Genomic DNA, 72,089 nt, shown 5'->3' with positions numbered 1-72,089 from the left:
AATCTAGAGATCATCCACCTTATGTTGTGAAGATACCTCGAGTTATCAGCAAATCAAAAAAATGATGGGCGGGGGAATCGATCCTGGAGATGTATATAACAGACTCACTGGCCAGTCAGTGGACAGTAAAGATACAACTCAGCTGTGTGGTCAAAAGGTAAGTAATTATTACAAACGGGTCGGTAGGAAGAGAAAGCTTTTATCTAATTTATAACTCATGCCACGAAATTAATAAATATGAATAATTTTGTTTAAAATCAAATTTTTTTAAAGTATTATAATGTAACTAGAATTTATGAAGTACTTTATGCACACGGATATCTATTAAAATGGAGATTTTATTTCAATAAATTGGAATACAGAAACAGTTTACATTTTACGTTTATAATTCATTTAATTTAAAGTACACGTGGAAGCTAAATATTTTAAAACCAACATACATGTTGATAGATACTAGGGTCGATAGATAAATTCATACACTGCTGATACAAAAGGATAAATTTAATAGGACTAGAATTAATTCCATCATACAGTGATTAAGTTTCATTTCCAATATCATTGGTTACGTTACCTGTTAAATTATTGATAATATTGAAAGGTATCACTAAGGTGTATTGACGTTTCTAATTCCACAAAGGAAAGTAGCTAATTTCTTGAAAATTAATTTAAATATGCGGCGTTCACATAATTGCAAAAGCAAAATTTCTTCTATCAACATGTATAATCAAAGTAATGAAAGAACTGAAAGCCGGGCTTTAATTGCTCGAGTATATTGTCTGATCTGAAATTAGAACATATATAATTTTTTTTCCTTTTGGTTATTGATTTTTAACAGGTAGAGTTTGTATAATTATGATTTAAAACAATATCCCCTATACCAGTAATTAAAATTAACAGTCCAGATCCCAAGATATGTTATGATTTTAAAATTAAATAAATAATATTTCCAAGAAATTCTCGCATATTTTCAATTCAATAAGCATTTTTTTCTCATAATTTAAAAATTCAGTCTTGGAGTAGTTAAAATAATGCACATGTGTATTTTATAGCGAGCGCAGTGAGCGTCGCGAAGCGACGCTCGTAACTGCGAGCTCCAACGACAACGCCTGGGCGAAGAGAAAATTCGAACTACTGCACATCCATTCCATAGAATTTTTTTCTGCAGTAATTTTGACCCACAATGCATCGCTTCGTGCACAAACACTAAAGCAACGTTCTCGCGAGAATAACGACAAAAGTTAAACGAAAAATAAACTTTCCATGGTTTTAATGAATTTATCTGTTTAATGCAGAAAATAGTCATATACTAGCTGATAGAAATCAGCCCTGTTCAGGCTTCGGTTTGGTAAAGCAACAAACGAAGTCATGTGACATCAGAGTCTTAAACGCACCAAATGTCACGTGCGGTTTGACGAGTACGATCTAAATGAAAACTGGATAAGTATCTGCGCTCGCCATAACGGTCGCACCGTCAACATATTAGACATTCTTTTAGTTTCAAACAAACAGTACTTTTATCGCCAACTACATAAAGAAATACTGATACATGTACGTTGTCAAGCGACTTCACGCATGCTAATTCTTAAAACTCCAATCCACTGTACTATTAACGTGCTAAAAATCAAAACAGAATAAAACCACTAACAAAACATCGACGAAAACGATATGAATCATGAAACTCTTCAACAATTTCAACAATTCAAAAAGCTCGCGCTATTGAAAATATGCATTCTGTAGCGTATGTGCACAAATTGTTATACATGTATCACGATTATTCCAATAAAGCGAATATCTAATTTCTTTTTCAGTTTAATTCTCAAGCAAAAATATTGATCAATAACTTTACAGACGATTGGGATGTTAAGAAATATTTGTTTAAATATCGTCTCGCAATGGGACTATTTTGTTTATCGTAGGCGTCTGCTTTCACGCTGTTTGGTTTTTTGATTCCTTATATTTCCGTTTCACTGTGAAATAAAATTGTAGATTTATATATATTTTTAAAATGTTGACATAGATTTAAACTACATGAAGACTCCCTTGCCAATTTCCATAGCCCTCTCCCACTGACGCGAAACACAAAGGCTGCCGCACGAGATTTTCATGCATATTTGGCCTCCTTAGCGTCAGACACAGAGACAGATGCGCACGAGATTTGCATGCATATTAAGCCTCCCCAGCTCCTGACCTTTCGACCTTCCTAATTTACATTCCGACAGGTTTATCAAAAAATTAACTCCGCTAAGTTTCAAAGAGTTATCACAGAGACAAAAATAAGAAATGGAAATATAGTAAGACAGTCGATCATGATGCCTATAGCCAGGACTTTGCTTTTAGCAAAGCCCGGCTAGATGCTCTATAGCATGCTCATGTATATCCGTCTATGAATCAGTATCATATGAAATAAAGCAAAATGTTTAGACGGCTTTATTCATACATTTCTGGATTCTTCCATCGTTCGCACTTTTAGGGGGGGGGGGCATCTATTCGCCCTCTCAATGGACTTTTGCATTGTACAGTGATGAAAATCAACAGTGTCAAACTTACTTCTTGAGAATATCATTCAAACACTTGCTATTACAGTGTATCGAACGTTTTATTGGGTAGAGTACTGTCATTTTCAAGTAATTCAGAAGCTGATTTTTATTGAAATAAAGTTGGTGGGATGTCATTAAATTAAACATTCTGGTTATTGCTCTTTTTAATTTTTAAATACTTAATAAAATTTGAAATCGCGTTAGATTGGGAAATGAAGGACTTTACAATGTTCTGACAGTAATATTGGAGCTTGAGAAAGGCCTGATACTTATTCTTTCCAATATACATGTAATTGGAAAGAATTGTTGAAAGAAAAATGGGAAAACATTTTGCTTTGACAACGTTATGACCATAGCTAAAAAGCATTCATTGCAAAAAAAAAATCATTTTAGAATAAACGAATTCTCATACCAATATATCGTTTCCGGGTCACTCGTCCTGAATTCAAGTTGAATGAAATTATATTTATACTTAGAAACTTTATAACAAACAAAATATGGATAAAAGTTCGGAAAACATAAAATTCGTATCATTTATATAGAGAGGGGAATGCTAATGGCCATGGGACAAGGGGCTTACAGATTATGATGTATGGTGTTCGATCCTCAATTAAAACGAATTTCTTTAAACATTGTAAATTTGTAATTTTCACTTTAATTCGAAGTGAAATCGAAAAAGGTTGCTGATAAACTCTAAAGATATTTGTAATTACACGCAGAATTGTAACCCCAGAAAACAAGTGTAATCGCTTTAAGACAAAAAGAATATTGTTTGTTAATGCCAACTTTTCAATTGTTCGATAATCAAAAACATTTAGTACACCATTTTTCTTTTCAGCATTTCAAAACATGAATTTTATCACACAAACTACTGCTTTGACATTTCAATTTAAAATGTTTTGCCTTGTGCTTCGTGCGTGCGATTTCTGTCAAAATCGTCTTTTAACCGCCCATCTTTCCGTGCGAGCATCCGCTGACTTTATATTTGATCATATAGCGAAAAAAAAAGATCAATAGTCAATACTCGTGAATACTTCCGTACAGTATTTTTACTACGACGTCAGAAAATCGGAAGATTTTCTTCCCTGAATAGACTGATTTGATTGTATATGCCACCTACTTTTAATTTATTGCAATGTTCATCGATATCGAAAAAAAGTCGCTATAATGACTATAGTGCCCCTCATCATGAATTTTTAAAAAATAAAATTTATATTTCAAAGCATACCAAGTATTTTCTGGGGTGCTATCAGATACAGAAAATTATCCTGAAATATCATCACATCAAAGCAAAATTACATTTTCAAAATATATCTTAGCGTTATATACATTTAAAGAATAGATGTATATTACTTAGGTTGAAACAAAATATAAAGGAAGAGGTCTGTGCGTTTTAAACTGAGTGTGAGAATGGTTCCGGATAGATCATAATACGTGGTTCTTAACACTGCCCCTCATCATGAATTTTTAAAAAATAAAATTTATATTTCAAAGCATACCAAGTATTTTCTGGGGTGCTATCAGATACAGAAAATTATCCTGAAATATCATCACATCAAAGCAAAATTACATTTTCAAAATATATCTTAGCGTTATATACATTTAAAGAATAGATGTATATTACTTAGGTTGAAACAAAATATAAAGGAAGAGGTCTGTGCGTTTTAAACTGAGTGTGAGAATGGTTCCGGATAGATCATAATACGTGGTTCTTAACACTGACCCAAGATCTCACATTACAAAGTCTGTATCCATCAGAGACACGCGTGGATCTAGAGGTGGGTTGGAGGGGAGTGTCTGAACCCCCCCCCCCCCCCCCAGAATATCAAATGTAAAAGTAACGGACATTTGACATTGGATTTCCTTCCTAAAGAAATACGGAACCTCTATCCCCTTAAGGTAGGTCCGTACTTTCAGAATTTTCTGTCAAACTGATAATTTTTAAATCTAAATACCTTGAATAAGTCTTAAACTAACTAAAACACCCATAAAAGACATATCTTTGCAGGTTAATTTTCATACAACATGTCTCACAGCACATAACTCTAAAAACTCAACAACCAAAATTGAAACAGAAAGAAGTGAGATATCATATTTTATTTAAATATGCACCAAATCACATCAAATTTGCATTAAAGCTTATGAAAATTTAAAAAATTCATTTGCCAAGAGAATATTTGAAATCTTTACTATAAAACCTTAACAAATTGATGTTGAATCTGTCCATGACTTTCAGAAAAAAATCTCTATAAAAATCTTTATTTTTTATAATTATCAAAATCTAAACTGTTTAGGTGCCATTTTTTCTTTAAAACTATAAAGAATTATATCTTAAGTTAACAAAATCACATACTTTATTATGGTTGACCAGAGAATTTTAACAAAACAGTCTTTTGATGACGTATACCCCCATTTTTGGAATATCATTTTTTTTCCATTATTCATTGCATAATTTTAAAAAAAGTAAAAATTAAATGGATGATATAGGCTTAAAATCAATAAAAATAGCTTTCAAGTTAGTTTGCTAAAAAGAAATTAAAAAAAAACTTTAGGTCCATAAAAGCAATTAAGAATTTTGTGTCTGTATTTGTACCAAATAACATATAGATCGTATGGACAGAGTGCAAAGTGTTAATTTCCATAAATAATGTAATATTAAATACTTTGTATGCACAATAAAACTATAATAAACAAAGATATACTTGTTTAATTATTCTCAATCACCCAAAAAGATTTTATTTCAATAGACAAGTGATAATCAGAATTTTATTTTGATGTGCAAAAGTATGGGCCTTCCTTAAATTGATATTTGAAGGAAATTTACTTCAAAAAAGAATCTTCTCCTAATCTCATCTCACCCAAACAGAAATAGGTCTTTCAGAGTTTGGGAAGTTGAATATTCCTTTTTTTTTTACTTGTAAAACATAACAAATTGCATATCAAATATTGAAGATATTCTTTCGTTATCAAAAATAGATTTCAAAAATATATGTATTTGTTTCAGTGAATATTTATTAATACTTGGATCAATGATATAACAACCTCACGTATTACCGAAAGTGCCTAATCATAATTCTTGTTTCACAGTTTATTATATGGAGTTATATATTTAACATATAGGGTGGACATTATTCGTCAAAAACTGTTTTTGTAGATGTGAAGTCCGACACCTCGTCTCGTTTCTGGCTTAGGGGCTGGTTTTGTTAGTATTATTTTGACGTCACTCAATCTTTGTTTTCAAAAGTTAAAACGAAGCACGATTTGTATCCTAGTACATTTGATCCTGTCCCATTCATGGTTCAATGTGTGGGCGGGATTTAAGTTTTGTCTACATAACTACAACGTTGTTTTCTGGCAAAATAGATTGGCTGATAAGTGAAAAAGACATAAAATGATTGTATACAATAGTATGACAGACTTTACTTCCGATATTTTAACTAAATTTTAAGCGGTTTATATTTTAGGAATAGTAACTTTCTTGAAAGAGCTGATAATTCCTCGCGGGTTAACCTGAAATTATACGTGTGTTGACCGCAGATTTATTAACGTCTATTACGAAATAAACTCATTGAATAAATTATTTGTAATCGCCATATTTCAATTCGGATAGGATGCACTTTCAGTTATATTTATATGATGAACATTGAATTTGATTAGCAATTGCAACTTGAGTGGACAATCTCAATCAAAAGAATCTACAACAGAATTAATGTGAGTTTGCAATTACTCTTCTTCTTCCATTAATGTGCCTGGCACCAATGTTGGGCATTATCACACATGTACTCGTATAAAATTATATATATGTGCCAAGATGCTTTTCTCTTTGTTCATTAAAAATACCGCATAAACGATTCATGCCAAGAGTAAAGTTATGTTTATTTAATCTAAAGAGAGTAGGAATTGTTTTAAAGATACTAAAATATTTCCATTTATTGTGATTGTCATGAATTCACCTTCCCCACCCCGGCCACTAAATATTAGGATTGAAATGTAAAACAAAATCACAGAAAAAAGTCACTTTCAAAAAACGTCACTGATTGCAGTCGTCATTCTTGGGTCTTACAGTTAATTAAACCGAACGACATCATTGATTTACGCCAAATTATATTGTGAGATCGTCATGTGTCGTTAATGAAGTCAGTTTGACTAATTATTTATCGCGTACGGTGTCGTCTTCCTACCCTCTCTCTAATGAATAAAAATTACTCCGTCCAAAAAAAAAAAAGGCGGTGGTTGGAAAAATTTCGACTGCCGCATGCAATCACGAAGATAATTTTAACTTTTAGTTTGGATTTTATGTTTTATTTTCTTGAAATATACTTTTTAAAAATAGAGATATCAGTTTTTAACTATGTACTTTTTTAAAAAATAGAGATATCAGTTTTTAACTATGTACTTTTTTTTAAAAATAGAGATATCAGTTTTTAACTATGTACTTTTTTTTTTAAATAGAGATATCAGGTTTTAACTATGTCCTTTTTTTTTAAATAGAGATATCAGTTTTTAACTATGTACAAATGTATTAAATATTGAATGAATTTGATTATTTTCAGACTGTGAAATAAAACTGTACAGCCCACGATGAATACCTGTCTCATCTACATCACCGTTGCTGTTGTTATCAGTGCCACACTGGTAAAATCCTCGCCCATTTTCCCTGTCGTAGAGCTGTCGTCGATGCCCCAACAAGACGCATGCTTATTTATCTGTAGCATTTGTTTTCACAGTCAGGTAAGAGATGTAGTATCCATTTACAATAGGTAGTTCAATTCATGTTTCTTCTCGATATATCTTAGTGAACTTGAAATAAAAGAAACTACTGAGTCTGACACATATGTTTCATATATATATTTGGATATTTTACTAGATAAATAGTTATACGTTAATGGTAACTTAACAATAATACTTTTGATTAACGTAATGACTTCTATCGTCAACTTCCCTAACAGTTGTAGCAATATACCCTTAGCACTTGTATATATGGATTATGTCTCCCAGATAATTCGATATGCAGGAGCTCTACGTACCTTCAATTTTTAAAACAAGGCAAACTATTGGCAAACAAGTTGATGAAACAAAGATATTAACAGTCTTCATTGAAGACATTTCGTCAAGTTCGATGGTCGATACAAATTGAATCTCTCATTAATTTGAATGTAAGGTAATTATTTACAGACAATTGTCCAACACTTTTAAACAGTAGATTAAACAGAACTGGGTGTCATTGGACGACAGTCTTAGCGCTTTATTCAAAACAAGGGTTCCGTAAAGCGAAGTGTCCCATCGCAAAGAGCATATAGTATATAAAAATCAAGGCAGCTATGTTTCGCATCGATACGGATGCAAATAACGCCACTTTCGTTTTGCACAGGACATACAAACTTGCACACAATCTAACTCGCTTTACTATATCTCACAACTCCGTAGCGAGGGAGAGAAGTGATTATTTACTTGATTCTCCCCCTTTTTATCTAGCTAATCTGACAGCTCAGCTCTTACTAAAACAATCTGGTTCACTGAAAATCATCAATAGCCCCCAATAATCACAGCACTAGGTACATCTTTTGATGTTCCTCGATAATCGATACATTCACGTCACTTCTTCTGGGACAAATAGTACTTATTGGCAAATTGGCTTCCACTGCCTGAGTTTCTTAGTTATTAAGATTTTAAAGTAAGAAAAACTTGGCAGTCTGTCAATATTAGTAATTAATAGACACAGGACCATCCTTTGATTTTGGATTCTGTAATGAAGGAATGTCTCGATAATTAATAGTTAAAGAGGGTTTATTTCTATCATTTCCCTTCTTTCACGCTTAATGCTCAAGGACACTTAGGAAAAGTGTTGCTAAAAATGAAATCAATATAGATTCTTCTTTACACGATACAAGAAGAGTGTCATTATTCACTCCCATTATATATCAAAAATTTCAAACCTATAAACATTTACATGTATACATTTTCCAAGCCTAACACATTTTCATATACTTTTCAGGAGGATTCAATGCTTAAGTGTGCGAACAACTTTTGTCTTAACGAGTACTCCTTCAAAGGCTTTGGATACCTCTGGATCGGGAAGGAATGTGCCCACTGGTCTGACCTAAAGAAATTCGTGGCTGTTGATGATGTATTCAAGAATTAAAAAGAAAACAAAACAGTTCACAACTGTGTGCAATATGATTGTTACATGTTAATCATGCGCAAACATTTTATTGTTGACCTTTTATTCATTTCAATCATCACCAACACCGTGCAATCTTATTTCTTTTTTGTCGGTTTTACATTGGAACTGCATGATTAAATTTTGAAATTATGAAGATTTATCGATAATATATTGTTATGATATGCTGTTTGAATCTACAGTTTTTTTAATCAAATAAATTCAGTAAATAAAACGAATGATTAATTTTCAACAAGAAGATGGTACTTTACCTATACTCAATTTACAAAAAAAATATTCTTGACAAGAATTTTAAAAAAATCAGTCTTTCGATTCAATAAAATTTCTGAGAACAGCGTCATTAGCCACGCTGTAACCAATGCGATGATTACACAGAAACCAATAAGAACTTCTGTACGAGTCTGTGCTCACATTATCTGAGCACCATGTGCGTGCACAGAAATTGCACGTTCGCTGCATGGGAGACCTGACTTTTAATTCAGTACGACAGCGACAATGTTGGTCGTGAGACGTTACAATTTCCTTCAACCTGTGCTTTATTCCCGTCATGCATTGCTTTGCTGTTATCAGATCCTCTCTTTCTGTTTCCAGAACGTAGAGGCGTTCTTCGAAAACCTTGGCCTTTAATTCCACCGGAATATCTTCTGCGTCTCGAACCAGTTTCCACAAGCTCTTAGACATTGAGCATTTTTCCACACAGTATTGAAGAACCTCCAGTAAGGAATACTGGTTTGATATTTTTAAACAATTTACGACAAATTCCTGTGGCTTGTCATTGGTTCGTAATTCTTGGAGAATTGTAGATGCACATTTGTCGCGAAGTTTATTGATCTGATACTCCTCCGCCAGAGGCAATAAACGAAAGGCAGAATCCGCTCCATTAGTAAAGGTGTCCTCAAACCCTGGATTCAGGAAATCCAACATTTCTTTGATATCTTTGGATCGCTTTCCTGGCAGATATATTTGACCATCCTGCTTTTCTTTGAAATCTAGTGTAAACATGCTCCTAAAAACTGGCGAGGCGTAGGAGAGAAGACATTTGCAAATCCGAAAACGTTCATCTTCTACGATTAATTCGATCCCAGAATTGGTATCAAAAGTGTCGTAGGCGTTACTTGTGTTTGATGTTGATTCGGTTTCCATCTAGCAATATAACCTATATAGGCTTAGGATCGAGAAAGTAGAGATGACGTAACAATATATTATTTCGTCACAGAAATTATGACAACACACTGCGGGTCATATATTCCATGACGTCATAGTTGAGAAGCTACGTGCACACTTACCGTGCACAGGCACTTGTATCAGAAATAAATTTTTAACGGTAACCCATAGTATAATAATAACACTAGGTATCTAACTCCGAATTATACTCAGTACCCCCCCCTCCCCCTCAGAAACGGACTCATTTACACTTTCAGATGAAATGCACTGGCAAACTTTTTATTACCATTGTCTTCTACGATAATTTATGGACACAACCATATACTCAGTACATGGCATGCATGTCTTTGTTTTCATTTATCTCCGTAAACAGCTTCAAAACTCTGCCTGCCGAGTGGAAAGTCGAACTCAACCTTGAAACGGTATGTGCTAATCTCTGGCAAGAGTAAAATAAAAAATGAGTGGGTTAAAAAAAATTCGATTACAGATTTAAAATATTGCATTGAATAAATGAAATTTGATTATGTCTCATTTTTCATAAAAAAAAACAACTTAGTATGATATCAATGTAATTTATACGTTTAAGCCAATCAAAATGTGTGCTTCAAGTTTCTTTGAAGTTCTCATAAAAGTCCTATAAAAAGTCCTATTTTTACCCAATGAAAGTATTTTAAAATTACATATTTAAAGAAATTGAGATTCTTTTAATCTAACCAAAGATACCAATGTCTATTTACATAATTTGAAATTAGAAGTGATTTATATTTTACAATGATAGGAAAATATTTTTACACTATGCATTGTAAAATGATTGAACTCAAGTTCTTTATATGTTTAAAAATTGTACAATTTCTCCAAAAGCCTGGATACCTCTGATTTTTATTTTTCAAATGTGTTTTTGATCAAATTTTGAATTGGAAAATGCATAGTAGGAGTTTTTATTCGTATTTCCTGAAAATTTATTTGAGATTTAGAGATTTCTCTGCATAACATGAATGAATAACTTTAAAGGTGAAGTGTGAAGAATTATCGATGGAAAAAAACCAAATTACTCTGAGAATTCAGAGACAATTTCGTAAGCATTTTTAATTACCTAATGCCTGACTTTCATAACATGAGGATCGGGGTACCTTATAGTGCTTTAATTTGAATTACTACTTTATATGTTTAAACTTAGTTATTGTATTTGCTCAGAAATGCATCGCACACTTCGAATTGCACAGTGACTATTAAAACTTATAGCAAATACATTTTAATAACAACAGAGGTCAGTGCGAAGTTTGCTATATATTTTACAACTGACATTATACAATTATTGCTGTGTTTACGTCAATACAATAATTTTGCAATCTGAGGAATACAATATTCACCGAGCCCGATGGGCGAGGTGAAGATCTTACCATGAAGGTGGTGGAATCATCGTATTGACTGAAAAAAGCAATTCATGTTTTATCATATGATTCAATGATTAGTTGTTAAAACTTGTTAAGTTAGCAGGATAAAGTTTGATTTTTCAATCTGGTGTAGATGCAATGTCTGGCACGTAGCCGCTATTTTCAATAGGGGTGTGGGTGGGTATCAAATTCAATGAAAGTCAATGTCCTTCCAGTTACCAAAGCTTTGATGCATTTTGTTGTAACCAACAACTACATAAAGTCACTATAACAAATAAATAACAACAAATAATTCATAGAAAATAAGTCATACTAAAGTCCCAATAAATATGTCACAACAAATAGGTTATAACAAATAAAACACTGTGTATAGTGGTTATCGTGTTTGTCTCTGGGAAGAATATGGAGGATACTTGGTTTATTTTATTTCATTTTATTGCTTATAGGGTTCAAATCCCAAAAAATCCTGCATGAATTTTCTTTTTACCAATAGTCTATTTTTCCACAGAAAAATTGTCATAATTTCATTCGCTATGGAATTACATGTATACTTAATTACTATACAATTTTAATTTTGTTAAAAATATATTGAATCTTATATTCGCCCGTCTTTGAGGTTCATTCTACTATAACTTTAAAACATTGTAAAGGAAGTATTATTTAAAATATAACAGTGAATATGGTGTAAACAAATAAAAAAACATATCATCCATACGACACACAAACACGAATGGCCCCATCATGTACGTTAGCTGCAGAAGTGTTGCTCTCTGTTTGAGAAAATTTCGACAGACAATCCAGAAAGCAATAATTCTGCAGCTAACTGTACATGTGTATCTCCAACTTTCATACTGTGTGCGATTTGCTTTTTTTAAAAATCAATATCTCGATCATCAAAACATTTTGCTATGATAAGCTGCCATATGCAGCAGAACGCATAGTTATGATGAAGAATGCCTTTTGCAAAATTCCTGATAGTTCCTTGACCTATAGGCCATTGTATATTAAGTAAACATTACATAGTTATGATGAGCCATTCCAAGTTTTTTCTGTGTTATATAGAGAAAATGCAGTCCACGTGCGTATATAGTTATTATGAGCCTTGGTTTTTGACATTCATTGTTTGATCTTCTTCTCTGCTGCTTGGTAGATTAACTAAAAAAAAACAAAAAGAATCAGGAGTCCACTATTGAATAATTAATTATTCAGTATATAATTATGTCAAAATTTGTGATTTATCTAAATATTTGTATATTTCATTATTGGAATATATAGTTTCAGTATTAAATACCTATATACATATGTTGCTGAAGAAAATAACTTTCTTTATGAAAAATAATTGATAAATGAAATCATTTTTTTGATCTTTTGAATGTGTGGACGTCATTCTGTGTGGTATTACTATGAAATATATGTGTTTTATTATTATTATTTTTTTGTATATTTGTGTGTTTTTTTGTGAATGCCATGACATCTAGTTTAAAACCTGAACCAAAGTCAGGTTTTTGAAATATGGGTGTTTAAATTAATTTCTCGATCAACAAAACATTTTGCTATGATAAGCTGCCATATGCAGCAGAACGCAGAAGAACGCTTCCTGATAGTTCCTAGACCTAAGGCCATTGTACATTACTGGGGATTCTTTATGTATGACTGCTCTACTCAGATAGTGCAACCTCCATCAAACCTATTAATTACAGCACAATGTCGTTCCTGTATTCGACAAAACACTATTTTTACGATATGATCGAGTCAAGATCTAGTAAATGAAAGATGCCTACAGATTTGTCAAATAAGAGAAACACGTTCTTTCTATCAATATTTCCAAATATAACTTTGTATTTTTTTTTTTTGTATTAATTAGCTGTAGAAAATGATCAATGAAAGTATTGTACATTACCTACCTAGTATCTCCGGGATATTAAGTAATGCGTATATGTATACAAAAAATCTTTGTCATTTTAGTAAAACACTTATATGGCACTTTACAGTGCATCTCAAAACTAAAGCGAAAAAGATTTCTTGGGATGAAACCCGCAAAAAGTTCTTCCTCCTTTCCATTGTTCTGGTGTGTTGTCTAATCTGTCATTTTACGATAAACGTGGTAATTATTAAGGACACTCAGAGCTCTGTTAAATAATTCTTTTAAGAAGGGAAGGAAGCTTTTGTTGAATATATTAGTAAATCTGATACTTCAAAGACTTGACTATTTAAAAACGGCGATCTAGTTGTGAAAAAAAAATTACATGAATTGAGTACTTGCAAGCATTACTACAAATTGAAATAAATTGTACATATATTTCAATTTATATGTACTTACTATTATTGAATTAAACGCCAACTATAAAATATTGACCCACCGTCCTTGCGTGGGACATTTCTCTCCCTGTCGACTTCTATTTCTGTGTCCAATAGAACGTAATTTGATCCTGGAATGGATATTTCCTGAGGGTTATAACAAGATAAAAAGAAAGTACCTATAAAGGTTATATTAAAAAGAGCATCACAGTCTACTCTGATATTCATCAATACAACCTTTATCACATCTTTAAGCACCCTTTGTACTTTAAACATTGATCAAGGAAATACTATAGTTATCTACATAAAAGGAGGAACTGGCCGAGTTACAAATGAAATAGATGCTGCTATGCATTATATCGTTTGCATGGTATTGTCGACTAGTACATACATATTTTGTAAAAGTATGAGTCTATGCTTTGTTTATTTCTATTATCCAGATGAACTATTGTGATTTTTAAATGAAATATATGGAAATAACGAACAGTTTTCATTCTCAAAGGTCCATTAAATAATACAAGTTTTGGAGTAGAGCGAACAAGGACCTCAAAAACATCAGAGGTGGGATAAGATGCCATGGATGAGTAAATATACCCAGTCGTTCGGTCACACACGCCGTGTGCTCCTTACCATGATAAGGAAATAACTAAACAAAATATCGACATAATTATCATTATGCAAATAATGACCTATCACCTCAGTCAGCATTTGACTTTATGAAAGATTGTATTCAAGGCACTTGACGTTTTTAACCTTTCATGTCATAAATAAAAAAATCCCCATACTATAATTATTATCATAGTAAGAGGATTTTTTTTAATTATGAAAAGAAAGGGTTGAAAACGTCAAGTGCCTGTGATTGTATTTGCTGACAAGGTCTGTGTATTGGCACAGAATTGCAAATCACAAAATGACAAAATAGAAAGTAGGCAACAACATAGACAAAATGTAATTTATTACACGTATTTTTAACAATGGAACAACCAGAAAGTGGTTTGTCGTATTAAACACTCAGCTTACAATTACTAGTTATACAATGCTGATAACAAAGAAAAAAAAATCGACTTGAAATAATGAAGAAGAGCCTTCCCATCAGACATGTCCTTATATATTAAGGAAAAAACCCAAGAACATATTTAGGAAGGACAGGTGAATGATAAGAGAGTATGTCTAGAGCTTTCATGCTTAAAGCATGTCGTTAATCAGTAAATTTAGCACAAGAAACTATAGCACTAAAAATGTTTGGACGAACGCATGTGATGAACGATCACACATTTGTCTGTCTACAGCTAAGTCTTGTCCTGTATTTTTTCTCAAACGCACTCTATATCATATGATGTAGCTTTTATTCAAAGCAAAAAATCCGAAATGATTTCATTGTAAGTTTTTCTAGATATTTTAAAGGCGCTGTCTATTTCAACGATACAACTGTAACTTCATCGCGGGCCGATAGTGTCCCTGGTGCCACCATCTGGAAACAAGTTGGCGCAAGCGTACTAAACTCGCCGTCTGCTTTAGGTTTGACAGGGCGTCGATGGCCTCTGGATGTTTTGCTTCCAGACATTTCGTTTCCTCTTGGAATTTCTGGATCCAATTCCTTGATTTTCAATCCATGACCATGAGGTTTTTTCTCCATGTTGGCTAGGTCGTTCGTTGTTATCGTTCTTTCGTGAAGCTGCTGCAGCAACTGACGAGCAACTTTTCCTTGTTTAGAATTCGGTGGGAATTCGTTGATATAAGCTTCTATTGCCTTTACGATGAGTTCGTCATATACCCCCGACACGATATCTATTTTTGGCAGATTAAGGGGCTGTCCAGGTTTTCGGGATCTCGGTGTACCAAATGCCGTTCTCGGAATGGGAGCATTCATATATCTTTCAAAGTCTTCGCGCCCACTCATTATTGTTGGCATGGTGTTCGGACGAGCCCCAAAATCAGAAATCAATCCCCTCGGAATACCCATACCACCTCCACGAATGTTTGGCAAATCGAATCCTTCTGCAAAGTGTACTTTTCTTCCAGGTTCATTTGCCAAGGTTTTGCGATAAACCTCCATTGCTTTACCTTCCATGGATGAATTTGAGGATCCAAGATTTTTTCGCTGGAGATCTCCCGAAATATAAGGTAGTTCTATCAGTCGTGGCGGCGAGGCTTTGCCAGGTTGGTTGGTGCGATTGTCGTTGAAATCCCGCAAATCACCAACCGACAGATGTCTATCTGTATGACACTCGTCGTCAGCTCTGTCCTGCATATTGTACGTGGTGACAGTGGCTGGGGTAGGCGGTGGAATTACGGGGGAGGATCCATAGAAAAAGGGAAAGTGCTTTCTCGTGACTATCTGCTTCTTCCCATTGCTAAAGTTACCATCACTTTTGGAAACAGTTGGGAAATCGTCTTCTTGTTTCTTTTTTCTGCGCTGGCTTCTTGAAAGTAGTTTATTTCTTTTCTTAACACTTGAATTACCACTCAATGAGCTTCCAAGACTGTTGTCGTCATAAGAACTCGAACTTAAATCCGTTTTCGACCTTTGCAGACGATCCACAGAAACGACGAAATAAACGTAAGGCATGTCGGAATTAGTGGGGGATCTGCGGCTTACTGATAGAGGGACCATTTCTACTCCCTTTGGAGGCGGATCTTGTTGGGGTTTTTGTGAAGTATCCGGTATTACATATGTGTGGGGAGTCCGCGGCATGAATGAGTCTCCAACCCTCGGAATCGGTCTTAAATTAATCGACAGTGTTTTCTGTTTTTCGGCATGTCTTGCTCTTGATTCCTCCAATTTCTGTTGAATGAACTCCATTCGCTTCCGAGTGAGTTCCTTTCTAGTCAAATTATTGACCATTGGCTGCTTCTTGTATTTGACAATTTCAGTGCTCTTTTCGTCATCCGTTTGTTCTCTTGTTTCATCACAAACGTTTGGTGTTTCATTAGATCCCAGGCCTTCGGCGGTAAGAATAAAATATGGAGTGACTTTTGACGCCATCTTTATACTGCACTCTACGTAAATTCTCAGCCTGTCACTGCAAAAAGTAATTAATAAAAATGCACCATGAATTTGTAACTGTTTTGTTAAGTTTTAAGCAGTTAAAAGTATTGTGATGTCATAATCGAGTTACGTAAAACACATTCTTATCTAATTGTTTTGTAAAATGTATTTTGATTGGTTAATAATGAAAGCGTTGATTGTGACGTAATAATAGAGTGACGCAAAAAAAATTATGCTTTGTGACGTATTTATAGAACAAAAAGGAAACTAGGCATATAAAAAGTCTACTCATTAGATATTTCAGGACACCAAGGCAGCGTTTTCCCCGTAAATACTGTGAAGATAAAGGACAGTAACCAAGCTCAAAAGTCCATTGAAAATAATACAGATTGGGAGCAGAGGAAGCAGGGGCTTCAATAAACATCAGAGGTGGGACCAGGCGCCAGGTACTTTTATTCAGAATAAAATCTCTTTCTTTCTATGAATATAGCTAAAATAAAATTGCACAATCCATTGCATTGTACCAATTTCTCAAGATACCAGTTTGACTTGATAAAAAGAATGATTTTAATGCTTCAAAATAAGAAGTTACTGAGAAAAATGATTTAAGATTTTAATTTTCATACTCTGAATGTTTCAATGGAACTTGTCGCCATTTTGAAGAAAGTGCATTGATAACAATGTGTCGCCCACCTCCCTCTTCGAAAACAACCATATTTTATTGGAGGAAATGGCTTTTGGGGAAATAACACTCAATAAGTATGATTTTCCATCGAAAAATTGAACCTGATGCGGGATTTAGATAGGGATTTACGTTGGCGAAATCCTACTCTAAAGTCATTTCGGGGGTCCTACTTTAGAGCCTGTTTTCCGTTGGGAAATTTTTTCATGAAAATCCTACTCTATACAAGACCGGTATCCCGTCTCTCCGGTATACATTATTCTTTACATAAATTACCGCAAGGAGTCATGTTATTTTGCCAGAAAGAAGGCACACCATACCTTAATCGATAGATTTCTAATCGAAATTACTGTAGACAGGTCTTTGTATAGCATTGTGTTGCCAAATTCTAGGATTACCACTGTGTTTTACAGAGGTAACGCCAGGGCCACCGCGCTTTTAAAAATCAAAAATGTGAGTAATTTTGAAACGAAACCAATGCATTCGTCCGAGAAATTTGAGTTACATGTATACATTGATTCTAACTTCCAGAGATAAAATTAAAAGGGATTTGTCTATATTTCTTTATATTGGTTTTATCTATCTGTCCATTCTTCCGTCTGTCAAATATACAAGTATATATGGTGTCTGGGGCATATATCTCTAAGCTTTGATTTGGATACATAAAAATGTAGTACGTAATGTCTTTTCAGTCCCTTATAAGCTTCTTGGTCATAGGAATATATAGATTGCGAAAGTGGGAGAATTCTGTTCGTTCCACCAAAAACAGCTTTATCTTATCTTTATCATTACTTCCCAAATGCAAAATTAATGTCAAAAATAAATAACAAGATTAATAACTTTGATAAACACTATGATAAACATGTTATGTAAGTTAATTTGAACAATAAATTTAAATCGTAAATATAGTTAAGTTTATGTAGTGATGGAAGGAAAAGGGAAAAGTTGCAATTTCTGTAAGCAAAAGGGGTCAGCGTTTGAGAATTGAGAAACTGCCGGTAGCTTTTTGACCAAAGAGATTAAGAAATAAGTTCTGTAACACCTTCAACCCTTCACATTAAAGAAAGTGGTGCAAATGAAAAACTTTCAGCTCATGAAAAAAACTTTAAATATAACAACAACTAAATATGAAATTGAGGGGGAAACCCTTACTTTACGACTGTACTCGTATATACTGCCCGTATGCTTATTTAAATTCAAAATTAAAAATGAATTAAAATACACAATTTATTATCAGAGTACAATGCAGGTAGTCAGGGTATTCTTTCTTAAAAAATACTTAATAAAAAATATCAAACATTTACAGTATGTGAAAATGAACAAAAAGAATGAAAATATATTAGTAATCTCAGTCAACGAAAATTATTTTTTTATGAGAAATGAAAACGAATACTTACTTTATACTAAGATTTGTTTTATCCCAATCCTTTTAGAGGCGAAGATTTTGTGAAATTTGACATTTTCCTTCATTTTTCGTTTTACCAAGTTATATACTGAAGTTGAGTAATAGAATAGGAAAACTTAATCCTATTGCTAGACTAAAATGTTCCTAATTCTTAGATACAAGTTTACCCAGTTTTCCTCTCTCTCTTCAATTAAAATTGAAAAAAAAAATTACACGCTAATCTACCAGTTTAATACGGCTTAACAATCCGTGCATGAATATCTAGACAATAAATATATAAAACAGTAAATCTGTATTCGATAAGCGCCTTATTATTTAACAGTTAGTATGCAAGTGTTTAAATGCCTTGCTGGCTCAATAATTTCTGGAGGCAAAACGACTAGCTCATACTCAAAAGAAAATAAATATTATATTTAAACTCATTGAGGTTAATAATTGTTTATCAAACAAGATTAGCAACTTTTCAAACGGTTTAATCGGTGTCATGTCAATTTTATTGTTTATGACATGTATGACATTCTCGCGAGGGATTTTTTGGTACATGAGTACGTTCCGATGATAGTAGGTCGATAGATTGTCGAATAACTGCGATATCGCAGTTGAATTTTCGGATTATCTTGAGGAGTCTAAATATCCCTATACACTAAAGCAAAATGGGTTTGGGATATTTATTGTGTAAAGATGTAAATATAGGGTTCATCTATTTCAATTTCAAAATCGATTATCGGACATTTATCCCCAGGATAATGGTCAAAGACACTGAAGATTTCAGTTTGAGTATTACAGTGTGGATTTCAAATAATTTTAGATCCAAAGGCAGATTACTCTTATTGCATAAAGTACCGGAAAATTAGAACCCTTTCGTGTGCAGGGTACCCGGTGTCCCTAATAGTTTGTCATTTAAAAAAAACATAGGTAATCAGAGATTACAGAGCTCACCTCAACGCATGTTGTCTTTAAGTTAGGCAAAGTCACACAATTAACCAACAAAAAGTGTACATTCCAAAAATGAAAATATTTAAGCAATTTTGATCTGATACTTTGAAATAGTCCTAATAATATAAAAAATTTAAACTAGTTCTTCTTCATGAAAATGTAATTAAATAATTAAATTCCAGCATCTGAAGCAAATTTGAGAGTTTTCATCCCTTGATGCATCATTTGTACAAGTTTGGTTTATACAATGTTATATAAACCTTATAGTTTTTTTGGTAATAGACCTGCACCCATAACTTTTACCTGGTCTATTATCTGAAATATGTATGTCAAATTCAGCATCCGAAGCAAGTCCATTAGTGTGCATCCTAAGATGTATCGTCCATGCAAGTTTGCTCATTATAGGGTTCATAGTTAATTGGAAATGAAACCAGCATCAAAAACTATAATTTTCACTCATCCACAAAATGTAGGTCAGATTCAGCATCCGAAGCATGTCTGGTAGTATGTAGGGCTGTCACGGTTAACCGAAAACTCGGTTAACCGCTCCGAAATGGCATTCGGTTCGGTTCGAGTCAGGTTTTCCGGAATTCGGTTCGGTTTTTTTTTAACTTTTATATAATACTAATTTGCTTGCAACACGCGTTGTGATTGGTTGTTTATTTCAATGAAGGGTTCTTTAACCAATGAAAATACAGATAACATCGAAGACATTTAAACATGGCAAATACATGTGGATAGGAAAACCAAATCACAAGTAATTGTTTTGTCAAATGTCCCCTACTTTCAGAAACCAGCATCAAAAGTTTATTACTATTTTTTGTTACATTTAACAACAATAAAATGGATAGAAATTTGTCAGATTTTCACAAATACAATGTCCTTAATCCTTATTATCCTTTGATTTATATAAAGATGTTTTATTTAAATTCAAAATGAAAACCGAAGCAAAACCGAGAATGTCTGGTAGTATGCATCCTTAGATGTATCATCCATGCAAGTTTGGTCACTAAAGAACTCATAGTTACTTGGAAATGAATCATGCACCAAAAACTTTAACCTGTTCACTCAACCGGAAAATGTATGTCAGATTCAGCATCTGAAGCAAGCCTGGTAGTATGCATCCTTAGATGTATCATCCATGCAAGTTTGGTCAACACAGGGCTTATAGTTACTTGGAAATGAAACCTGCATCAAAAACTTTAACCTGTTCACTCAACCGGAAAATGTAGGTCAGATTCAGCATCCGAAGCAAGCCTGGTAGTATGCATCCTTAGATGTATCAACCATGCAAGTTTGGTCAACATAGGGCTGATAGTTACTTGGAAATGAAATCTGCACCAAAAACTTTAACCTGTTCACTCAACCGGAAAATGTAGGTTAGATTCAGCATCCGAAGCAAGCCCGGTAGTGTGCATCCTTAGATGTATCATCCATGCAAGTTTGGTCAACATAGGGCTTATAGTTCCTTGGAAATGAGACCTACACCAAAAACTGCACCAAAAATGTTAACCTGCTCTGAAAACATTAACCTGGTCATTCCTTTGCTGAAATTGCAGCATCTGAAACTTTGACTGGTACAATGAAACACACTAGAAGCATCTTCCATGCATGTTTAATCAATATAGGACCTAGAAGTACTTAAAAAGAAAACTGCTCCAAAAAACTTAACCTTAACCTGGGACGCCGACGCCGACACAGACGCCGACGCCGACGCCAACACCGACGCCGACGCCGAGGGTATTACATAAGCTCCCCCAACTTCGTTGAGGTGAGCTAAAAATGAATGATTCTCCCTCCTTAATAATATCCCTTGCCATCCATTTATGAATTTGATGATATGTCTTTGAATCAGGATGATCATTAATTATGTGTAATAGTTCACAACATACTTGCCAATTGATAGAATGGAGGTCATACATCGGTTACAAAACATTTGCTATATGACGTAAGCATTCAGTGGCCAATATTCCAGATCCTTAACATATTTCAATGTTCAAGAAATTAAACACATTGGTCGACATAACAGACAAATAATAAGAAAAAAATAAATTAAAAAATCAATTAAAAGTAATTAATGTAGATCTATAATTTTTAGCACTGTGTTCTTATATCTGTATATACTGGGGGGGGGGGGGGGGGTGAATAAGGAATTCAACGTTAAAATAGAAATAAAGTACTGCACAAAGAATTTCATTTTTACAGAAAATCAACAGATTTTTGTTTCGGAAATGCAAAGAATTAAATAAAATCTTTGTAATAAACAATGAGTGAAATATATAGATATTACAATTTTATAAAATTCAAGCAAACCAAGAAGAGTACATGTATATAACTGGAACTAAAACATCCATATCTACATTGTAGTGTAAACTGTAGATCTAAGCTGTGTTAAAGCAAGACGATAGGGTTTTAAAGAAAACAAAGGATTTTTCTACACCAAAGCCTGTTTTTGTAGATCATTTAACACAATTTGGAGAATTAAAACAATATTCAATATCCAGTCTGATATAAGATTGATTTCGCCTTTAACCTTTCTAGATAGGTAAACAATTATTGGAACAAATGGATCACTCTTATTTACAATACCGTATTTGTTCAGTTAACTACTAAACTTTATCAATCAGTCAGATTAAAAATGTCATCTCTATCAAAATTACAAATAATCAAGCGAGTCCTATGTGCTATTAACATCGGGATCGGTGTACTTGAAAAATACATACACGTTTGTTGCGTAAACCAAAGGCAAAGTATCCGTCTCTGCGGCTGTTATTACTGTTTTTGGCTTTTATTATTACTATTTGTTGTACAACTACTAGTTTTCCGGTTTTTGTATTGAATATCGAACCAAAATGTCTACCTATAATAAATTTATGAGACTCTGTGAAATGTGGCCGAAAGATGCATCGCGAAGAAAAGACCTTGGTCAATTCCTTGAAAGAAAAGTTATTAAAGCCTTTTCCAAAGGAGAACAATCAACTGTCAATGAAAAGGAGTGCAATGAAATGTACGAGGCACTTGACAGAATTGCGAACAACAATGCAATGAGGAAATATCCAATGGACGATAGTGTCAAATTAACTGTGAGCCATCTAGACTTAGAAGGCTGTCATTTGATGAATTCTGTAGCCAGGGAAGAAGAATATAAGGAGAGATTCAGTACAAAATTTAATTCAATGCTACCAGGTTTCCTAAGGAGAGGACACATACCAACAAAGTCAAAAGAATAAATTAGTGTCAATTGTTAATATGAGATAAAATGTATTTCAGTGAAATGTTATCTATATATATTCTCTGCAAAATAAATCTCAATATATATTCTGATATATTCTCTTTTGAACTTTATTGTGTATTGTCATGATTATTCTCCAACGGCTCGGCCCAAAATTAGACACCTACATCATTTTAATTAAACATATTTATTATTTATGCTGTTATATATCAGAAATGCAAAAGAAAATTAATTTGATACATTTGGCATTTTCATATAACTTGATTATATAAATGCTAATCATTAAAAAAAAAAAAGTGCAATACCTTTAAAGTTTATGGCAGTTCAAAAAATTGTTGATATTTTATTGAATTGATTTGAAAAAAATACAATTAAACAGTAAAATATATATATATCAAAAATAAACAAATCAATAAATCTTGTGACATAAACTTCTGTGTAGACCTATTGGTTTACACATAATTATCAGTAAATTCAATGGTACAATGCACTGTAGTAGACAATATTTTAGTCAGTACCAAAACTTTTTAAAAATGGCTAATAACTATTGATAATGTATAATGTTGCATGTGTGCCTTTTAATAATATTTTAATTTGATGTTGTGCTATATAACTGAAATTATTATATTTATAGTAAACGTATAGTGATTATATATACATCATTACCATAAAACAAATTTTGATGGAAAAAAATCTGGAATTTATATTTCCACTTTCCTAATTTTTGTATATTTTTCTCTGAGTAAAATTTTCATACCGGTAATTTGATATCTTCCCAAAACCCCTGTTAATGCATGCTGATTTTTTGTCTATGAACATCTGATGGCACTATAATCTTAAATTAAGAATATCTTGAAAAATTATCAGTAGGTAAAGTACCTTGCATATGTCCTTAAGTAATAAATGGTGTGTTTTTGGTAAGTTCGGACTAACTAAAATTAAAAAGATCTTTATGTTTGTTTTGTTACTTTACATAAAGATAGAATTTTCTTGTAAATTCCACAATTTAACTCAATTGTGTTTCATAGATATCCGAGATTTAAAACAATTACTGATTTATTTCCGACGTGGAAAAAAGTCATTTAAACTAATAAAAGAAAAGGGGGGAAATTTAAGTTGAAAAATTGGTGAAAAATTTAATTTGAAAGTAGATAGCAAATATCATCTTATTCTACACTCAATCTCATATTTTTTTTTTAATTTTTAGCTCAGATACGCCATATATAGCTTTAAGCTTTATGGAAAAATTATTAATACTGGGAGGTTTCCAAAGGGAACATATATGCATACAAATCATAGCCGATACATATATAATCTACCAAGTTGGCTGAATATTTAGATGAGACCTTAGGGATAACAAACAGTAATACAAACAGTAAGTCTGTTTAAATCCGCTATAGCTAAATACCCAGTACGACTGTATCACATGCAGGGACCTGAAGCATGGATCGATGATGTACAATACCACAATCTTTATTACCCCCCCTCCCTGAACATAATTATCTAAATTAAATTATCTTAAAAATGTGATTTCCCCATCAATAACATCTTTATGTCATTCTGTGTTATCAGTTTGTACAGTTTATCAGGCCAACTAGACTAGCTACTACAGTCTTGTATGAGGCTCATGTGATATACGGTAGCAGGTCATATTGCAGAGATTTCAAACAACTTATTAAATATAAATTAAAACATAAATTTATAAAAGACTGACGATTCCTACAAAGAATTTCAATTGAATAAAAAGTCAAATTGAAATCTCTATATCTCTTTTTTATAAAATGGTGGATCAATGGTAAAACTGAGATTAAAAGAAAAATCATGTTTGATGCTACAGTCAAACCCCATTACTGGTATTTTGAACTTGATAGGGCAGAGAATATTGGAGATATCAAGAATTACTGGTAAATACTTCAAGAATAAGTGGTTGTGATGTCTAATATACTTTAACACATCCATGATATTTGAGATACCAGTCCTCAAGATACCTAGTAAGTTAAACTGTTTATCATATATATTTCATTTTCATACGTATTAATTGTGACAAGACCTTTCTTTGAATATCAACATTTTTGACCTAATGACAAAGTTTCCTGAACATTTTTTTCTTCAATGACTTTAAGTTTAAGTTATCTTCCCCTGACCGTGCATCTGTATACATTTAGATGACACAAACTATGGGTTTTAAATCATAACATAGAAAACTGTACTTTTATTATTTATGATTTTATTAAATTTGAAATGTACATATCTGAATGTTGCCAGATGTTTTCAATCTCATAAAAAAAAATGTTCATAATCTAAAACTTGTAAAAAATAAATTGCATTATAAACTCATCAACACCAATATATATAAAAAATAGATTTTTTTCTCTCTTGTAGTGAATGCATGAACAAATATTACACATGGATTGTATATTGCTTTGCTAAGTGATTTTAATTTAGAATTAAGAATACTGTTTACCAGGTAAATTTTTTCTCTTGAATTCCTTTGAACATTATACAAAGGAAATTAAAGTAAAAAGTATAAACTACAACAGTTCTATTACAAAAGCAAGAAAATTACACGTACAAGAATTGGCATGACCTGTACTTTTAATTTTGACCTTGCTCTAATGACCTTACATGTACTTTAGAATGCTGATGCAAATTCTTAAGATAATCAATCTGTAGATCAAGTAAGAATTTCTGCAAAAACCATTCTTGCAATGCCTGGGTCCTACGTCAACAAGTTGCAGCTGGACCCTTGGCCATGTCCAGTCAATAGGTCATGGGCTGTTGATAGTGATGCCTTCCAAGAAAATGACAAATCTTGATTTATTTTTCTTATCTCTCAACCAATCACATTACATCATTCTATGATAAACAACTTGTAATGTGCATTTCAGGTGTCAACTGAAATTTTCTGTTTACATTAACTAACTATTCATTACATCTAACTATCCAAAAAAGATGCAATTTGATTGGTGCTGCTCATTGAGAGAAGCAAACCCTAAAATATTGAATGAAATTTGCAAGGGGTCCCCACAGCAACAAGTTGACTCAGGACTCCTGACATTGCAAGGATGCTGCAAAACCCGTAGTTAAAGGTCAATTATGCCATAGACAAGATTTTACATTTCATCTGGTCAAGAACAATCTTTTTGTCTTATATGAACTGTATAATAACCTGCATTTATAATCTTATAATGCCCACAAGAGAATTCTAAACCTGTGATCTTGACCTTGTGGAATGACCTTAATTCAGGGTTTGATAAGCAATCTTTATCCCAATTTTTGTATTTAAAAAAAGTCTTCAAAGATATGTTATAAATATATGGGAAGAATTTAAGTATTCCTAGAGACATGTATCTAAAACTTGGTTTGCAAAAGTTCTTATTATATATCTAATTATTTACATAACATATATAAAAACATTTTGAAATCAGTCCATGGTAAAAATGCCAAGTTTACCAAGTAAATAAACAAGATGTGTTTTAAAACACAGATGCCCCTGTATGGTAGGCCATGGTGAGGGTCATATTCTCTAAAATGCACGCAAACTCCAAAGGTCAAGGTCAAAAAGTGTAGATACCCAAAGAAAGGTCTTGTTACAAGAAATACACCTGTGAAAAATGAAAGTCCCAGAAAGTTATGACCAAGGTTAAAGTTTTTAAAAATTTGGTTAAACTCTGAGGTCAATGTCCAAAAATATTTATACCAGATGAAAGGTCTTGTCACAATATATACACTAGTGAAGTATGAAAGCCAAAGCTCCAATTGTTCAAAAGTTACGACCAAGGTTAAAGTGTGGTATTTTTTTTTGTAAAAGTAGGTCAAACTTCAAGGTCAAGAGGTCAAATTTGGTGGTATCCAAAGAAAGGTCTTGTCACAAGGAATACACCTGTGAAAAATGAAAGCCATAGCCCCACTCACTCAATAGTTATGGGCTAGCTAGGTTAAAGTTGACAACAGACAGACAGACAGGACAAAAGCAATACTAGTATACCCTGGGATCAGCATAAAAATAAACTTAATTTATATGGTTAAAAATCTGATTCATACACAAGGAATGTAGCATTGTACACAAATAATGTTTTACATTTGGACACAAAATAATCAGAAAATTGAGCTATCAACATATTAATGAAGTTTTGAATGCAATTATATGTGAAGCCTGAAATATCATGCCATTTTCTAGATGTAATGTAATCAAAATTTCAAAAAAATTGAAAAAAAACAGTTTGACTTCATTTCTTGAATGAAATGAAATAACTTCACAAATATGAAAAGAAATAAAATAAATCCATAACAAGATCTCTTCAATTCCTTGATGAAAAGTATGTCAAGGAAAACAAAGGTTTCTCAACATAAACTGTACTCTAAAATTTCAAAAATGACTGATCACAAAACTGTGTATTTTATTTATACAACAAGTTCTTCCTTTTCTTCAAAGTCTCGCAGTTTTTCCAAAATATCTTTCCTAGGAATTTTTTCTAAATCCAATTTCAGCTGGCCAAGGGTGTAATTCTGAAAATTCTTTGAATTTTGAATCAGCTCCAAGAATGGACTTTCAATCACTCTCTTCTGCCATTTTTGCTTGATGGTGTAAATCATTCCAAAGTTCCAGCCATGAAGATGAGCTAGTCTCTCCCAGTTCAAGCTGCTTCCAGCAAAGTCGAGTTGTGACTGTATGTACTCTATGACAATGTGACTCAGGTCCATCAAAGGAAGGTGATCATAATTACCACATGCATCAGAAGCTCCAGCAGCTAAAAATAAAGCAGGCAGTACCTTTCCTTAGTTCTCATATGTAGGAATTTAAAACTAGACCTATTGTCCTCGATGACCTATTGTATGCATGTTGCAAAACTGTGGAATCATTTTAATTTGTGGAGGTCAATGTTCATGGGCAAACAATTTTTTTATGTATTATTTAGAGTACGAGTTTCCTACTATATCAGAGATATAGGGCGGGGCTTGATAGCTCGAGCCGGGCCCCGCCCTGTATCTCTGATACAGTAGGAAACGAGTATTCTAAATGACTTGTGACATGACCTTTCTTATGACCTCAATAATTTACATGCTTATTTGGGTACTTATCTATCAACCAATCAGATGATTTTGGGGAAAGTTGATAGAGTATCCCATTTTAATTATTCAATCGCAACTGAAATGCCGAGCGAGGTGGACGTGCAGGTATGTATTATTTTAAAATATTTAGAATTATAAAATTTAATGCATGATATAATTTGTTTTCCATGGAAAAAATTAATTTAGATTTGATTACGTGCATAGGTTTTTTTTTTTACTCTATTCAGCTCTTGCTGATATAATTTTTTTTTATTTAAGCAAAAAAAATTGATATATAAGAATCATGTGGGAATATTTTTGAATGAAAAATGCTTCGTGGAGATAGTATTCTGAGAGCGATAGCTCAACCAGATAAATGGAAAAAAGGGGGAGTGCTATTCTTGTTCGACAATGTCATCCATCGGTCGTCATAATCATATACAAAATTGAAATAAACAGATGAAAGGAAAGGGGGGCTTACCTTCATGTTTTACTAAAATGTAGAGTAACCAAAGGGGGATCGGACCAGCACTCACAGGTGCGCGTCGGTATTTCGTGCTTTTTCTTTTTGGCTTTCGTGGATTATTTTTGCTAACCTTGTATACATACGCTTTTTAATTTATCACAAGTAACGATATCACGCACATGGTGTCTGGGTTGATTATTTATCTACCCCCACGAAAAACGATTTTCCATTTTTTTTTGGGGGGGGGGGTACGTGTAAAAGTAATCATTTGTGAACTGCCCATCTCCCTCCATTCCAATTTTTTTTAATCCGACACTCATAACTTTACATTCACGTTGTAAATTTTTTTTTCTGAATTCACTTCAAATTTTAAGTAAATACTAAACAGTGCTATCATGCGAGTTGAATGATTGTTACGTCTGTCTACAGTTACAGCTTTCCGTCATCGCTCAAAAAAAACCCGTACTGTATCATTGATATTTTGCAGATACAGTACAGTTTCTGTTCATTTGCATAAGAAACGCCCACAAAAAGTGTTCTGTATCGCAGTTACAGTACGGTTGACTTCAAAGGAAAACTCGCCGGGTCATGTCACATGTAATTTTGTGGGTAACTCATATATACAGCTGATTCAATGAATAAAATAATTGTTCACAGGAATATTAATTTGTGGATTAAAGTATAAACAATAAATCTAGGAAATCCATAAGCATTTGTCCCCCACAAATATTGATGATTCCACAGTAATTGTCAAATGTCATCAACAATCACAACAGGCCATTTAAGAGAATAGTAGGGTGAATAATAATCTGGTTAATTTAAAAATACTCTACTAATGTAATTAAAGGGGACAAGAAACCAACCACAATCATTGCCATCTGGTTTGTTGTATGGTTTTGCTGGCATTCCTGATGAAGCTCCACCAATGGAAAGCTGCAATGATAAAAATCAACATCATATCACTGCTATAGGCACATACTGTAAATCGTTTTAATTCCACGGTGGCAAAATTTCACGATTTCTTGAAAAGTACCAATCGCGATGGTTTTAATTTCACGCTGCAAGAACTTCATTTTAATTTCATATACGCATTTAATCATTTTTAAAACCAATGACAGCATTCACGGTGGGTTTAATTTCGCGGAAAAATGACGAATCGCGAACATAGTGAAATTAAAACCATCATGATTATTTGCCAATCTACAGTACTTAAAGGTACTTGGACACAGATTTGAAGTTAATATTTTCTCATTTTTTCTGTATAATATCACGAATTATATATTTTAATAGCATTTCACACAAAAATTAATTAAAAATTTTATTTCATTTAAAAGTTATTAAAACTTTAAATTTTTTGGCGGGTTTGATTGACACATCCTTGCACTTTCACAAATTTTAACTTTATTCTTAATCCTTAGGAAAAGTGGCAATTTTGAGTGTTTTAATGAGAAATCATTTAAATATTAAAACTTTTATCAAGAAAAATAATTTTATTCAGAGTTAGAAAGCAAAACACCTTCACAAGTATCGTCATTCCGAACTAAGAGATGTGTACAGAGTTTAGCAAATCGAGCACACTCGTGTTATGTACACAGTTTTTGTAAACAGGGCTCGAGTTCTGTTATTGTTTATATTTAGAATTCACCGGGTGCGTTCAATCGTCACAATCTGCTTATCACAACTGCACGGACTGACAATATATTGTGTGTTTGTTTTGCTTTCGAACGTGTCTACTCTGAATTTTCTGGATTATATTATTAATATTTTTCATTTATACAAAACGAGATTGCCACTTTTCCTAAAGATTAAGAATAAAATTAAATTTGTGAGAGTGCAAGGATATGTCAATCAAACCCGCCGAAAAATTTGAAATTTCAATATCTTTTAAACGAAATAAGATTTTTAATTAATTTTTGTGTGAAATGCTATTAAAATATATAAGTCGTAATATTATAGAAAAAATAATAACTTCAAATCTGTGTCCAAGTACCTTTAATAGATCTACATATACCATGGTGAATAAACTATTACTATCACAACTTCTAGCTACTAAGGACTTCATATCAAAGAATGATTATACATATTTGGTATAAAATTTTGATCCAAACTTCAATATCGGACTATATTAAATGAAAACAATTGGTATACTTATTAATTCTCGTGATTCTAATTCCTCCAATAAAATGTTGTGTGTTTTAGAATTCTACATTTCACCAATCTTCAGAAATGACAGGTCTTGAACATGTGACCTTGACTTGTCTTAATGACCTTGGTTCAGGGTCAAAACACCATCAGGCCAAATATGATCTTCCAAAGTTATTTGATTTCATTATGTTTCTATTATAATTTTTAATGTGTTTCTTCTTCAAAGCTGGCCAAAACCTTTGAAATGTGTGACCATGACCCAAATACCCAGAGTTAGCATAAGGAAAAATTGAATAGACACAAACAATCCCTGTTTCAAAGTATAAGCATCTTTTGTTTTTTCCCAAAACTTGAAAATTGGTTCCATGAAAAATGTGATTTCACATACTTATTTAATTTGACACTGACAGTGGCACCCCTTACTTACTGGATTCTGTAGAGTGGGACAGGAGCAGGAGTTCTGGCCTTGCCTCTGGAAAGGTCTGTGGTTTACGGGATGGCTTGGGAAACTTTTACGTGGGGTGTTCTGAAAGCTTGGAATTCCTGATAATGGTGGACAATTGTTGATTGTGTTAACCTTTGTGTTGTCTGTTTATAGAAATATTGCACATTATGTATAGCACACTGATAAAACAGAAAATTTTCTTTTGCACATAGTGTTTCTAATATTGTTTTACCTGTGTTTGATTGTTGAGTTCCAGTTGAGTTTACAGGTATATTTCTCTGGAATGTTGGGACTGGGAAATCTCTCATTCTCTGATCCAAATCCAAAATTTCGCGTCTAAACTCTGGTTGACCAAAGTTATTAGTAGGTTGTTGATGGAAGTAGTTCAACCTCGAAGGGGAACTCTGATGTCTCGATATGGCATCTCTTTGCAGATGTGGCTCTGAGCCCTTTTCAAGGTTTGATGTATGAATTGGATGTACTTGCTGTGCCATTTTAGAGTCAGGTAATGAATGCTGTAGAGCAGGAGGGAACAAGTTGGAACTGTCAAGGGTTCCATATGTACTGGAAAAAGAGTTCTGCCTGATGGGAATGAAAGGCAAATCTTGACTACATTCATGACACAAAGAGTAGGAAAATGTCATTGCCTCTGGACCAGAAGAACTTGGAATACTGAAACAAAGTGGGACTGATGTAGGTGATGCCAGGCCAGTTTGATGAGGAACAATGCTGAATAGCCTAACATTATCTTTTGTTTGGTTACATTTCTGACAGCGAATTGAGCAGTATGCCTGCTGGTAGGAAGTAGCATAACTCAACTGAGAATCTTGTTCAGTTACCCTTTGGCAGGATTCAAAATACATTGCTCTGTCATTACTAGCCTCTCTCTCTCCCAAATTGCAAGACTCTTGCATTGGGACTGGTAGATTGGAATAAGACAATGTGTGGGAGCTTTCAGTTAAGGCAACACTGGGGCTAGATATTGGAAGCTGACCTGGGGCCTGTGGACTTGGTGTAGATTGAAGCTGATTCAATGAGTCCTCCTGCCTAGGACTCTCTCTCACCATCAAAACATTCTGAAGGGGGCTATGGCCAACTTGCAAATCATCATTATCATTTAGGCTGCAAGGGACGTGTTTTCTCTCTACACTGTTATTTTCCACAGGCAGGGTAATCTCTACACTGCTTTGCTTTACCCTCGGGTGTGTCACACAAGGCACTGAATGGAACTTTTGGTTGTTGTCTGATATTGCTAAGCACTGTGTGCCAGGTATCTGGAGACCAATGCTCTGTCCTCTTCTTTTGTGGTCATCTGTAGCCAATACCTCAGGGAGAGAAGAGGGAGATCTATCTTTTTGTAGACAATCTCTGTTTCTTGGAATGGCTTTTCCATCTTCAGTTGGTAAAACTACCCGTAATTTGGTGCTTAATTTTTCCACCATTAAATTAGCATTTTCTGTTAAATAAACCAAGATGCTACCTCATAATGATTTTTTTTTTTTGGAATTGCATGCACTTTGACATTTAAACTTTATTTATTTGGGCTTGAAAACTATTGGAATTTTTAGATAAAATTAGCACAAGCAGGCTAGCCAAAACAAAGTTAAAGCCCTGTAAAAATACACTGTGCAGAAGTCAAAAATTTATTAATGACTCCAAAATTATCAGGAAAATGTATGAATTTAAAGGACTCAGGAAATGTATGTAGTATAAAGTTGAAGAAATTTTACAAATGTACTTTAATTTTAGGTCATATTCTCCTTTTTAAAAAAATTCTACAGATAGCTCTGCTGTTTGGGTTGTACCTGTTGTAGGGAAATCCTCAGCCATTCTGACTGTCCCATCCTTCCCACTGCTGGACAGGGATGTCCCAGAGTCCTCAGAATCCTGGGATTTAATACTGTCTCTAAAGGAATTGTGGGATTCCTGGGGATCACAGGATGTACCTGTGGAAACAGTTTTGAAAATGATAGAAATAAGCCCAAAAAGTCAATTGATTTGTATAGTTACATGTAATCCTTGTCTTGTATTATCACACAAAAAATTCAGTTCCAATCAATGAAGTGCTTTACAGACCCTAAAACTAAACCTTTTTCTCATTATCTTAACAACATTATATATACCCACTTGTTTGTCTGGTAAAGTTGTCTCTGTAAATGGAGTCTTTATCTACCGAATTCCATTCGTCACTGCTGAGTTTGTTGGCGGATATTTCTAGTGATGTTCCTGCCTGGGAGGACACGCCTCCATTAATTTCTGAGGGAAAAAATCAAGAAAAAATAGAATCAGATCTTTATTGGTTTAAAACATGGATCTCTGTCTATCACACATTGCTTTACTTTATAGGAAATGGATTAACATATGTTGTTGAGAAGTATACACAGCTTACATGGCAAAAACTTCCAGAAATTATAAATAAGGACTTGTTTATCAAGCAGAAAAAAAAATGCTTTGTTGATAACATAAAGAACAATAATTTTAATGTACCATCTGATTCTGTAGGTTTGCGCTTCACCAGAGGAAGTTCCCATATCTGTGTGGCAATGTGGGATACATTGTCTGTGGTTAGATCGTGTAGAGTAAATGGCTGGTCCTCCGTGATGTCATCTAAGAAATCTTGGATTTCCTTCTCTTTGATTTCATACTTAATAAACACAACCCTTCCAGATTTAAAATAATCTACAAAAATTACAATATAAAATAATTATTGCAGTCATGATTGTTTGTTTTTAAAAATATTTTTAGATTCAACCTATATAGGGATGCTTTGAAACTTGTTGAAATGTAAAATTTAATCACAAAGACAGATCTAATTAGATCAGCTGAATTTTCAATTCAGGTAAATATCAATAAATGCCAGATGTAAGAAAATATTTAAATAAATTAAATTATGATTCGAATATTCGTTTTTAAGTTTGAATTAAAAAGAGAGAAAACCCTGAAATTTTCTTACCTCTTGATTTTGTTCAACAGCCTTCTGGATTTCCGTCAAGGTGTGAAGTGTGTATCTAAAAGTAGTTTATTTATTTGTTCACTTAATTAGTGGTATAATAGTGTCCAGGGGCCTAAATAGTAAAAATTTAAAGGGTTGTTAGGATCTTTTACATTGAACATTTCATAGTTTTCTAAATATCATTAAAAATCATTAAGTGAAAATTCTATTAACAAAAAGTACAACCCTTTTAACTTTACCTTAAACTGAACTATTGTTGGTATGAAGGAGTTATCTCCCTTGGTGCACTCTTTTGTTGAGGAATCTTTTGAATTTTCAAAAAAAAAAAAAAAAAAAACTATCAGAGAGGTTTTGGACAGTTATAAATATATCGGAAAAAATACATTGCATCATTTTTTGATATACTGGTTTATCATAACAAAGTAATTGTAAAAACCTGTACTTTACAAGAGTCAAGATATATACCAAATTAATGTAAAGGCGTAATTTTTTAAAGCAAAGAAACCGTAACACAAAAGAAAATATCAGTGGATGTGAGACTTTTCAGACAAGGGAACAGATATGGACCACTAATAAATACGGTACAAATGCATCTGATCATTACACGTCGGCAATCTAAATGACACATTGATTCTTTTCCTTATTATAACTCGTTCATTTATTTATGCACGTTTGTATACAGAAACAACCTGTCCCACCTCCATGCTGAAATGGATACTTTTTGCGCCTCTATCACAGGAGAGTTACAATCTCGAAACTCGCATATTATATTATATTAGGTTTATTATATACATTGTATATAAAACTATTACCTGTGAGACATTCTACTCTAAATGCTCTACAAGTGTGGTATTTTTCCTCAAACTTCTTCTTTATATTGTCAACCTGGTTCTTCACTGCTTCATCTCTTGATAATAAAACCACTGAAAATAATAGTGAGAAATGATCATAACACATTTAAATCATCACTGCTGAGAGTACATATATATACATTTTGTTAAAAAATGGCGTTATTAAATGCATATTTTCCAAACATCATATCTTAATTAAACTCATTCTGGGCAATTTATTTTTTGAATTCATTTGGGGGTATTTTATCATTCCATCTAGGCAAAATATGTTGCAGGTGCATGAAATAAATAACCACAAACTATACATTTAGCACATATAGCTTAATTGTACAATGAGCATGATTAGAAATGGAACAATTATTATCTATTACCAATCATCTCGACTTGAGAGAAAGGCTCAGCTGAAGTTCCAATTGATATTAACTACATCATTGGGTAACTGATTTTGTAATTTTTGAGGAGTGAAATGGCCTACCCATTCAAAGATAACCTACTTTATTCTGGTTCTTTTGAACACTAAAATCTCAACTTTAAGTAAATAAACAATATTCCTTTTTTTTATAATCATAGCTTTCCTCATACTTACTTATGACTACATCAATGAATTCTAAACAGTGTTTCAATATTAAAAAAACACACAAACAAAAAAACAACAAAAAACTGAATGCTTGATTATAAATAAAATGCTGCGCAATTCAAATTGTAAACTCATGAAACTGTAACTATACAAATTGTCCTCACCTCTCTCCATCCCTCATTTGCACTATGCAAGATGACAGGTGTCAATGAACACAGCAAGTAATGGTTAGCGTTTGTTTTTGTAAATTAAAAACAATTTTTTTGTTGACAGTCGCAAAAAATGATGTCAAAAAAGTGATTTTTTTGTTTATCTTCCTGGTCTAGGAATTTCCATTGTTTTCATTCAAATAAAGTCGGGCTTGGGATGCAAAAATTATAACTCTTTTTTCCTAGAAGGACAGTTTAGTGTGTGTGCCAACATTTCAGAATTTTTTTCTTTCCCGTTTCCGAAAATTGAATGAAAAGTTATATTACCAATGTAATAAGATGACAGGTGATCCCAATAAAGGACTACCTCTTCCGAGCGGACCAGCATCCCTGTGTTTTGATAAAGATGTGTTTATGCAAGTAGGTATTTAGAGCATATAGACTGTAAGTGTTTACACACAGAGTGACAGACGGACAGAGCCAGAGGCACCTTATCAGGTCCAGCACAATCTCTTGATTAAGCTATATAGCTTTAAATAGCTATATAGCTTTATCAAGCTATTCAAAATAGCTTGATAAAGCTATTTATATGCAGTTTTTCACAAAAACGTTTTTTGTAAAAAGTAAACAAAAAGTGCAAGTATTTGACTATTCATATGTGAAATATGGACAATCAAAAATACAACCCAAATCATAGAAAGTTCTAACATTGCTGCTGTTGAATACTTTTAAGTGAGGCATGGGTAACTATGATTGCTTCTCATGGTGCTGAACTGTTACCAATGGTTCCATGTTCGTTCACCCTAAAAATTGTTCGCCCGATTTTCTGTTCGCCCAATTTCCCGTTCGCCCAGAGTCCGCTCACCCTTAAACTTGTTCGCACAGGGTCCGTTCGCCCAAATTTAATGAAGAATAAAATCTAACAAATTTCTTTCCAAATTTTTGGTACATTCGAAATAAAACAGACCGTCAGACGTTATGCAATGCATATTGTCACAAATGGTCACACTAAATGCATGACCTATCAAAGACCTAACAGACCTGTTTGGATATTTTTTTGTTAGATCAAAGGGAGATTCTTCAAAGGTGAAACCTTCAACATCCACTGTTCAGTTGTAAAATGGACCTATTAACATCTCAGTCCTTTAACTGTTTTCAAAACATAGCGCAATTTGTAAAAATAACACGGATGTTTCCCCCTAATTAACATTGATATTCATCATATTAATCATCTAATTAACTGTAGTACAAATACGAAGTCATTAAAAAAAATCAGAATCAAATCAAAAGTTAATTAAGACTAAATAAACATTGTTCCTCGTATCAGATTTTGAGAAAAAATATCCCAAGTTCGTAAAGGAAATAAATAGAAAAAATGATATATGTTATTTTCTAATTCATATGACTTTATATAAGTATTGGGTTCACATATAGTACAAAATATTGGGCGAAAAATATTTGGGCGAACGGACTCTGCGCGAACGGAGGTTTGCGAACAGGTAATAGGGCAAACAAACCCTGAAAAATACCAATCAATTATCCTGTTTGGCCATAATTAACCTTTTAAATTTCATTCAAGAAATAACTGTGTAGTCACTCATCAATAGCCCCAAAACTTTTAAAACTTAGAGTACAAAGTCTCTCAAGGAGAAGCAATTTGGTGAGTGATTTTTACATGCATTGCATTCAGAAGAGTTCAAAGTTTAATATTTCCACTGCACCAAAGTGCAACTTTTTGCACATGTTGAAAAAATATCACATTTGAGAAAAAAGTCTAATAAAATAGCTAAATCAAGCTGTTCTGAATAGCTTAATAAAGCTATATAGCTAAATCAAGTTATATAGCTTAATCAAGCTATATAGCTTAATCAAGAGATTGTGCTGGACCTGCTTATCATAAGGCTTATCAACTCTTGAACATTACAACTATAATGTTCAATAAATACACAAGGGAGGAACCGAAAGTAGCAAAAGACTTGTAACCAATGTCACAGGACGTCTTACTCGAGGAAAGTTGCAAAAGTCTTTGCATAGTTATTTCTGTTGTACTGTATATATGTGCCGACTATAAATAAAATTTACTTGACTTGACTTGACACTAGTGCAGTCATATATGGCAAGAAAATTATTATCATAATCAAGCACTTAAAGCTAAATTGTGAGAAAACAAATGTTTTGTCAATTCTATATACAAATAAGCTTCAGTTTCCAGATTGATATCGGTGAGACCTTTGAAAAATGATATGAAAAAAGATATAATGGGTGTAGAGTGATCATGCAGAGTTGAGATTTTAGGATACATCATGAAACCTTGTAATATCAGCGAGGTTCGTTTGGATTGAAATTTTGTTGGCAAAATGACTTTCAGTTTGTACACAACGTGACTTGTTTTTTTTTTGCCCCGACTTCAACCGCTCGTTTCAATCAATACGGGCATTGTAGCTGGCCTCTTTCCATTTTTACGATATCCTTTTATTGTTTTAAGTCCAATCACATTAAAACATTCCTTACAACCTTTAAATGGTTTAAATTATTTCAAAATATAAGTTGTTCATTTTCCCTAGAAGTTCCGCAATAGTCTGCTTCGAATAATTTGTTCTACTACTATTTCCTATTGGAATAAACTCTAGTACAAATTATTCGAAACAGACTTTTGCAGAACTCTTTAGCATTGGAGGTTTAACTGAATAGCAAACAGCGATGAAAAATAAACAACTTTATATTTTGCTGGATTTAAACCTTTTAAAGGTGGAAATGAATGTTTTACAGTGATAGAAACTTAAAAGGATGTCCAAGGGAAAAAGTTGAAGCAGGCAGTTAATTCATTTCAGCCCGTATTGATTGAAACAAGTGGTCGAGATCATTGCAAAAAATCCCTAATCACGTTGTATGGGATTTCTTTGAGATTCATAGTGGAAGCCAGACCAAAATTTTAGTCTCTATGAATCTCGCTGAGATTAGAGCATTGATTAGATTATTTCATTTTATATTATGTGAATTCAATAATCAATAGTTCCTTAAGTTAAGCTCTGTATTTAGATTTTAAAGAAATAACATTTTAGCATTATTTTTAGAGATTCAGATTTCAATGCTTGTTTATATGTAGTACATATTTTTTAGGGATGTCAAAATATTTATTTTCCTTAGTCGAGCATTCGATTGCATTATTCGAACGATAGTCTACTATTCCGAGCATTTATTGAAAAAAATTCATCAATAGCGTATTTATGAATAAAAAAATCCTTTTCGTAAATTTATGTAAAAAGTAACATCAAATCCATATACTGTTTGTTACACACCGATATATTTTGATAGGGATAAAATGTAGAAATGGAATAAATTTGCACCAGCAATTGATTCTCCAAATGTATGAATTTTCGAAAATCATTCATAAATTGGTCTTTATACATACTTTCGTTCTGATATGCTTAGAGAATTGTCAGCACAGTGATTTTAAAGCTTATTTTGAATAAATTGGAAAAGGGTAGGAGACTATTGTTTTAATAATTATCAAAGTTTCAAAACTTCACAGCTATGCTGTGTTCCTAAAGCATAATTTAAACATTCTTAGAGGTAATAAATAAATTTATAATTGGTACAAGTTCAATTAATAATTTTCAAAGTCCAGTAAAGCACTGCATAATATACTTCAATAACAGAAAAAGTCAGTAATTGAGAAATACTAGTAATTATCGCGGTATGTAATTACTGTAAAGTTGTGTACAATATGGAAACTTATTTATATACCGTGACTGTGTTTAAGCTCTTATTCGTGTGAGGACGGATACTATAACGGTTTGAGGAATGACGCTTTACAATTTTGAGTGGAGAATTCTTTAACACCTTTTTTGCATTTATTAAATATTTGAATGTCGTTTCATTATTCGATCGTCGGTCCATTCAACTGATAGTGGAATAGTCGACTATTCGTTGACATCCCAAATATTTTCATATATAATAATTAATCCTTCTTTAAATCCAGGAGAATTTTGATGTAGACCAGTTTGTGATTGAGTGCCGTAGAAGGGTTCCACTAGAGAACCTCAGAGATGACCTAAACACTTATTTGAAGATACTAAGGAGTGCAATGATAGAGCTCATTAACAAAGACTATGCAGACTTTGTCAACCTGTCTACAAATCTGGTCTGTTGGTTTGGATTTTACACTGTTATATATTAAACTGGATACATTGTTTTTTTATGAATGACTAGAAAAAGAAGAATGGATTTTTATAAAATGTAGAATGTTGTGTACTAGGATTCCTTTTTGCAGAGAAGTTTTTTTTTTGCATTAAAAGAAAATCTTAGCTATGTTATATCTAAGAAATGTTTAATTTAAAAAAAAATTGGTAGATAAATATTTCCTATTAATATCTAGCAACTGAATCAGAATATTCATTTCTTCTAATAATTTTTTCAAAGGTTGGAATGGATAAAGCAATTAGCAATCTGACAACACCCCTAGATCACCTGAAGGGAGAGATCATGGTGTGTGACTATATCCCTGCAGAGGGTTTTTTACAACAGAAATTTTCAGTGACATCCACACTGTTTCAGATTCAATGTCCCTGATCATTAATTATGTCTTTGAGTACATTTTTTTCATAAACACTGCTGCAAATCATGTGTGTTAAGCTCAAGTTATGGTTGATAGCAATGTGAACAAATCTATACCTAATATATGACTCTCTTATAAACAATACTTTGTGATTTTTTAAAATATTTTTTTTTATACATACAGACTGTGAAAACAGCAATGGAGGATGCAATCCAGGCAGTGGAAGAGAAATTAAAGAAGAGGGAACAAATCAGACAAAAAAAGGTAGGAGCCTTTGAAAATGTGAGAGATTTTAAGAGTCTGTAAGAGGAAAATAGTGGAACAAAAGAATCATATACATTTATTAATACATGTAAATCAGTTCTATAACTGTGATGACTTGTATTTTGTGTTATTCCAGGCATCACTACAGAGGCTGATGAATATCATTCACTCTGTGGAGAAAATAGAGAAATTACTGGGAATTCACTCCAGGGACAGCAGTTCTACCTCAGGGTAAATATGAATAACCTCAATATTTTCTAAGTCTTTTATATGATCCTAACAGGGTAACAGTAGTGTAGATAAAGATCAAATACAGTTATGATTATTGTCAAACTTGTTTGAGGTACCTATCTTATAAGCTTTCCTTGCTTGTAAACTCTTGTTTAAATATTTTGGAAATAGTGAGTGACACTTTGGATTAAAATAACATTTGTCATGGAATGGTATGTGAATATTTAAAAAATCTTACACATTTGGATTACTGTTGTATACTTTTTTCTGTGTGTGTGGGTCACATCACAAATTTTCTGTTATATCACAAAGTGGTCAAAGATTTAAATTCTACCATTGTGTTTTTAAAAAAATTTGTTCTTTTGTTTTGTTTACTCAGATTTTAAAAGTGCATCTTAAGTAAAAACTGTGTCTTCATCATGTGTTAACTTTGTAGACAGTTGAATGGACAGTTGATAGAGAGAGTTGCCAATGAATTCAACAAGCTTCAGTTCTACGTCACTAAGAGCAAAGGACTCCCTCTGGTAGAAGAGATCAAACCGGTAAAATTATCTACTTAACTCTAATTACGAACAGTGTATTTCTTTGATCAGCAACTCTACTTACCTGTTTGCTCAATATTCTAGGTTTTTGATACATGTGGATACCTTATTTCAATACATAGATCAGTTAGAAAAGTTCATTTTTTTTAAAATCTTTGAATTTAGGAGTGTTGTTTTATCTTTAGATATTAGTATTCATGCTTCAAATGCAGTTAGGAAGAGGACTTGCTACCTTCAAGTAGATTGACTATCATCAGAATGTCAGAATGTTGAAAGAACATTCAAAGAAGTATCTGTATTGACCGATATATTGTTCACTGTAGTTTTATGGTACATAGTTCTAAAGTTTATCTCTTTAATCAATAGAGGATAGCTAACATCACGACAACACTCCAGTACAGCTTGGAGGGGCAGCTTGTCGAGGGGCTCCAGAAGGGGAATCTTCAGGTTCTACACCAGTGTCTAAGGACATACGCACTAATCGACAAAATCAAGGATGCCGAGAATCTTTTCAGACAGAACATTGTAAAACCTTACATGGAAGAGGTATTGTACAGCAGAGTAATATTTTGATTTTGCAGGGTCTTGTTTGTTATTTGTTGATATTTATGTTTAATTGCCTGATTCTTTTTAAATTCCAATTATGATACTACATGTATTACATGTTTAGGTTCAGATAATTAAAAGTTTACTGCTATCAAATAAGATTTATATCATTGAAAAAGTCACTGTTAGGAATTAAGTCTGCATTCCATGTGAATTGTTTACCAAGGTAAAGTTACTTTGGTAAAACAGCATAAATTTAGAAATGATGAAGATTCAAGCATTTTGAAAACATTTTAAGTAATGAAAATATTTTTGAAAAACTAGGTTATAAGTGAGAAGTGTCTGAAAGCTAATGGTTTGGAAGGAATGTATGGTAGAGTGTTGGAGTTCATGCCGAAGCACTGTCGTCTGCTGAAGGAGGTGACTCTGTCTGGGAGCTCAGGGTAAGGAGGAATTCCTGGACATTAGTGTTATCTTAATAAAATTACAAAAATTCTATACAGTCTTTCATGGTGTAAACTTGACCTTTGTCCTTGTTCCCTATTTTATTTCATAGAAAAGTTTTATAATTTTTTTTTCAGTGTTGCCTGTATGTGTGGCTCTGTTAGCTTTTGGAGAACAATTTTATTCTTAAATCATTTTGTTCCATCTTGTTCTCAAGTAACATTACTTTGGTCCTTATGTTGCTTCATTTAAATCTGATTTTGTTTTTCTGAGAAATTGATCTATTTGATACTGAAAAATGCAGATATGAAGACAGAGTTACAGAAAATTGAACCCTTTGAAGTATTTCAAATTCCATGTATAAGTAAAATTCAGTTGTTTTGTTAAGCAGGTCCTCTGAGGTTGTCCGGGGATTTGATTTTCTGGTTAATGCTGTATGGCCAGAGATTGTGACCAACATCGAAGCCAGGACACACTCCATTTTTGCTCCAGGGAATCCTGATGTTTTCCATAAAGTAAGCTTATACTTCACAAGAAATTTGATATTTTTTTATCTCAATGTCAGTAAGAAAAGGAAGGAGATTTACTCTTTGGAAAGCAGAATTGAGAAAATTTAAACCAGAACTGTAAAATGTTTGTACTCAGCTGCAAAATCTTAAAACCACACTTTTCATCTAGATTTTGAATTAAAAAAAAATCATTTGAATTGTTTTGTTATTAATAAGATTTTACAGTTCTACAATTTTCTCCTTTCAGAGGTTCAAAACTAGCATGCAATTCTTGGATGATTTTGAAAAGCAGTGTGGGACACAGGCAAGTGTCAAACGTTTGCGGGACCATAGCAGTTACCATGCTTTTATGACCAAGTGGAGTTTACCAGTTTACTATCAGATAAGGTTTGTACTGTGATATTTACTAGGCATTGCAGTCAGCAATATAGCCTTCTGTTGTTAGGGTTGTGAACTACATGGAACTGAAGTAACCTGGAACAATGTCAGATTTTCTATCTTATACAAGAAATGTAAAAATTTGGTGGGTTAATTTTTCATATAATGAAGGGATAATCTGATTAAAATATACCGTCCAGGAAATAACAATGTATTGGTTCTGAAAGTACTTGCCAGCAACCATTGTGCCTTTGGAACTCATTTACGGTAAATGATCTGCCTAGGTGCATGTATATACCACCAATCCTCTAACATGTGCCCTTATTATGCACGTTTTCCAGTGATTTGATGGACACAAATACTAAAGTTTTGAAGGCATGAAGGGTGTCAGGATGTTGACATGAAAAATGCATATACTAGGTCTTAACTGTTTATATCTACTTTTTGAACACTGACTGAACTTCAATCAGTATTTTTTCAAAGACAGAGTTTAAGTCTAAAACTTTCCATTGTACATTTACTATTAGTACTGTAAAATGTTAATATAAACAGAATTTATCTTGATTTTGCATCCTTTTCAGGTTTCAAGATGTTGCTGGGGAATTTGAGTCAGCCTTGGAAATTCCATTTAACAAAGCCTCAGGTATAGATATGTATGGATTGTTTTTGGAAAATTCACAGTTGTAACTGTATCATTCCCTACTAGATTACCATTTCTTTAATAGATAGGCATACATACATTTTCTGAATTTGGGGAATTCAATTTCTCTTTACAGTCTGTTACAAGTGAAGTCAGAGCTATGATATTATAACCTTCATTGGAAGAAAATAACATTAATATGTACTTGGTTGTTGTCTATGATCTAAAATATAATAGTCATAGTGTATATCATGACATTGAACTCAAGTGTTTTCTCTGGAAGAGATGTTAAAGGGAAATACAATGTACACTTTAGAATATGTCCTTTACATGTATTTTCTGTTAATATAATTGTAGGATCCTCTGACTTCCTGCTCCATTCTACAGCCGTTCTGTGGACCTCTCTTCACCGCTGCTGGTCAGACGAGGTGTATCTAGATCTCCTCTGTAACAGATTCTGGAAGCTTAATCTCCAGCTCCTCAGTAGATATTCCCACTGGCTGGACGAGAGCTACCAAACTGAAGTAAGATCTTCTAATAATTAATTGGTCATGTATGGAAGATCTACCACTAAATTTTAATTTGAATTCATGCATATAGTATTTATACACTGGAATTATATGTGCTGTAATTTTTTTTTCATAGCTAACATACAATTAAGAAATGTACTTTTACAATGATGCTAAGAGGATGGCAGACAAGTTTTGTTACTACATGTATTAGCATACTGGTTTGTACTCTAAGGTGACAAGTCAAATGACTTGTTGATTGCCATTTTCACTTTTTAATGTTATCTGTTGTCAGTCAATCATCAGTTAAATTAATTTTGAACATTTCACTCTTTTTTCTGAGACGGCGGAACAATGGTCTTTCACCCATTTTTGGATTTTTTGGTATAAAACATCCAAGTGTAAAGTGGAACAAACAAATTCAAAGTTCTTTTCCACTCTTTCCTTTGAACCAAGAAATAAAAATAAATATGTTGGGCTAAAAATAAAAAAAAAAAAATTTCAGATTGAACACAGGAAATCCACTGAAAAAGACCAGAGTGATACCAGTAAATCTAAGTTGTCTGCACCAACTGACAGACCAGCAGACAAACAGAACGGGAGTGGTGATAAATCTAGCACTCCAATAGAAGGGGACACAACTCCACCTAATCCTCCAGTTACCAACGGACAACTACTGAGTCTCTTGTCTGATGCACTCAAACTCTCATCTCATGTAGGTGTATAATTAATGGAATACAATTCTAAAAATCATCTTCCTTTCCTTTATGGGGGCACTAAATTTGTGTTAATATGAATTTTCCTGGCAATTATTGTTCTAAATATTTAATTTCTTTAATTGTACATAATAAGTAAAGATGAAAATAATATTACTGTATCTCCTTTCATACATTTTTCTACACAAACAATGAAAAAATATTGCATATTTTGTTTTCCAGATATTCCACATGTTTGACAGCACAATAAAACCAAAACTTACAGCAGTGGGATGCACAAACCTAGAAGAATTCAAAGGTATTCATAAAAAGACTATAAACAGTTTCAACTGAATGTTATTGGTATCTTAATTTAATTTTGATTTCTTTAAAAATGAGTACTATGTATAATATAGTGAAAAGGCAGAATGTTAAAAAAATTCACCTGAAACCTACTTGCATGTATTACACATGCAATTTCCTTCAAGGATTTATAAAAGCTCATATTTACATGTAACTGCTACCTCTGTGAACATACTGTACATTACAGAGTTAAAAAACAATAAAGATTCTACTTTTCCTTTTTTTGACTTGATACTTAATACTTGTAGCCTTGTTTTTACACATTTTACGTCCCTCTTGAGAATTTTTTACTCATACGAAGACGCCCCTGCTTGCTGGTGGAGGGCTGAAATTTAGACCTGTACTCTGCACTTTATAGGGGCAGGGATGATCTTTTTTGTGCCAGCACATACTGGGACACAGGACTCAGTTTATACAGTCACAACTTGTGGTGGGATTTGAACCTTTGACGTAAGGATCAACTCCTATCTCTGCAACCATAAAATTCACAGAGGTAGCAGAAGAAGGGAGATAACTTTCATTAATTGAAAGATTGAACTACAGAGAATTAGTACAAGTACCACATAAATTTTTTCTTTAATATCTTACACCTTATTTTTTTTTCTCTGACAGAATGTTTGACAGAATGTAGTGAAGAAATTAAAGCTAAACTACCTAAATTCCAAGCCCATCTTGTGGAGGAAATCACTACACAGTGTTCTGCACACCTGAAGCAGGTCAATGACATTCCACGACTGTACCGAAGAACCAATAAGGAGGTACCAGTTTAAGTGCATTTTATTGTGGATCAGAATGTAGATTTTAATACCAGGCAACCTATAGGTTAGTTCCATTTTATTGTTAGGTACCAAGTAAACAGTCAGGCTATGTGATAAACCTCCTGAAACCCATTAAGATGTTTACTGAGGAACATTCAGAAATTTTAGACAAGAAACTCAAACTTCAGATGTTCCAGGAAGTATTGGACAGTCTAACTGACTCGTAAGTCACTGGCAGTTTTTATTAACGCATATATGACATACAGTGATTTTCAAACATTTAAAAGATTTTTTTATTATCTTAAAGCTTTGTAATCAGGACTGATTAAAACTTAATAATTGTGTAAAATTGAACATGTTTTTCCCCTCTTACAGACTTATGTAAACTGAAAACAGTTTTTAATTTACATTGTATAAGATACTTCAAGATTTCACCTTAAGGTAGGATTCTTCTCTGGTTTCTGACTAGATGAAACATTCAAAGCATATTTGCTTATATGTCTTACATATTGAGGTGTAAGGAATTTAAAAGACCATATTTTTCTTTCCTCATCACAATTGTACAACTTTAAATAGAAATGGTATACTGTGTTTGAAAACTAGCAGGGACTATATTTTTGGCGGAATGGTGGCGTATGAAAATAATTTCTTTTCTGCCTCTCAAAATTATAATAGAACAATGAATTTAGTTATAATTTTTACACAATCGGAGACTTGGAGAAATTTTCAAATGTAAGTTAGATTATTAATGAGGGACTAAACTTTCAAAATATATCAAATAGATATGATTTTTCAAATAAACGAGAACTTTATTAGCTTTTAAACGCTTCCTATCAAAGTGCAGAAGCCAAAAATCCATAAAAAGTATTTTTTCTCTCTTAATAAACGATCAAAACTTTTTGTTTTTGCATTTTGTACATGACCACTTTATTATGTGAAAATAAGAAAAAGTTAAAATGGGAAGCATATGAAAATAACTAATATATCCTAAAAAAATGATGTCTGTTAAAAAAGTGGAGGACAGCTTGAAGAGGCTGAAGAAGAACCGAGGGAGTGATAAAAGCAGCGGAAACCAAGGCATGACCGATGACGATAAAATACGACAGCAGTTTATTGTGGACATAGACAACTATAGTGCTCAGGTATTGCATTAAAGGGAGAAAAAAAACTGTACGTAATTCTCAGTTTATGAATTGGAAATCATTTCAGGTAAAATAAATCTTTCAGGTAAATGAATATGGAGATTTTGGCAACATGGAGAGCTTGAAAAAACTGCAGTCTTTGGCAGAGGAAGCAAAGAGTGCAATGACAACAGCTCAGTGAGTGGGATTAGGGGGATCCACAAGGTCTGAGTTTCCAGAGGGAACCACTGTATAAACTGGGAATAAGGAAGTTTACATGTAACTTTGCTATCAGAGGGATCTTTGTGATTAATTAAAAAAATCTGTACCAATAAACTACTCATGTATAACAAGACACAATAAAAAATCATTACGATTTAGATTATTTTTGATTTAGAGTAAAATGGTATTCTTCTGGTCATTTCCAGTAGTCAGAGATCAGACAAGAACAAATATTGGTTTTAAATGTCCATCTTTCAGTCAGGTCTGTAAACATTTTTTTTTTTTTTTTTTTTTTTTATTCACATCTCTTTTTACAATATCACACATTGAATTAATAAATGATGTGTGTTTTTAATAGAAAGAGGTAGAAGGAAGAATAAAGGAAAGCAAGAGAAAGAGAGGAGAGAGAGAGAGGAGAGAGGAGTAAAGAGAGAGTTTAGTAGAAAAGTTGGTTCCATCTGTTCCACTGGGCATCAAATTTTTCTTTTTCACTATTTCTATAAGATATAAATTTGTGTGTTTCATAATAAAACTTCATTTGTGATATTGCAGCACATAAATTCAAAGGTTTCTTAGTACATCTTGATGTGTAAACATAATATTTCAGCCAAAGGATAATAGTATTTTGAATATCAGTATAATTCTCAATGTAACCTAAAATAAATGATCTTTTAGTAATATTGATGACTAGACCAGTCTTATCTTCAAGGAAAAGTACAAATTCTTCTAGAAATAATTGTGTATAATCACATTCCCATAATAGGTGTTCTATTGTTTCTTCTTCTGAGTGGCAAAAATTGCAGTATTTAGAGTCATTTTTGTTAATTTTGAATAAAAATGAATTTGTTGCTAAAATTCTGTTTATAATTCTATATTGAAACCATTGGATTTTACAGTCTTTTGTCACTCTGAAGGGTATTTTGTGGAATTTTTTCCATTCTTTATTGTCAATCTGTAAAATCTCACTCCACTTTGTTTTACCTGTTGATACAGAAGAGTTATGATTAAGAATTTCATGAAAACATTTGGATTTGTGACATTTCATCACTTTGTAAATATTTCTCATAACTAATGGGTTTTCTAGCTTTTTAATAGGTATGTCAATGCCAGAATTTTTTATCCAAGACTTAATAGCATGAATAGTACTACTATATTCTAAAAAATTTATCTTAATCATGGGATAGGTATTACAAAAGGATTCAAAACTTAGAAAAGAACCATCTTCATTAATGATATCATTAACTCTTCTAATGTTGCTGTTAAACATTTGTTTATTATAAAAGGGTTTCCCCCCAATACGAATCATTGGGTTGTAAAACAAAGGTGAGTCACCAGCAACCTCAGATACCATCTCATGATTTTGTAGTATTATCCAGGATTTGAAAACGTCTATCCAAAATTTATTTTTCAAAGTCTTCAGATAGGTTGTGACATAATCAATTCCACAGTTTATAAATTTGTCTAAGTTGAAATTTGGAATGAGATGTTCCAAACCCCTATTTGTAAAAATGAGCTGTCTTATCCAAAATAATTTCATAGAAGATATAAAAGACTTTAGGTTTAACATTTTCAATCCCCCATCTTCATAATTTTTAACAATAACTTCTTTTTTAACCCTATGAATTGAATTATTCCATAGAAATGAGAAGAATATTTTATCTAATTCTTTGCAGTATGATTCAGTGGGATTTGGTATTGACATTAAAATGTGATTTAATAAAGGTAAAACTAATGTCTTAATGACTGTAATTTTCCCTATTGGAGTTAGGTACCTTTTCTCCCATTGTTTAAGTATTGATTTAATCTGTACTAGCTTGGGATCATAATTTAAATGTAGTAACTTATCCAACTCCACATCAAAATGTATTCCTAGAAGGGTAAATCTAGTAGTTCCCCAGTTAAGATTGTAATTTGGCAGTAGTATTTCATTGCTAAACTTTTTGGAGCCTATCCATACTATATGAGTTTTGGCATAATTAATGTGTAACCCAGACATTTCTGAAAAACTCTTTAGTGTTTTTAATGTTTCCGTAAGGGATTCTTTACTACCATCAAGAATAAGAGAAGTGTCATCAGCTAATTGAGAAATCTTTTTTTCAATATTGTACACAGTTATTCCTTTAATATTTTTGTTTAATCTAATTTGGATTGCTAGTATTTCTGCACATATAATGAATATATAAGGGGACAATGGGTCCCCTTGTCAGCTGGATGTTAATTCTATCAGAGAGATTACCACCTTGATTTATTGCAGATGTAATGTCCGTATTAAAGAGTGACACCCAATTCCTAATTGAGGGGCCAAAGTTAAAAAATTTAAGTGCTCCTTGAATAAAATTCCAGGACAAAGTATCAAAGGCTTTTTCAAAATCAATAAGTAATAATAACCCAGGTATATTTTCTTCTTCTGTATAATGCATTATATCATAAATTAACCTTGTATTTTCACCCATATATCTGTTAGAGATGAAACCTGTTTGATCTTTATTAATAATTTTGTCAAGGTATCTTTTTACTCTATTTGCAATAGTGCCCGAAGCAATTTTATAGATGGTATTTAACAAAGTTATTGGTCTCCAATTCTTTAAGTATTGTCTTGGCTTATCACCTTTTGGTAAAAGTGTAATAATACCATGTCTTTGTGTAATAGAGAGACTTCCACTCCTATAACTGTAATTTATAGATCTAACTACAAAGGGACCAATATATTTCCAAAACATCTTAAAAAATTCAGCAGAAAAACCATCAGACCCTGGAGATTTATTAGATTTCATTTTATAGAGTGTTTCTGAGGCTTCTTCCAAAGTAATTTCACCTTCTATAGATTCTGTCTCTTTACTGGAAAGCTTTGGTATTTCTTCATTATTTAACTGTTTGAATAGATCAATATTTGGGTTTACTGTACTGGTTTTATATAGTTGTTCATAAAATAATTTTGCTTCCTTTAAAATTTCTGATTGATCATAAATAGTATTACCATTATTATCCTCCAATCTAGGTATGATCTTACTAGTAAAATTTCTAGATTCTAATGCGCAAAAATAGTGTGATGGTTTTTCGCCTTCTTCAACCCATTTTGCTCTACTCCTAATATAAGTACCTTGCAATTTATGCTTTCTAATGTTCTCCAATTCTTGCTTTTTACCATATAGTTCATCAATATTACTTTCACAAACATTTTCTTCTAATAATTTGATACTTTCTATTAAATCTCTCTCTTTGTTTTCTCTTTTCTTTTTGGTATATGATGCATATGAAATAGTTTTACCTCTTATCTCTAAAAGCAGAGTTTCTAAAAATAGCTGATCATTAACAGTGAAATAAAAATTGGTATCTGGAATATTATCTATATTGTCAAAGTTATATACTGGGATTGCATACTGTTTCTTAACCTCTAAAATTACATTTTTGATACAATCTAAATAATTTTCATCATGAAGTAGAGAGTTATTAAACTTCCATAACCCCCTACCTTTCTTAAATTCATTAAAAGCTATAGACAAGGATATTATGGAGTGGTCTGATCTGTAACTAGTATCTATAGAGCATTTTTCCAATCCTGACAAAAGGGTTTCAGTTATTAAAAAGAAATCTAAACGGCTTTGCTTCAATGGATTTTTCTTCTCCATGAGTATCGGCGCTCTTTTTCGTGCAGCTGTCTGAAAGGGTCAATATAACAATTATTTTCTATTATTTCCAAAACTTTATCTCTTGCCTTTGGATTATTGACAGATTTATAATTATAATAGTCCAAGTCTGGATTTAAAACTAGATTGAAATCACCACACAAAATAATATTTTTACACTGCATATCATCAATACAGTTTTGTAAATTTTCAAAGAAGAGTGGTGTATCATTATTTGGACCATAAATGTTGCATATTAATACTTCATGGCCCTCTACACATGCTTTAAGTAAAATAAAATTTCCATCAAGGTCGCCCTTTTCTGTTAGAGGTTTAAAATCAAAGTTGTTGTTAACTAGAATTGCCACTCCCCTAGAGTTTGTAGAGTATGAGCTGAAAAAGCACTGGTAACCCCATAGATTTCTTACTTCGTTTTCAATATCACATGAAAAATGTGTATCTTGCAAACAGTAAATGTTATAATTTAAGGCTCTTAAGTAATTAAAAACATCCTTGCGCTTTGCAATATCACCTAAACCTTGACAGTTTACTGAAATAATTTTAACCATTTGAAAAACGTTTACAAGTTGATACCCACCGGAAGAATGGACACGAACAGTCGGAACTCATGATGAAAGAAAGAAAGGAAGAAAGAAGAAAGTAAGAGCTACAATATAACAGTAACAGATAAATTAAAATATTGCAGTTAAAAAACAGTTCAAATGTAAACCAAGCTGACTACCGTGATAGTTGTGTTGTGAGTCACTGTTTGGAGTTTGTATTTGTAACGCGAGCATTCTGCTAACTAATGGCGGAGAGGGTATGGTAAGAGTTTTTAATCCCGGATTTTTTTTTTTTACCTTATGGTCAATATCATCAAGGATGTCGAATTTCACACGTTTGTCCTTCACTTTTGCATATACAGATCCATTAAAGTACCAAGCAGAGGAAACATTTTCATTATCTAACAATCGTGCGATCAATTCACTATTTTCCTTCGTGACATCGTCCCCCAGTCGAACATTTCCAGGAGCTTCTTTGACCTCCGATCGATGCCGCATGATGTGCGCCTTTTTGTCGTTGTTCTTCATTTTTAGGTCTGTAAACATTTTTTAAAAACTCGACTCCTCCAGATTTTGTTTGCAGTAAAATGCTCAATTCCTTTTAGGTCAGCTTTTGATTTGATGAAATGTTTTTGTTACTAGATATAGAATATTCTGTGAAAGTCTTAAAATACACTACTCATGGATATTATTAAATTGGTTAAAAATTTAGATAAATATTGAAGCAGAAATTACTAAATAAGAATTTGTGAAATTATCATATTTTTAAAATTGCTATTCCTCCTACAATTTTGATTTGATATTAGTATAGTTTGTACGTTTAGAAAAATATTTAAAGTGCACTTGCATCTATTTTCTTTTGAAAATACATGTACAAAGTACTGTAGCAGAACTGTTGCTGCAGACCTGTAGCTCACTTGGCTGAAAAAATCAGGATGGACAACAGAGAGCTCATAGTCATAGTAAAAGTGTATATTAATTGCACACAAAAAGTTGTGCTCATTTTTTAAGTTGTGCTCAGTTCTGAATTTATTTTCTCCAAATTCTTACCAACAGCACAAAAGCGTGATTTCAAAATTCTCTTTAGACCTCTATCAAGTGCAACTACTCTTTTAGTTGACATCTGCAAGAAGCACTTTCGACCAAATTATCTTGCAAATCACAATGGCAGAATAAATAGATGTTTTGATAGTCTCAATTTCAGGCCCAGGAGGGCTATTAACAACGGTTGTATTAAAAGAATGCTTTGTTGTGGAAAAAGTGAAAGAATATGTTAGAGACACAGAAATAGAAAGAAATCGAGATTCAGCACAAATTTTTTGTGCGTAATAAATACATGTACACACTTTTTTCAATAGGTGGCACTGTAGCTATCCATCAGGTCTAAAAATATATTTGGGAGAGCTACAGTTCTGCATCTAGTAGAATTACAATGTACATGTACATGTATTACATATAATTACTTTGCCTTTAATGTAGTTTTTAATCTTGCAAGACAAATTGTTCATGACCTTAGTGTTCCTAATGTGAATTTTTTTTTTTTTAATTTCCTGTGCGTTTTATTTCCTGTGTTGGTATCACCATAAATGGTTTGTTTATTCCCCATAATCTGGTTTAATTATTTGAGAACAGAGAAAAAGAAATCAATGCAGAATATTTTTATTGTTAAAAACTAATATGTTCCTTTCCGCATATAACAAATAAATTTCCTGCTCCATTCATTAAATAATAAACATTTAACAATTAAAAATATGCAACAAAATAAAGTTAACTAAATTTCAAAAAATACATGGACATTGATTATGTGAGACCCTAGGTATAATGATTTCAGATTCATAGAAAGTGTACATACTTCAAAATTAAGCAGATCTATAAACTGTTACACAAACAATGGAATCAATAGTTAAAAAAGTCAAAATAAAATAAAATCAGATCAATTTTTATCAATTTCTCACAGCACTGGCACCATGGAGCAATTCTTTTTCAAACTGTTCAGAAGTAAATGTCCCATCAATCCTCTCACAGTTGGGATTAAACACAGAGTAGGCACTAAGTTTATTCTGTTTCCTTTTGTCTGTTCTTGTGTTGTAATATATAAAAAATATCATTGATACCACAAAGAAAACTGCCCCAAACTGAAGTTCAATACAGAAGAGCCAGGCAAAGACCCACATAAGAACAGTAAGTGTCAGCTGCGTCCGGTTCCATGGTTTTTCTGTAGATTTTTCCAGCTCGGTCTGTTCATCATTTGAGGTAATGTTTTCATCTGTTTTCACCTGAAACGGCACAAAAAAATTAACATATTAATATCACGTCAGATTTTGCTAATCTTTATTAAGGTTAAATCAAATAAACAAATTTTAGAAATCTTAACTATTCTTTCATGTTCTACAATGTAATTTCTCTCGCAAATAATGCCATTATGATATCAAGTGCATCTGTTATCAATATTGGGCAAACATTTAATTTTATACTAGAATGCCAACACTGATGCTGAAGGTATCGCACAAGCTCCTCCAAATTATTTCACTGAGCAAAAAAAATTTCATTTTTTCATCACCTGTAGTCTGAAATATCTGACGTTTTTTGAGGTTTTTTCATGATTTTGATATTTTACCTGCCAGGTACAGGTGTCACTGCGAAAACTGGGAATTTGTCGTCTCCAACTGGAGAAACATTCTCAGGTTGATTTTAGATACTTGCGAACAGAAATTAAATGTCGAAGTTGTAAGTTATCAATAATATATTTAGTACTTAACAATTATCGAAAATTATGTTGATTTCTTGAACTCTTATTAAACGTGTTTAATGAACTTCGAGTAAAAAGCAACTATTTTCCGTGTTAAAATTATGACTGTGTACTTTGCATACAATAATTCCATTTGGGTTTTGGAATAAAAGTATATCTACAGTAATCGACCTTCAGTATTTCATATCCCAAAATAAAGGCAGTTTTGTATAAAAATGGTACCCCTTCTTATTTTATGGGGGTGTCTTGTAAACGAAACAATAACATGTATCCTCAAAAGACAAATATGTATTTTCGCCTTTAACAAAATATTCTGAGATAGAATCAATGTAAACTATATCTTAAATTTGATTCCTTTTTCTTTTTTTTTTTTTTTTGTATGTATACAGTGTATATATTTAACGTAAAATCAAACATAGTAGGGCCCTGTCAGGCCTGTGATAAATACAAAGAAAGTCTCTCTTTCACGTCTCTGGTCTAAACTTAAATTTTATACCTGATGGGAATCACATTGTTTCCTTTTGAAGATATGAAAGAAACGATTTCCAACAGATGTATTTTCTTCTGCTTTCTTTGCTCTGTATTCTGCAAGCTTCTTTTCCATATGGTAATGTTTACGTTTCTTTGATGATTATGAAAATGAAAGTAAGTTTGCAATTAAAAGAACCCCGATCCCGATAATTGAAAACAGCTAAGGAAAAAGAACACAGTGGGGCACCTGCAATTTTGTAATGTGCGAGGATTTCCTATTGAAAAATGTCGATTTTGGGGAGATGGATTTGATAGAGATGATCGTATTTGTGATCTTTGTTCCTCTAACAATTTAGGAGATGAATTCCACTATCTTTTAGAATGTTCTTTTTTCAAGAGTGAACGAAAAAAACTTGTTCCAAATATTTTTTATGCTAACCCTAATGTTATCAAATTTCTGTAAGGATACTAAAGTTATTTTTGAGCTCGCCAAATTTTGTAAAATTTTATTGTCAGTAATATGTTAATAATAATACCAAAACTACTATTTAACAAGTGTTATAAATACATATAGTTTTATTTTGTATAAGCAGGGGCCTTCTATACTTTATTATTTGAACCATACATGTGAATTGTAAATAACATTTGTACCACTCATTCTTTCATGCATTCTTGTTTATATGTAAAAAAAAAAAACTTGTGTTATTTGTATTCACATACCCCAGTTGGGGTCTTTGTCTTAAATAAAAACTTGAAAACTTGAAACTCGAGATACTGGCAGATCATAATTACTTTATCCAATATAATTTATGCGCGGAACTAGAACTCTACAGATGAGGATACCGAGATTTAATTTAAGATAAGATTTAATTTTTGAGAAATTCCTGAGGCCAGGAACGACGACGCTTCACTCCTTAGCGCTACATGATAAATATGCAGGTGGGAAGCGTCGTAGCTATTGTACCTCATGAATTCTTGTTTTAAAAAAATCATATCTTATATTTACATTATCTCTCTGATGACTTGCCATATTTTTTGGCATTCAACGATCATTTTTTTGAAAAAAGAGAAAAGTGGCACTAGTTTTTGAATTCAATCACATCACAATGGAAATATTTTTACTCATCCCATGGTAGTTCACAAGAACATGAATCTTTTTCTAATCTGCAAAGAATCTTAAGAAAAAATATTTGGAAATGTAAATATCTAGTTTTAATGACCATGGACCACCTAAGAAAACAAGGAATTCATGTTAAATTGAAAGGATCCAAAGGTTGCCATGGGCAGCCGAATGGTGGCAATCTGGATAAGCTCCAGTTGTCTACAAAATGTTCCCATGGCGTGCGCTGCTAATAACCTCTGATATCCTAACCTGCTCATGTGGCTTGCATGGAATATATGGAGATAACGAACAGTATTCAAGCTCGAAATTAAGTCCATTAAACAACAAAATAGGAGCAGAGCAAACACAGACCTCCAAAACATCAGAAGTGGGATCAGGTGCGATCAAGTCCGGCGGAACTGCTACTACTGATATATGAGAAGGGGTGAAGGTGAGTTACCTGACGTCTGAAAAAAAGTGCGTCGGGCAGATTGTGCTCATCAGTCTAGGAGAACAGCTCATCTAAGAGAAGGAAGACCCAGATTCCAAACCTCCGCTGCATTGCGGCCATACCAACTTGTGGGAATAAGAGGCTAGATGAAGGAAACGTTGGAAAAATCCGAATGGGCTGACTGTGTCCTTATCCAGGGAAGGAAAGCAGTTTTGAAAGGAAACTTTAAATCAAACCTCATATCCTCGAGCTATAGAGGTTTGCATAAGGCCAACAACTCTGCCTATAAAAAAGCTAGCTACAGAAGCGTCATTGACAAACCAAAACCAACATAACCTGGGTCAGATTAGGCCTACTTCAAGGGGAACTATGTGCAATGACAGCCGAAAGGAAGCTGTGGAACAGATCCCCTTTCTGACACAGGGCCAGGAAAACCATCAGATTCATTACTTGAAACATCAGGAAAATGCATGACTTTTCAGAAGAAAGAACAGTAAAGGTAACAAGCAAAACCAACATAACCTGGACCAGATTTGGTCTACTTCAAGGGGAACTATGATGTTGTGCAATGAAAGCCGAAATGAAGCTGCAGAACTGACTCCCTTTCTGAAACGGGTCCAGAAAAACCACCAGATTAACTATTTGGAACATCAGAACTGTTACAATGTATGAAGGAGAAGGAACAGAAGAGGATGTAAAAGAGATGAAGCACTACAACATTTATCTTCCAGGACCGAGTGAGATGATGGGCTACACACAGGACAGCCGAGGCTAACCACCAAGGAAACGCTGTGAAAGAGAATGGCGATAGATTTGCAAACCTATGCTCCCTCAACAAGCTTGTAAAAGGAGGCATCATTCAAGGGCCACATGGAGATCCCCTGACCATGTTACAGAGAACCAGATCGATCATATTTGCATCGACAAGGAATTTAAAAGAGCATGGAAGGATGTCAGAGAGATGAGAGAAGCATATTTTCACCAGACCAATATCTTCTGATGACTGCATTAGGCTACGCCTCAAGAAGTTCCATAATATCAAACATATGGACAAGGTTCAACCTGAGTGAACTCAAAACAAAGCAAGTGAAGACAGCATTCCAAATCAGCTTGTCCAACAGATTCCTGCTGCTACAAAACCAGGTAGAAAACTATGATACCAACATCGAGTTCTAATGACATAACAGATCCGGCTTTTCTCCGCTCCTGTTTTGTACTGTTCAATGGACTTGCGAGCACAAATACTGTTTGTTATCTCCACATATTTCATCAAAGTAATGTGGCAAGACAAATGTGATGGAGTACTTGACAAAAATGCTCAACACAAAGAGTTGATCTCTGTTGATACTATGAAGACACTGGATGTGAGGAAGGAAAAGAAATTGGCACTGAACATAAGCCAAACAGGAGCAGCAAAGGCAATAGTTCAAAAGGGCTGTACAAGAGGACTATACAGCCACAGATAAAAAGTTAAGAAAAGCGTCAGCCAGGAAAGATAAACGGGAGCACATTGGCAACCTGGCTAAAACAAGCTGATGTAACAGCGGGAAAAAGAAACTTGAGAAAACTGTATATGGTTTCAAAGAAGCTCTCCAATAAGTTTCAGCAGACAGAAAAGCCAGTGAAGGGCACGAATATGAACCCTCTCACATCAACAGAAGAACAATTGACGAGATGGGTAGAAAACTTTGGAGAGCTATTACTAGTATATAGACCAACACCTCCGACATTCAACCAGCCGACACAGATCTACTGATCAACAGTTACAAGTCAATTAAGACAGAGATCCAGGAGGGCAATTACCACACTAAAGAATGGAAAAACGAGAGGGCCTGGCGAAATACCTGTAGAGAATATCAAAAATGACACAGGTATAAAAAGAGCTGTTTACATCCTTTTCCACCTCTTCAAGAAGACCTGGAAGGAAGAAATATTCCGGAGAAATGGGAGGAAGGCATCCTTATTAAGGTAGCGCTGTCAAAGAAGGGAGATAAGAGGGTCTGTTGTAATTACTGGGGAATTACCGGCATGCTCTTGTCAAAGTCCTCAACAGGGTCCTTCTCGAAAGGACGAAAGAGGCAGTGTACCAAAGGCTTTGATCAGCAGGCTGGTTTTAGACCCAGCAGATCATGTGTTGACCAGATAGCCAGTCTGCGCATCATCATTGAACAATCACTTGAATGGAAGTCCCTCCCCCTATATCAACTACATCGACGACGAGAAAGTATTCGACAGCGTAGACCGAGACACTGTGGAAGATACTAAGGGACTGTGGAGTCCCTGAGAAGCTCGTCTCCCTGATTTGAAACACTTACCAAAGCATGATTTGCAGGGTTGCCAATGCTGGCTAGATGTCCGAGAGTTTCGGTTTCAAGAACAGGAGTTCGACAAGGATGTTTGCTGTTACCATTCCTCTTTCTCTCGGTCATTGGCTGGATCATGAAGTCTACCATATCAGACAGAAACAATGATATACAGTAGACACTCCTGACGCAACTCGACGATTTGGTTTTTGCTGATGACCTACCCTACTTTCGCACAACCACAGTCAAATGCAGGATAAAACAATTCGCCTTGTAACAACATCAGCAGAAGCGGGACTCAAGATAAATGTGAAGAAAAAAACAGTATTGATTAAAATAAGCACCACGGTCCAAACACCAGTCATAGTTGATGGTGAACCCATCAGAGAATTTGAGACCTTCATCTACCTGGGGAGTATGGTTGACTGACAGGGTGGAACAAAATCAAGATTTTGCCAGACAGGAACTGCATTTATCATGCTTAAGAACATCTTGTCCTAAAAGAACATCTGCATTACCACTAAACACCAAATTGCGGATCCACAATCCAAATGTAAAGTTCGTCCTATTGTAAGGACAGAAGATCCAGACATTTCACAATAACTGTCTCAGGCGCATCTGCAACATCTGATGGACTGAAAGCATCACAAATGAAGAACTATTAAAGAGAACAGGACAGGAACCACTGAACACACCAATCAGATGGAGGGAGTGGGGCTGGATTAGACACATCTTAAGGAATTCGAAGTCACCATCCAGCATTACGTATCACAGAAAGAGGGGGCGTGTAAGAGGCCAGGCTCGGAGTCAGAACTGAAGGCACAAGAAAAGACCTGACATGATGGAATGAAAGCAGCCCAGAATCGAGTTCTATGGAGGACTATCGTCGATGGTCTATGTTCTTCACGGAATGACTGACCAAAGTAAGTAAGAAGCTTTGTTGTAGCCTACAAGCTTTGTTCATAAATGCTTTCCACTACGTAATTGATATTTTGTGTTAAATTTTTGTGTTAAATTTTGAAATATTTGAAGAAAAACCCAAGTATGCAATGAAATACACAAGGGTATCAGTAATTTGTTATTCTTTGGGGTCAATTAGTGAATACTAGTACTAATTTCTTTCGGGCAAATGTACAGTAGTTTAACATGAAGGGATTCGCAAAATGGCCGCCGTTGTAAACGTATAAATTAAAAAAAAAAATGCAAAATCAAATTAGGTGTTTAAAAATCAAAGGAATTAAATTCTACTTATTTTAAAGGCTCAGTATTTGGTAATCTGTCCTCTAGATCGCAACACAGTGTGTATTCTCCTCGGAAGACTGTTATAAAGACTTTTGATGTAATGAACCGGGAGCTGGGCTATTACAAATGGCAGACATGATGTATTTCAAATCATCATTTTTTATTTCATTTAAACATTGATTTATCTTGCATTTTCGAACTTTCCATACACTTCCTACTATATTTTTGTCAGGGCTTTGTGCTGGTCACGTGCACTGAAGGTTATAACGTTAATATCGAGTTAGTATTAACGAATTAGTTTTCCGACTGAATAACGAGCTCGTTATAACGAAACATTACAAAGCGCCTTATAACGAGTATATCCATAACGACTTAGTTATCTCGTTATAACGAATTAGTTATCTCGTTATAACGATTTACTTATCCCGATTTAGTTATCTCGTTATAACGAGTTAATTATCTCGTTATAACGAGTTAATTTTTCTCGTTATAACGAGTTAATTTTCTTGTTATAACGAGTTAAAAATGATCTAAAGTTGATATATCTAAGTGATAGGAAGTATAGTAGTATAGCATATAAATCCGAGTTTGTTAAATTTGTTTATAGTGTGTATGATAAAGATTTTTATTGAAAAACAGCAAACTAGTTTTTTTTCGAGGGGTTGTGCCTGTGATTGTATTCTGTTTACGTATAAACGATGCAGTTGATTTGTATTGTATACTTAAAAGACCGAAGACAAATACATGAACATGTATACGGAAACTTATGACTGCCTCTTGATGTTGTGTTATGAGTGGGCAGTAGCCTCCGAATTTTACGCCCATGGCCTCATTGCTGATTTCTTCATATCCCCCTTCTTCAAACATATCTGACTCTCAAAATAATATATATCACACTATAAGTGTATATAATATATGTTGCATTAACGCCTGCGTTAGCTTCCTATTATAATGTATTAATTTAGGTACTAAGACATTGGTGATGAAAGCTAATAAGTCATCCAAAACATATCAGAAAAATTAGTGTCTTTTAAACCATATCGCAAATTAAAATTGCAACTTTTTATCAATTTTAAAGTGACATTTATCAACTTAAAACTTTTTTAATAACTAACTCGTTATAACGAGTTAATTAAAACGTTATTACGGTTCATTAACTCGTTATAACGAGATAAAATTCGTTATAACGAGAAAAAGAGACAACTACTCGTTATATCGAGATAACTTGCATTATAACGAGATAACTAACTCGTTATAACGATATAATTAACTCGTTATTACGGAATTTTATAACGTATTTTATAACGAGGTATTTATACATTAACTCTAATAACATTTTTTTTTGTTATCATAAAAATAACTAAAAAACTAGTTATAACGGATAAGTAATTTGTAATAACGAGGGTTATAACGAGATATTAACTCGTTATAACGCGATAATTAACTTAATAACAGGTGCTAACTCGTTATAACGAGATATATCATAACGAGATTGAAATATCCACTGTTATAACGGCTAATTTGAAAAATGTTATAACTCTCGTTATAACGCGATAATTAACTCGTAATAACGCTACTAACTCGTTATAACGAGATAACAAGTATAACGTTATCTCGTTATAACCAAAATGAGCCTTTCCGGAAATATACAAAAACGGAAAAATACTTTTTTTATTCATATTACCATCAAATGGAACAAGTGTCCCAACTTCAAAGTATGTAATACAACCCCAAAATATCACTGATGCTTTGGAAGTTGTCTCCCTGTCACACATTATACCCAAGCAAATCGTAATGGTTTTGGAAATAGCGTGACGTTTGTAACCATGTTTAAACAATCTTCGACTTACTATTCGTGAAGATACTTAGCATTGTGTTCTTTCATTAAATCTACTCGTTAGATCCTTCAGAGTCTGTCTATTATTCCGTCTCACACTTCAAAGAAGCACCCTGTCGTCCCGTGCAGTTGTTTTTCTAACACCCCCACTTCGCGGCATCTCTTCTGCATTCCCTCGGTCTCGAGCCCTCTTAAAAAAATTCGGTATTGTTCGGCAATTAATTAAAAAATCAAACTCTGAATCTTATTAAATTGAATTACTCGCAGATGATAAATTAATGATGATTTCTTTCTAGTCGGGTGTCATTTCTTTTCCGTTTGAAGGCATGTTTCAAGGCATATGATAAAATTGTTTACCAAAAGGAATAACTCTAGATAGAATAAGATACGGTTAAAAGGAATAAGAATTATTTATTACGGATATACTTGGATAGCGTATGTCAAATATTAACGCAGGAATAAATCACTGAAAATTGAAGAGAGAACCGAAAGCTTTAACGACGAAGCCATTTTACGAACTAATTCATGTCACACTACTGTATATTTCTTTAACTACCCTTTGCCTTCTTCTTTTCAATGAGACGAAGATATATATCTCTATGAAGTTTCCTGAGCAATAGCTGATCTTTACGTCGCGGGCTTGAATCCAATGCGGAGCATGGAGACAGGTCCTTCGGATGAGACCGTATACACCGAGCTCCCCTATCGCAGTAGGCGATAGCACAGTAAAGATCCCTCACTGCTCAGTGGCCCTAAGTGACGAGTATACTAGGTATAAATTTGAAGCCCTCAACCGGCAAGTGGTGGCATCTCCATAAAATTACGAACAAAAACTGTCCCCTTTGAGTATTTTCACTCATATGGAGACGTCAACATGTAAAGGTGACCGTTTCCAAATTGAGATATTTGCTCCTCATTCATGGTCAGCAAGCAGTGAGGGATCCTTATCATGGCAACGCCTTTCATGACTCGGGGCCTCGGGTTTAAGATCTTATAAGTAAAAACAGACAACACTCACTTTGATACACCGTTCACGGTGGCTCAGTCGGTAGAGCGTTATCGGGAGGACTTGAGGTCGAATCTCGGCCGCGACTAACCTCAGTCGATAAAAAATGGGTAGCAACTGTTCCTTTGCCATGCGCTCGACACTTGAAGCGAAAGTTCCGGGTTCTTCAGATGAGACTTTAAAAACCGAATCTCCATGTCACGACAGGCGTTGGCACGATAAAGACCCCTCACTGCTCAATGACCCCGAGTGCCGAATAAAGGTCAAAATTTGAAGCCCTTCACCGGTATGGTGACTTCTCTACATGAGTGAAAAATGGGACTTAAAGCAACATACATTCAATCAATCACTTCAAGTTCCGAGCGCTTGACGAAGGAACAGTTGTACCCATACTAATCGACAATAAGGTCCCCACGCGGCCGGGTTTTTGACTTTCTGCGAGCGCTCTACCGACTGACTACCGTTAAGTCTCTAGACTTAGGAAATATATGTGGTTCTAAATTGGTAGAGTGAACTCTTTCTTTTTTTTCCAACCATCACCTTCTCTTTTTTCAGTTCTTGGATGTTTTCTTTTTCCATATCACTTTAAAAAGCTTTCAGAATACACGCTGTAGTTTTGTTTGTATGGAAGGCCACTGAATCCTGCAGCTGATCTGGGATCTTGGTTCCCTGGCCATTTCAAAGACTTCTTTCTATAACCTATGTAGGTTTTGTTTGAAAGCTGTTCTTTTTTAGTCTGTTTTTTCTTGAATTTTCCCCCTTATTTTGATGATTTTAGTATTTTTTAATGACATATTCAGTAGAAAAATAAATTTACTTTCTTTTTTCGTCAAATCATTCTAGGTTAACATTATTATGTTCCCCAAACGAAGTTGGGGAACATATTGTTTTTACTTTTTCTGAATTTTTTCTTTGTTCTCCGGTACTTTTTTGTCCGCGAGTGTTCTCGTAAACTACTCATCCGATCTAGGTGAAACCTTTTTAGGGTCACTAGGTATGTTATGTAGATGTGCGGAACGAAGGTCATTTTGCACGCACGTGCGTGCATGTGCGCGCACGCGTAACACGTGAAATGACCAATATAGTAGATTTAGCCGTAACTTTTTAAATATTGGATGAAATGCTTTGAAACTCATAATATAAGGATATATTAGTAGCATAGACAATATGACATGGTCAAAATAGCAAGATCTCACGCGCATGCACGTGCGCTTCGCTCTGATTGGCTGAAACTAAAGTCTCAATATCTTCCTTGTTTTTTGACGAAATCCTCTGAAATTTTGAACATAACCATGCATTGGGATATCCTACAACATGATATATAGCAATTATCATGAAAACACGTGCATGCACGTGCGCTGCAATCTGGTTGGCTTAAACTTTAAATAGCTATAACTCCCTTGGTTTTCAACCAAACAGGATGGGATTTGGAACATAGATAGATATAATGGATTTCTACAAGAAGGTATTGTCACCATGCACATGCACACCCGTGCGTAAACGTGTGATGCAATCTGATTGGCTGAAACTTTAAACAGCTATAACTCCCCTGGTTTTCAACCAAACGGGGTGGGATTTAGAACATAGATAAATGTAATGGACTTCTACAAGAAGGTATGGTCACCACGCTCATGTATGCACGTGCGTGCACGTGAAATGAGTATTGTCACCATGCACATGCACACCCGTGCGTAAACGTGTGCTGCAATCTGATTGGCTGAAACTTTAAACAGCTATAACTCCCCTGGTTTTCAACCAAACGGGGTGGGATTTAGAACATAAATAGATATAATGGACTTCTACAATAAGCAATGGTCACCAATGCTCATGTATGCACGTGCGTGCACGTGAAATGAGTAAATTCAAAAATACACTAGAATGAGCGTATTTTTTAATACTTTTGGATTAAATACTCTTAATATTTAGTATATTCAAATATATAGCTTGTGTAAACAAGATGATATGGTCAATACGCACACGCATTCACATGCGCATGCGTGCAATGCTAAAATTTGAATGAACTTGGTACACTTCTGGGTCTCAAATGCATAGAGTTTGTCATTTAATGAAGCTTACAGGGAATATGGCACGAAAAGGGAGTTGGGGAGCGTTTGGGGAACATCTGTAACGGTCCCCGTTACAATTATCACTAGTTTAAAGGTAGAGTTGTCTTTCTTTGGATAAAAAGCATTGCATTCAAATAAATATATTCATAGATCTGGCATCACAAGCTAATGGGGTGACCAATATGCATAAATGATTGATGATTATAATCAAGCAAGTGCATGTAGACCTACATTTTATAGAGGAGAACTCTACAATGAAAATAATGTTGATATAAATATGTTGCATGTCTACATAATGATGTTGCGCCACCATAGAAAATGGTTCCTTTCCTGTGATACCATTTACCAGCTATGATAGATGGACGTTGGGTGGATCTAGAAACAACCTCTTAAAATTTCTCTGAATCCATCGGAAGAAAAACTAGAAAGAGTCCAAAATTTCGAAAAAGTCTCATTCGGAATACCTCTTATATTAGATAATTCAAAAATAATTTTCAATGAATATGACGTTTAATCATTAACTGTTAAAGTATCCCACACTTTTTATACAGAAGATAATTATGCTATCTGCTTCAGATTGCCTTCTTAAGACGTAATTTATGCATGTTACTTTAAACCAAACTGCAAAAACTTGTCAAATTCCTTAGAGATAATGAACATTTTTGTTAAATGTATACCTGAAAAATGTGGACATGTTTTATGAGATTAAGTTTCGAAAAAGCGTCAATCAACCTTAGTATAATGTGTGTGTGTATAAGTGCGTATAGATTCTTTTCTGATAAATGTCACTCTCTGAAATATAAGCTCGCTTTAAATTGCAGATATATACCATGTGTTCAATACTTTAATATAAAACATTTTAATACTTAAGATCATGACCGTACATCCAATTTGACTGTCAGTCTTGTAAAATTGCTAATCGCATTCGCCTGTATTACTTGGCATTTGGAAAATGTTGATCCGAGTATTGGCAATATAAAATATCATAACAAGAAGGGTCGTTTACACATACAGCCTGTTTGTATTACAGGGGGTTTATAATTCTTTGAACCAATCGTTGTCAAATATCACAGCGCGTTTACCTTGTGTCAATAGAACACGAAAACTTCCCAGATGAAAGGCCACACTTACATCTAAACCAAGCGCAAAAGAAAAAAAATGAAAATGGCGACTTTTATCAGCGGTATGAGAAGTGAAACAACAGGTAAAAAATCTTATTTTTCAAATTATTAATTTCTATTAAAAATAATTCCTTTTATCATGTTTTTATTTTGAGAAGAATCTTACAAAAATCAACATCTATATTTAAAATGTGTTATTCTATCATAAAATATCGAAGGTATACTATTAATTAAAACGATATGCCAAATGTATGTATATCATTCTTTAAAAGTTTCAATCAACCTATTGTTGCATCGTCTTTAAAAATGGCAAAAATTACTTCATCCGACGAAAAATAATAAAACCATCCAACAATGTACTAACAGACTGTATGGTATCTGCTTAATCTGTCGTTAAGGGAAACTAGGGAAAAGAGCGAAGAAGACCAAAAAAAAATCATTTTATTTCAAAAGTATATTAATGATATTGCGCAAAATTATTGCAGTTACTTAAATTGAATTTAATTTTCAATGGGAGAGGTGCGTTTAATGTTATAAGTAATATAAATAAAAAAAATATTACCGGATAATTGAAAAATAAATATTGGATAAATGGAATTAGAATCATATTGAAGTCAGTATTGTTGAATCGTCATATTCTGTTAAAATGGCGTCAAGGCAACATTAATCTTACTTTGACTGAAAGATAAAACTTTCAGAAAGGAGTGTCCATTATTTAAATACAATATCTCTGCTCACTATGCTTTGGCAAAATTCCAGGTAGATCGGAGTTATTTCCCCCATTTATTACATTATCTTTTTAATAATATGGGTTTACGTGCACTTTAAGGAGTTCTTCAGATTTGTTTTGTTTACTGTCCAAATTTTTATTCAACAAATCATGAAACAATATTTATTCAACAATTCATGAAAAAATATTACTATAAAAAATGAATTAATCTTACGTATACTTTGCATGTAAATTACTATATATTTTAATTTATAAAAAGAAAATGACATGAAAAATAGTTTGCACTGATCTTTATTCATAATTTCCAAGTTTTTCTTATAGAAAAACTGTAGGTAAATTCCTCAATTTTAAATAATGTCCGGTCCGTTGGAAAATTGCCCAGAAATGACCGTTAACTTCTAAAATTGGGGTCAATTGAATTCATTGACATATACATTGTTTGCATAAAGACACCGGATACCATGTAGTGTCAATAAATATCCGTCAATTTGATATACTTTTTAATGAAAAGGACGAGAGGGGAAAATAAATAAGATCAATTGAAAAACCTCGGGACATTTTTTTTCTATAAATCGATGATGATCCATTTCTAAAAGTTCAGGGTACGATAAGATTTACCATTGTTTCTGAACGTGTTGTCCGAGGAACTTCAGTTAATATATATTTTTCATACACACGTTAGAAAATGTTTTCCTTAAAAATTAGATTTTTAAAAATCTAAAGCATTCTTAAAGAAGACTCTTGCACTAATATTGACGCCGAATATTACGCTCAATAAGTTCGCAAGCAATCGCTATATTAAAGTTAAATACTCATTCAAATTGGACTTGGTCAACATGGCACCAGTGATATTTAGTTTGACGACCTGGAACGTCGAAGCTTGGGCTAACAGTGACCGAATTACCGTCAAATGTGCAAATATGTATCTAACACTTCAGGGAGTATAACAAATTTCAGACCATAGAACTAAGCGATATTTAGCTAGTATTGACTTATGAATCAATTATATTGAGTTATTATGTTTTCCTTTATACCGCGGTATTGCATAATTTACAACAGCAAGAGAGATGGTTGTAATGATTCTAAGGTTCATAATCAGTTCCAACGAAAGGGGCGTTCTTTTTATTTAACCGCAGTTGAAAAATATTTACAGATTTAAAGAGTCACCCCTGACTTCAAAGGAAAAACTTGTTCTTTTAAAAGCCCCACACTGCTTTTTAACAATAGGGCATATCAGGAGGACTTCAAACCCATTTCTTCTGTGTCTTTGAAGTTGTCAGTAACAAATTTACTGTTGTACAACGTTGTGTAAATTTCGTGACGTTGTGTTATCTTGAAGATTTTTTATAACTCTTTGGATCCTCAGAATTTCTTCCAGCGGAACTCAATTTCAACACGTTTTGAATGTTTTACTCAACAACAAACATAAAAAAAAATTTTAGAATTAAAATTAGAATATCCAAAGATATTCGACTGTTAATTTAAATGTTTATATATACGTTAATAAAAAAAACTGCACTCTAATTATGGAACTGTTGTAAATAATTTACATTACGGACAAACAAACAGTACACATAGGCCTACATGTACCTGTAGCCTTGGTCTACACACGTGCAATAGCTGTCACACGCATCCAGCGAGCTCGGAGAAACACGTTTTGTTTTGCCGAAAGTTACGGTGTCAAACAAAACTTTTCTTTTCTTAATTAGATCATATAAATACGAATTCTGATTAATAAAAATTATACAATCCCTGTTGAACTTTATATAGTTTGTTTTAACATTTGCATCTGCAACAACTTGTGTTTAAAATGGCCGGGTTGGGAAAATCAGGACCGGGTCGAATTTAATTCTAAACTGAAAACATGGAAAACCTTTTTTGTTTTGAAAATAACTGAAATATACTAATATATTTGTCGCAGAAATTACTTACATTATTCAAGTTCTATATATAAATGCTGAACTTCAACACGAAATGAACCACACATACCCTACAGTTTACAAAGTGTACACACGAGCAGGCCAGGGATGTCTTTTAATAATACACACACACAGAATGATTATTTTTTTCTTTATAATTTGATATAAACATGTACAATACAATTGTTGATATAGTATTATCAATTCATTGGTTCTTTAAATTATTCTCTGTTATCAAACACGTAAAAAAAAAAGGCTGAGGAGGGAGCGAGCGTAGGAATATTGATATTTTTTATTTGCATTTCGGGGGGGAAGTGACTTTCTAATGATATTTTGACGTTATTTTTGATTTCTTTAATGTATGACATACACAACTTGAACAATAATGTTGTATCCATCATGAGTTATTTTGGTCGGACCAATATGTGTGAGCTGCCGCTGAATATATACAGTTATATATCTTGCAAATCATAAATATATAGAAAATATATACTATACTCTTTTGGAGAATTTACATGGACAACATGTGGATAGATAATTAAGTATTCGCCATCTTAATAAACAATTTAACTATTTTTAAACTTTCATTTAAATTGTTTTATTTTGATGTCCTCATTGTTCATAATTTGATAAACATAGGACACAGTTCTTTAAATTCCTTGCACGAGATAATTGTCCTTCCAATTTAGAATTTGTTCCATTGAGTTGTGATATACAAATTAAAATCTAAATTTGAAAAAGGATGTAAGGGTGATCAATTTTTTGTATTATTTTGGTTAAGAATCAAAGTTTTTGATCCGTGTGGAAGTTTAAATGATTAATGATAAGTTTTTTTGTTTAACGTCCCTCTCGAGAATTATTCGTTCATATAGAGACACTGCAACTTGTCAGTAGGGAGACGGCAAAATTTGTTCCTATACTCGGCACTCGGGGCCATTGAGCAGTGAGAAATCCTTTTTGCAATGCCTGCTGGATAGGGGAGCTCGGTTTAAAGGTCAAATCCGAAGTACTTGCCTCCAAGTCCCGCATTGGATTCGAACCCACGAAGTAAAGATCAACTCCTTAATCCGCGACTCGAGAGTAGGCACTCTTTTCACTAGCTGCGCACCGCGGGTGCGATAAATGAAAATTCTTTGAATAAGATATCATGAAAATATACCAGATGGATTTGTATTACATCCAAAAATATAGATTAATTAATGAAATATGAAAATTCCACCGCAGTAATGTGATATTTTGATCAAGTCATCTGTAATAACTGTAATAACGAGTTTTGTTAATTTGGAGGAGGATTCCTATACACAACCTCTGGAGAGCTAAAGAAATTTCTTAGCCAGTTTACATCAAATGCTGGTATTTCAGGAACTATTTCCTTCAAAAGAATAAGCAAAAGCCTGTCAGTTTGAGCGCAAACACCATAGCCAATCCATACACCTATGTTTGATGATATTTTTTTCTTTTACCTCTGATGTAAATCCACTGTGGGGCATGGAGACAGGTTCTTCGGATGAGACCGTATAAATCGAGGTCCCGTGTCGCAGAAAGTGTTGGCTCGAAAAAAAAACCCTCACTTATAAATGGCAGTAAGTGCCAAGTATAGGAAAAAAATTTGCAGGTCTCCACCGGCAAATGGTGGCGTCTACATATAAGTGAAAAAAATCTTGAGAGGAACGTAAAGCAACATACATTCAATTACTAGTACCTTTTATAGATATGTATTGTGTAAAAGCATACATTCTTATATGGATGTTGTGTAAAACTTAAAGCATCCAAAGATGAGAAATAAGTAAATTTGAGAATTGTGTTTGATTCAACTAAATTTGACATTTATATACTATTTTTGAAAATATACACTTTTTGAACTAGGTATCTTTTAGGTTGTTAATTAATCACAGGCCAGAATCACAATCTCGCGACAAAATTTACTTTCAAATTAAATAAGGGGTCACCTTGTGTTCATGCAACACAATTTTTGATACCGAAGAAAAAATTTATTTTTTATTTTCTTTCAGTACATTAAAAGTCTTTGTTCATTTCGTGTAAAATCTCCCTAGTAAGAGGAAAGATAATGATTCTTGCAAATCTCTTCATTCGTTGTTCAATCATCATGTCTGACCATACCTATAATGTAAGGGTTTTTAAGTTTAAAATAATGCATCTTTCTTGCCCATGATGTGAAAGTATTTAAAAATCTTGACTCAAGGTCAAGCTAACCTGGCAAAGAATTGTGAAATATTAAATCTAAAAAGTCAAACATCAGAGCCAAGATTTTTCGACAATGAAATTATGGTGCTTAGGCTATTACTTTGGAATCCTTTCTTGAAATGCAGGTTAAATTTATCAAATTTGAAATTGAATATGATATTACTAATCACTCACAGATGTGTGATACCTTACGGGTAATAGTGCAACTAGATTGTGCAATCGTGTTTGCATATCAACTTAAGACGCTTTGAATGTAATGAGTTTAAACGTTTCCCTGTTGTTTCTGGCCTGAATTTTGTCATGACCCTAAACTCAAAGGCCAATTTTATGTTTCCAAGATCATATAGACCGAGATGTAATTTGGTATGGGTAAGAGGTCTTTTTTCATTAATTTAGCATTGTTTTTATTCATGTTGTTGGGACGTCATGAGGGAGGTGTGCTTCAAGATTTTTGTTTTTGAAACAAGGACTTTATGCAATTATTTTTCGTTTTTTATTCCATTTAAACCACCACGCGATAGAAAACAAATATTGAAAATTGAATTACATGTAATTTAGTATGTGTTTTCATTTTTTGGAAAAAAAACCTTCTTGTTTACTTTATTGATAATGATTTTAAATATTTTTCCGAGGGGCATTTTAAATAAACTATGCAAAACGTTTCTGTTTTTCAATAAAGCGTGCTATACTATAGTCTAGATGTGTAGAAGCTGTATCCATTGTGTTTTGATCATGCACTCAAATAACTCAACTTTAAAGGTTTTGTTTTGGTGGCCGATGAATTAATTAGAGATTAATTAATAAAGGGCATTGTTGAGATGTTTCAAATGATACTCTGAAAAAAGATCCCCCGTTTAGACATTTAAGTTAAAAATACAATTTTGATGTTATCAGCATTTCAAACGCATATGTGCTCGGTTGACTTAAACAAAAATACATAAAAATCGATATATTCCTTGGCCAAGTATGGCATTTGCTAAATGACACACACTTCGGTTATAACTTGGGAATACTGTTTGCATGGTTTGGACATATTCTTTTTATAGCTAAAGTTTTCTTTTCATGGGAAATAATTTTGAATACGGTAGGATCATTTGGACATCGGCAAACGGTAAATCATGGTTTTTTCTGTTGTTTTGTTTTTCCTATTTTTGTCTTTCATCAATTTTTAATTTCCTGCTATTTTCTCTCGAGTCATTGATACTGTTGATTCAATGGGTGGGATAGGAATTTCTAGTTCCGTGATCTATGAACCAACTATATTTGACTTGCTGAACTTTTTGATATTGTGAATCTTTCTAAGCAGGGAATGGGATACATGTATGTTGCATACTATTAACAGTGCTTTCTCAGGTAATTTTTTTTTCAATTTTAAAATGCTCAATGTCTACTGAAAACAATTTGCTCAAGAATAAATATTCCAACAAATGAAAGACAATTTGTAGTTTCCCGAATTTTATAA

At 33.3% G+C, this 72,089-nt stretch overlaps 5 protein-coding genes across 6 annotated transcripts in view; 2 read left to right on the top strand and 3 right to left on the bottom strand.

Annotated features, from left to right (window-relative positions):
• Positions 1 to 14,541: 14,541 nt before the first annotated feature.
• On the bottom strand, positions 14,542 to 16,635 carry LOC134283090 (uncharacterized). The gene has a single exon (XM_062765523.1). The coding sequence runs from the start codon at positions 16,558 to 16,560 to the stop codon at positions 14,986 to 14,988; it is 1,575 nt and encodes a 524-aa protein (XP_062621507.1). The 5' UTR covers positions 16,561 to 16,635; the 3' UTR covers positions 14,542 to 14,985.
• Positions 16,636 to 25,028: 8,393 nt separating this feature from the next.
• On the bottom strand, positions 25,029 to 35,654 carry LOC134283143 (uncharacterized). The gene is made up of 9 exons (XM_062765602.1): positions 35,472 to 35,654; positions 34,692 to 34,802; positions 33,414 to 33,605; positions 33,054 to 33,182; positions 32,732 to 32,872; positions 31,159 to 32,382; positions 30,909 to 31,069; positions 29,200 to 29,269; positions 25,029 to 27,569 (listed from the first exon to the last, which is right to left on the bottom strand). The coding sequence occupies exons 1-9, from the start codon at positions 35,479 to 35,481 to the stop codon at positions 27,223 to 27,225; spliced, it is 2,385 nt and encodes a 794-aa protein (XP_062621586.1). The 5' UTR covers positions 35,482 to 35,654; the 3' UTR covers positions 25,029 to 27,222.
• A 91-nt stretch (positions 35,655 to 35,745) lies between these two features.
• Positions 35,746 to 47,394, top strand: LOC134283112 (conserved oligomeric Golgi complex subunit 2-like). The gene is given in 18 exon segments (XM_062765553.1): positions 35,746 to 35,876; positions 39,439 to 39,600; positions 39,879 to 39,944; positions 40,198 to 40,278; positions 40,415 to 40,509; positions 40,946 to 41,051; positions 41,418 to 41,597; positions 41,922 to 42,040; positions 42,433 to 42,556; positions 42,798 to 42,937; positions 43,510 to 43,571; positions 43,926 to 44,092; positions 44,583 to 44,792; positions 45,016 to 45,091; positions 45,748 to 45,893; positions 45,980 to 46,157; positions 46,890 to 47,035; positions 47,121 to 47,394. Coding segments are annotated over 18 exon segments (2,235 nt in total). The 5' UTR covers positions 35,746 to 35,795; the 3' UTR covers positions 47,217 to 47,394.
• Positions 47,395 to 53,015: 5,621 nt separating this feature from the next.
• LOC134283122 (SAYSvFN domain-containing protein 1-like) lies at positions 53,016 to 54,780 on the bottom strand. The gene is made up of 2 exons (XM_062765573.1): positions 54,671 to 54,780; positions 53,016 to 53,701 (listed from the first exon to the last, which is right to left on the bottom strand). Exons 1-2 carry the CDS (start codon positions 54,776 to 54,778, stop codon positions 53,369 to 53,371), a joined length of 441 nt encoding a protein of 146 aa, XP_062621557.1. The 5' UTR covers positions 54,779 to 54,780; the 3' UTR covers positions 53,016 to 53,368.
• Positions 54,781 to 65,506: 10,726 nt separating this feature from the next.
• Positions 65,507 to 72,089, top strand: part of LOC134283111 (uncharacterized) — a 10,495-nt gene continuing 3,912 nt past the window's right edge. Inside the window, exon 1 of one of the 2 annotated variants that reach the window (XM_062765551.1) lies at positions 65,507 to 65,856. The gene's annotated coding sequence lies outside the window, so the exon portion shown is untranslated. Of the gene's footprint in view, positions 65,857 to 71,531; positions 71,739 to 72,089 lie in introns of those variants that run through there. The other variant, XM_062765550.1, reaches the window with a different exon arrangement.

This window comes from Saccostrea cucullata, unplaced genomic scaffold (assembly GCF_032062105.1).
Source record: "Saccostrea cucullata isolate Sc308-1 unplaced genomic scaffold, CSIRO_AGI_Scuc_v1 ctg326, whole genome shotgun sequence".
Classification (NCBI taxonomy): domain Eukaryota; kingdom Metazoa; phylum Mollusca; class Bivalvia; order Ostreida; family Ostreidae; genus Saccostrea; species Saccostrea cuccullata.
Note: the sequence above shows the minus strand (reverse complement) of the source record. Positions and strands in the feature narration are given on the sequence as shown.

Coding starts and splice junctions, on each gene's coding strand:
- LOC134283090 (XM_062765523.1), bottom strand. CDS start 16,560: ATGGCGTCAAAAGTCACTCCATATTTTATTCTTACCGCCGAAGGCCTG.
- LOC134283143 (XM_062765602.1), bottom strand. Junction 32,873..33,053: donor CAACTTTACCAGACAAACAA/GTGGGTATATAT, acceptor CTGTTTCCACAG/GTACATCCTGTGATCCCCAG. Junction 29,270..30,908: donor GTCCCACTCTACAGAATCCA/GTAAGTAAGGGG, acceptor TTATCATTGCAG/CTTTCCATTGGTGGAGCTTC.
- LOC134283122 (XM_062765573.1), bottom strand. CDS start 54,778: ATGGAAAAGAAGCTTGCAGAATACAGAGCAAAGAAAGCAGAAGAAAAT. Junction 53,702..54,670: donor AACAATGTGATTCCCATCAG/GTATAAAATTTA, acceptor GTGCCGTTTCAG/GTGAAAACAGATGAAAACAT.